Source organism: Lissotriton vulgaris, chromosome 7 (genome assembly GCF_964263255.1).
Source record: "Lissotriton vulgaris chromosome 7, aLisVul1.2, whole genome shotgun sequence".
Taxonomy (NCBI): Eukaryota; Metazoa; Chordata; class Amphibia; order Caudata; family Salamandridae; genus Lissotriton; species Lissotriton vulgaris.
In genome coordinates, this window is record NC_141695.1 from 1025356065 (window position 1) to 1025428153 (window position 72089).

The window sequence follows — 72089 nt, forward strand, 5'->3', positions numbered from 1 at the left end:
ATTCTCTCCCCAGGAATTCTAGAAGCCTTCTCCAGCAGATGGACCACCCTTTTCGTATTATCAACAGTCTGCCTCCCCGGGACAAAGCCAGCCTGATCCGGATCAATTAGACCAGGCAGGTGAAGTGCCAAGCGCCTGGCCAAGATCCCGGTATACAGTTTCAAGTCTACGTTCAAGAGGGATATAGATCGGTAGGACCCACAGTGCTTGGGATCCTTTCCAGGCTTAGGAATAACGGAGATGGAGGCTCCGAGGAGATCAGGCGTGATGGCACCAGGTTCTGCGAAGGAGTTAAAAAGGCGAGTGAGGACAGGAGCTAAGGTCACGCAAAATGTTTTATAAAAAAGGGCAGAGTAGCCGTCCGGGCCCGGCGCTTTGCCGTGTTTGAGTTTTGCAATGGCCGAGACCACCTCCTCTATCCCGATGTCCCTGCTCAAATGTTCCGCCTGCAATACATCCAAGGACGGTAAAGTGATCGAATCTAGGTAGGAGGATATGGCCGTCCCATCCGGTGGGTCACCAGTGTAGAGGTTTTCGTAGAAGCCTCGGAACACCGCCGATATGCGGGCGTCCTCCGTCTCCACATTTCCACTGGAGTCGAGGATCTCTTTCACCGACTGGCTCTGTCGCGCCGCCCGGAGCCTATTAGCCAGCAGTTTACCACAGCGGTCTCCCCCGTGTAATAGGCATGGCGCAGCCGTAGGGCTGCGTACTCTGCCCGATCCGTGTCCAAGGCTGCCAGAAGCTTCCTCGTCTCTTTCAGCTGCCGCCAGATCCTCGGAGCCCCGGTCCGTCGGTGAATCAACTCAAGCTCCCGGACCCTATCGGTAAGTTCCTCCCTTTTGGCCTGCCGCTCTTTGTTTTCCGCCGCGGAGACCGACACGAATTCCCCCCTGAGGACGGCTTTCAACGCTGCCCATTGCGTGGCTCGGGTGGTGTCGGCGTTGTCATTATGCGCCAGATAATCATGGGTTACCCTCTCAATACGATCCACCACCACCTTCCGATGTAAAAGGGTATCCCTGAGGCGCCAAGTTCTCGGGGGAAGGGCAGTAGGGGGCAGACACAGCGAGGCCTCAACCGGAGCGTGGTCCGATAAGGATAACACTCCCATTTCTGTTGACGAGACCAATGCCTTCACCGGCGTTGTAACTAACAGGTGATTGAGCCGTGCATATGTCTTATGTGCATGAGAGTAATACGAGTAATCTCTATCCGTGGGGTGTAGATGGCGCCAAAGGTCAAGGAGATCAACCTCCGCCAGCCGTGCCTTGCAACCGGCCGAGAATTCCCCGACTTGTGGGGAGCGCTGCGCAGACCTATCCATCGCAGAATCGAAAACCATATTAAAATCCCCACCGAGAATGATATGTCAGTCCGGCGAAGCCGTGACAGCCTCCACTGCCGACTGCAGGAATCGTTCCTGCTTGTCGTTAGGGCTATAGAGGGAGCCAATCGTGAACGTAAGACCCCCAACTCTAAACCTATGCGCCAGTAACCTCCCCTTCTGTTCAGCAAGTTTGTGAAGATGCACCCCCTTAAAGTGTCTGGCCACCAGGATCGCCACCCCCGCAGTCTTCGTGGCACCGGCGGAAAAGAACTGGAGCGGGAACTTGTGAGATCGCAGCCTATGTGTATCCTGTGCCAACAAGTGCGTTTCCTGAAGGAGGCAAATGTCCGCATGAGCATTCTCTAACAGTGGGAGCACCGCTCGCCGTTTAACAGGGTTGTTCAATCCCCTAACATTTAGCGTCAGAACCTTAAAGGCGTAAGGAGGCATAGTGGGTAGAGTGCAAGAAAGCGTATGTACAGCGTGCAGAGGCCATGAAAAGTATGTATACCCCCCCCCCATCTCCGGAAACCAAGCCAAGGTCAAGAATAAGCATAGGAGCCCCCTGCCCTCCCACCTTGGCAACCCGCTGCAAGCTGCGAACTCCAATGTGTCCGTGGGCTGTCTTAAGTAGCTGAGCACCGGGCAAGAGTCCTAACGTAATCGGGCTGTACCATCTATACCATCCAACCTCACGGTCCACCCCTACACCCACTACTCCACCGCCACTGAGTGAGACAATGTGGAAAAACACAGGCAAAACAGCAATTCCTAGCATAGCGCACTGGACAACTCCTTCCCTCACTCCCAACTCCCACAACCCCACCCGGATCCCCAACACCCCAACAAACCCCCCCCCACCCTCCCGAAACACCGTCCCCGTCCCATCAAGAGAGGAGACAGGGGAACCATTGTCCAAGCCCGGCCCAATAGGCAAGTCTATGGAAAAGTCTCAAAAGTGGACGTCCAGCCACCACACAACCTTCGCTCCCCAACCTCCCAGGCCCCCAAACCTGCGATTAAAAAAGAGGCGATGTCGATCTCCCCCCGGAGAGTGTCTAGGCAGTCAAAGCAACCTCCTCCGTCGCTGTTTCTCTGGCGACCTCTCTCACAGCGTCGGCCATATCAGCCCGGATAGTTGGCGAGGTAGGCCTCCCTGAAGAGGCCGGGGACCCGCGGCCCGGAACCGATTGCCAGCCATCTCTGGTGACTCGGCGTCGACGCGGTGTGGGGGCATCCTCGTCGGTGGCAGTGATTCCCAGCACAGTGCAAGTATCCTGGAGGGAGCGCAGCTGAAGTAAGATCCCGTTCCAGGGGAAGATGATACGAAAGGGATGGCCCCATGAGTACTGAGTATCATGTTCCCGCAAGAAGTCAGTCACAATTTTAAAGGACTTTCGTTTCTGTAGGGTAACCACTGAAAGATCTTGAAAGAGGGCCACCTTATGACCTCGGAATTCCAAGGAAGGCCGTGTACGAGCCACCCGTAGGATCCTTTCCTTCAAAGGGTAGTCCGGCAGGTAGGCCAGAAGATCGGGGGGAGGCGCCGGGGCTCTGCGCCGTGGGCCCACTCTGTGTGCCCTATCCACCCTAAGCAGAAAATCAGTCGGCTCACCCAATATGTCTCTGAACAGATCACGCAGATAGTCCGCCGCGTCCTCCCCCTCTTCTCCGAGAGGAACACCCCGGACCCGGATGTTGTTCCTCTGGGAACGGTTCTCGAGGTCCTCCACATGGGATTGGATATCAATCTGCTGGTCCCGAAGCCTGATCACCTCCTGCTGGAGCTGCGTGACTTCCTCATCCCTGGCATGGCCGGCTTCTTCCACAGATGAGACCCTCTCTCCCAGGCCGTCGACCTCCCGCCGTACCTCTCATACCTCCCCCGCCACTTCCTGCTTAAGCGTCTGGAAGTCCTTTCGCAAGGAGCTGAAAAGTGACTCGAGGAATGATCTGGTAACCGGCAGCTCCCCTCCGCTCGCCCCCTGCGAGCCGCTGGACTGGCCTGGGGAGTGCTGTCCGCGGTCTTGCCGCGCATTGACCCTGTTCAGCATTTCCGGTAGGGTGCGATCACCCTTCCTGGTCCCCTTATTGCCGGTCATTCTGGCGATGGGTGAAGATATCCAATCCTCACCAGCAGTGTCGGTGCGTGCTCCACTACCTGGCCCCCAGCCGGTCGTCTGTTCCAGGGAGATAGGCCCCCCACCCGTTCACTCCGTTGGTTGCCACTCGCACAAGTTCACCCGGGACCTAGCTGCGGCCGTCAGACCCGGCACCTGATCCACCTCGGTGAGCTGAGGGTCCTACAGCGAAGCGCCGCTCTCCCACGCTTCCGCCGCCAGCACGTACTCCATGCACTGCGCGCGACTCAGCAAAGCAGCCACCACAGCATGGGTCAGCCCGGGGGGGAGAGGGAGTGTGTCCCACAACCCGCAGGTCTCAAGGAGAGACTGGATCCTCTGCTAAGGTACCAGCAGTCCAGACGCAGAACTTCCACTGCACAGGCCCTCAGGCGCTCCGTCACTCCCACTCTCGGCCAAGGGTATGGGGGGGGTGGGCCACACCCCTTGTGTGCCTCGACGGGAAACTGCGGTCTATGGCCTCCTCACTGCGGCAGCCGCTATGCCCCAAGACCGGTCCACGTAGGCCTCCGGGCTCTTCACCACAGTAAAGCGCTGCCCCCTTCAATCCTGACAGCACCAGGCGGGAAGAATGGGCCTCCGCAAGGGTCTGTAGGCCGCTGGCACCCCCAATCTCCTCAAGGCTCCGCCTGGTGTCCCTCGGGGTTCAGATCCCAGCCAATTCCGCTGCTGCCCAGGCCGAACGGGACACCAACAACAGTCCCACAATGGAGTCACCAGTCCACAGCCCAGGCAGTTCCCGGTCGGGTCCCGCAGTTAGTACCGGGAGGGAGCCAGCCAAACCCCAGGGGGCCGTCACATCAGTAGCGTCCGGGGTCCCACCTGGTCCGAGTCCCGCAGCCCAGTTCGCACTACACCTCCTGCAGTGTCGGCGGGCGGGGCAGTCCTGTGTCACGGTCCGGGACGGCAGGCCCCCGTGACTCCCGGTATTGGTCCGGCCCCCTCCGCGGCCACGATTCCGACCGCCGCACGTGTCCGGGGCCCGACCCTGCGCCACCTCAACTGCCTCCGCTCTGTGCCACCTCCAGCGGCACCACTCTGCAGCCGCAGACGATTCTGTGCAGAGCCCGGCACCACTCCAAGCTGCGGTAGCGGCCCCCTCCGTGTGACGCCGCGGGCTCGGGTCAGCGCAGTGGGCAGGTTCAGCTACACTTCCGGGCGGCTGCAGGGCCTTCAGAACTCAGGGTCAGCTTCACCGTCCTCCGGGAGCACCTTCCAGAGCGCCGATTTCGACCGGTGTCCGATCTGCCAGCACCCCGCTGCGCCCGCTGTCACCAGCAGGGGGCGATCAGCTCTACAGAGGGTGGTTAAGGGCCCGGAGGAGATCGCCAAGGTCGCGTCCTCCTACGCCGCCATCCTGGCCACGCCCCCCAAAGGACAATTTTTAAACAGAAAGTGCAGGCTCTCTTGGACTCAAGAGCCATAGAGGGTGTCCCAGCATCAGAAACAGACCAGATGTTACTCCAGTTATTTCCTGGTGCTGAAGGACAGAGTCCTTAGTCTTATTTTAGATCTCCACCATCTCAATTTATTCCTGAAAAAGACAAATTCAAGGTCCTCACATTAGTCCAAGTCCTATCTGTCCTGAATCCAGGAGACTAGATGGTAGCATTGGATCTGCAGGACAACTATTTTCATGCTCAAATCCTGCAGTCCATCAGGTGTTAACTGTGGTTGAGTGAGAAATCAGCATTTTATGGTTTTCAGTACTTCCCTTTACCCTCACCAGTGCCCGACAGGTAAGTGTTCATGAAAGTGGTGGCAGTGGTTGTAGCACACCTTCGGAGGTCAGTATACCAATCTTCCCCTACCTCAACAACTGACTGCTGAAGATAGGCTTGCTGCAGTCACTCATGGAACACGTCCAGACAACGGCAGACCTAACAGCTTTGGGGGTTTCCAAGATCAACATGCCGAAGACACACCTGACTGCTTCACCACCAATCCAGTTCATTGGAGCATTCTGGATATAATGCAGTATCAAACCTTCTCTGTGATTCAGAAAGTCCGGGACATTCAAGCTAGGATCCCAAAGGTTCAATCTCGATCCTGGGTCTCCGTGAGAGTTGCTGATATTTCTTGGTCTCATGCATCCGGCCTGTGGACTATGCCAACTGGCACATGAGGTTTTGCAGTAGGATCTGAAGTATCAGTGGGCTCAGCACCAAATAAACCTGTCAGATTTCATCTGGAGTTTGACAGATTGCAAAAAACCTGAAGCAGTGGCTACTCACCTGCAGTTGGAACAGTGGCAGATCCCTTTCCTTACCCCCACCCAGAGCAGACAGTGATGACAGATATCACAGCTGGGGAGGCTACTTGGGAGAGGAGATCAGAGGACTCCCATCACTCGCTTCTAAATGAATCTATTGGAGTGGAGGGCCATTCACTTGGTGTTGACTGCTCTCCTCTGATATATCAAAGGGAAATTGGTTCAGCTCTTCAATGACACCACCATCACCAAGTGGTATTGCAACAAGTGGAGTGAAGTCCTGGGAACTGTGTCAGGAGGTCCCGCGAGCTCTGGAAGTAGCTGAATTGCCATGGCATCTCCCTGGTTGTGAACCACCTGACTGGATCTAAGAACATCAGGGCAGACTAACTCAACCAATGATGTCTAGCCAATCACAAACAGCAGCTACACCTGGAAGTGGCACAGGGAGTCTTCCACCAGTGGAGAGAGCCCTGCCAACCCCTTTGAGCATTGGAGTTTCCATGAGGGCTCTCATATACATGCATTCAGAGTACAGTACAGATCTCCTGTATGCCTTCCTGAAGCTACCTCTCCTGCCCCAAGTTCTGAAGATCAAGAATTACTGGGCTCAAGTCATCCATATAACTCTGGACTGGGTTAGGCAAGAGTGTGGTATCCAGAACTTCTAGACATAAGCATCTGTCCTCCGATCAGTCTGCCACTTCACGAGGATCTTTTATCACAACACAGCAGACTTCTGGACTGCGCAAGCTCCACCTCCATGCATGGAGATTGAGCAGCAACAGTTCCCTGTTTTTGAGCACCCTCCTTCCCATTGTCATGAATGTCATCCTAGCAGTAACAAAAATCTGTTTAAGGCAGGCACTGGGATAACTTTGTAGCTTGTGTGGCTCACGCAATACAGACCTACTGCAAGCCACGTTGTCAGATCTGTTTGTGCTGCCTTCATAGCAGAGTAAGGGGCTTGACATGGGACAGTTAACGGTCATTTGTTGGCATTTTTTAGTTTACCCGACCAATCATCCTAGCTTAAATCTCAAGTTGTGTTCATTTTTCTTGAAGATTTTATTCATGTGTTTCTGCCAAAACCTTTTAGGATGCCACAGAGGGACTTCAATTTGGTCTCACATTCCTTTTTAATTTACCATTTGAGCTGATGCACAGCGGTCCTTTGCATCTCCTGACTCTGAAAAGGCTCCCACTACAATAACTTTAGCTTGTCATGTGAGCCTCCAGAAACCATGTTCTTAATTGGACAAACGGGTGTCGCAGAGCAGAATTTTGGCCAAAGATTGACTCTTTCATGGCTGCCAATACATCACTCTTCTGGCATTATTTGTATGTATGCATGTATTGCGACTTATATAGCGCACGTATCACCCGAAGGCATCAAGGCGCTTGCCTTGGGAACCCGTCCTGGCTTTTTCCCTGTGAGATTACCCCTACTGGGCATCCCCAAGGTGAAAGCCAGGCATCCCGCAGCGGGTGGACCGCCGTAGTGGAGATTAAGCAAGCTATTGCCCAGAGTTGCAGCGTGGGACCCCATGATTAGAATAGGCACCGAGGCGAGAATTATCGAGTCCGTGGACATTTTTGGGTCAGGACCCTGCCGCGTCGGGAATTGAACCCTGGTCCCGGGCCAGACCTCTGCATCAGGGTCTGCCGCTCTAATCAGTGAGCCACACTCCTCCCTCCCTCTTCAAAAGAGGAGGGAGGAATGGCTTGACTGCCATATTTCAGTGGCAAGCACATAGGAGACAAACTATGCACCACCCTCAAAGAATAAACCCTTTGGGAGCAGAAATGGTGCTAGTGAGTACTGCCGACAGAGACTTATTTGCAGGCAAGTGTTTTACACCATTTCTGCAAACACACCCTGCCGCATCGCCTCTGAGGGAGGATATGAAACATTCCCACCTTTAACTCAAGAGGGGATGCAGTCTCCTATTGCACCCACTCTTGTGAGGGCCCTAAGACCTTCCCCAGGAAATAAATGTGAGTATGGAACCCCTGCAATGAATCACAGACTAAAGGTTTGAGTGATGCATGTTCAGTGACTCGTGTTGTAATGTTGTAAATTTATAAAAAATAACCACCTACATTCATTTTATTCTTTATCCATTTAGGTCTTTCCTAACAAAATGGAAAAGAAAAACATTTTTTTTATAAAAGGTTAGTTACCAAATGTAGTACTACTTAATGTATTATACATTTTCTGGCTAGCTCCCCCCATTTTAGACTAAGTCAATTTACAATATTACCATAGTACACATTTCTATCCTGCCAAACTCTGCAACATGGGAAGAACTCCTAGTTCCAAATAGCGACGTTCTACAACAACTTGTGGCACGTTCCTACATCTGATTTGGGAATGCCCAGTGAATACTCACTACTGGGAACAAATAATTCAGACAATGGGAGAGCGGTGCTTTACCCAGCCGACCTATACATCCTCCCTCCCCCCCCCCCCCCGCAAACATAGGAGACTGAACACTTCAAGGAATAAATCACTAGTCTTGTCCAGGTGAGCTCTACAAGTCACTAAATCAACCTGAGCTCAATCCCCTGGTAGCTATGGCACAGAACAGACATGCTTAACTGTCAAAGATTGTGCCTCCGGACTTAATCTTTTAAGTCCAAATCCACCACAGCAGTACACTTCTAAAGTCCCCAGGATTTCAGGTGAAGCACTTTGACTTACGTAAGGCAGAGGCCAACAGCAGGGTCCAAACCAGGTCCAGTTGCCACAGATCAGCTAGGTAGTTGCAGTAAAAGGCCTCTTGAAGTTGGTTGTGTCCCTGTAGCCACACAGATCAGCCAGCTAACCCTATGAGTCCACCGCTTTGTCGGAGTACACAAGGGAGCAGGTCCAGTCCTTCAGGGCTCCTCATAGGTCTTCTGTGCTTTCACAGGTCCTGAATGTGTTCAGAGGAGGGTGCTATATTTATGGTTTGCACTTGGTGGGTGTGTGGTGGTAAATAAGACTCCCGGGTATTCGCTAACCAATGGGGTAAGAGTTTACTGGCCTTACTTCAAACAGGACCAAGATACAAAGTGTCAGGATAATTCCAAGATGGCCAAAGTCTTTAGCCACATTCATCTTGGGTTCTTAAAGGGTGTGTACTATGAACATTACAATTGTCTCCCCACAAAGAACAATAAAACTCACTTGGGGGGTGCTAGGTGGCGCACGAGCGGAACGGCCGCCATTGTGTGAGGCTCCCGCAGTCCGGCACATATATCCTACAATTATCCTGTTCTGATGATGAGTCTTGCCTAAAATACAGCAGAAAAATAAAGCACAACATACGGGGAACAAGTGATGCCAGTTTTGGTGAGGTCAGATCCAGAATGCAACTGATACCGTCTTAGAGCAGATGAGACCGAGCTGCATCCCTGAGCGTCCTGGAACTGCAACTGAGACTAGGCGCGCAAGCAAGCACCGCAGCTCCCACGAGGTATGCAGGATGGCGAGCTGTAATGGCGGAGGGCAAAGGGTGAGGTGCGCCGCCGGAGCAGCGTATCTACATTCTGGCTCAGACGCACAGGTGGCTGAAGCGTCTGAGAGCGGCAATGGCAGGGGGAACCGCATTGTCGTTAAATACTGCACGGATGGCGGGCCGGCCAGGAGTATAAAGGCGTGCCCAGAGCAGCGCATCTATATCCTATAGCAGACGCGCACGCTTACATAACAGGCGAAGGCTCAGCTTAGCTGCGCTGAAGCGGATGAGAGCGGCCTTTACAGGGGGCTCCACACAGGCACAAATACTGCACGGATGGCAGGCCGGCCATAGGCAGTAGTGCAGGCATAGAGGCATGTTGAGTACGTGACAGACTTTGGTTTAGAGACAGCGCCCCATGGTCTGAAGTGGATTGGGCACTGAGGCGGTTGATTCATGCGGAGAGCTGTGTTGATGGTGCCAGCCTGGCTTAACTACAGGCTGGGCGGAGGGAGTAAAAGCTGCAGTGGACATACTGGAGGCAAAGCGACAGGCTAGAGATGCAGCAACTGCAGCCACACAACTGAAAGGCGCTCCAGCGGATGATGAGGTGGGGTATGCTATACTGGATTGAAGCCTGCTGACGTGCGAATTTTGAAGCACTGGGTAAACACACACTACATTCCTACGCACTGCACAAAATTGATCTTGGTTGGGTGCTCAGAGAGACCATTAACCTGCTGCCACCCTTGCTTTATGCCACATATCGTACTTAGTCTCCACTGCACGCTTAAAGAAGGGGAAGCCAGATGCACGCCAACCACGGCTTACCTTTGACACAAAGAAAAATACTCAGCAACAGATGGCGGAAGCGGACAATGGGGCTGAAGGGTCGCAACAAGTTCTCTGTGAACTTTGTTTTGACGCTCCTTTGTTGTTGTTATTGAGTCTCAACAAGAACCACAATCCTCACCGGGGGAGGACATGAAATAGATCCTTCTGGAGGTGCTTCAGGGCTTTGCAACCATTGCAGATAAAATGGACACGCTGACTACGCGCATGGAGGCAATAATTCGCAAAATTGACGGGCATGAGGCACGTATAAAAGACAATGAGCAGCGAATATCAGAGACAGAGACACTATGGCCCACATTCAGAACACAGTGACACAGATGGATAAACTATTAAAGATCATAGCTGCCAAGAATGAGGACATAGAGGCGAGAAGTAGAAGGAACAATATCCACGTACTGGGAATACCAGAGTACCAACACAGGCAAAATGGAGGAGTACATCGAAAGGCTGCTGAGGGCAGTGGTAGGGACGGAATTGCTCTCCTCTCATTTCATTGTCGAAAGGGCCCCTTGGGACAAAGCCGCCCCCCGGAAGCACGCCCAGGCCCATCATTGTGCGCTTATTGAATTATAGAGAATTCTGGCTCTGAAGGTGGAAAAAACTGCTGCACTTAGAGGGTGTGCCCTTCACCATGTACCCCGATTTCACTGCCCACGTCCAGGAGGACCAGCGCAAATTCCTCCCTGTAAAACAAAAGTTTACAGGCCCAAATTTATTATGCACTACTTTATCCCGCTTGCCTCCGAGTTACGCATCAGGGGGAACAAACAATCTACACAAAGCCTCAGCAGGTTGAAGCATTCCTAAAGCATCTCAAGAGACGTAAGAACACAATCACCACACCAGAAGACTCACCAAGAGCGCTTTCGCCAAACGTAGACTGATGTATATTGAAATGGATGACTACTTATTGCTTTTTCTTGCCACTTAAAGACAAAGCAGTGCTACGACACAGCAGACGTTCAAAAGACAAGATCCCGTAAACTTGGAGCATAGAACTCTAGGGGCGGGATGCACCCTTGGCTGGGACAACGATCACAGGCAGCCGGACACCCTCGAATCCTGTTCAGGGACTTGGTTGGTACCACAAACAACCTGGAACTGCAAGAGGTACCAGTGGGCCACCCAGCAGGACTTCCCCCATACCGGAGATCCCCTTTGTTGCACTTTGGTGGTTTCTATTTTTTTCTTCCTTCTTTTCTTTCAGGTTTCCTCTGGTTCTCGATCAGAGACGTTTGAAATAATGGTTTGGTTACTGGGTACTAGGGAGGTAGGAGGACTAAAGGCAACTGGCATAATTGGGATGCTTTATTGGGTCGGGGGTAGGGGCACAGGTCATGGACTACTTCGGCAAGCATGACATGCAATACTTTTTCTGGAACTAACTAATTGAGCAATCAACATTTTGTATAGCTTCGCAATATAGCAGATATTGCAGCATGGGACGACATGGTGGCCCTGGAGGATAAGTCCATGCTGAGGGTAATATCTTGGAACGTTAGGGCCCTGGGAGACCTGACAAAGCGTAGACAGATCCTGGGCTATTTAGACAGGCAACAGATAAACATTGCTTTGCTGCAAGAGACACACATTAACCCACAGTCCCCAGTCACGTTTGCTAGCAGGTAGGAGACTTCTCCTATTCCTCATGCTTGCGGCACAGCCATACTAATCCAATAGCAGACGCCTTTTTCACTGGCGGGGGAGCTGGAGGATCCCCAGGGAAGATAGGTCATAGCATGGGGGTGGTTGGGTAGGGACTGTCACAATAGCAAATTGTATGGCCCGAATGTAGACACCCATGAGTTTTTTTACGAACAATGGGGGAAAATTATGAACGTAGGATCCACCCATAAAATATGGAGAGGTGATTTTAACATAGCCCTCAACCCGGCTCTGGATAGGTCTAACACTGCTACGTCTCATTATAATAACTCCCAAGCAGTGTTGCCGGGAATAATGGAAGAAGGAGGTCTAATAGACAGTTGGCGCCATACTCACCCACAAGACAAGGAAGGTACACACTTTGTCCTACGCAGGGACATGGGCTTGCATCGACTACTGTCTGCTCTCAAGGGGGTTGGGATCGGGAATTCGGAATGTTGTACATCCTGTTAGAACACAATGAGGGAGGTACCCAAAGACCAGTGAGGGACTGGGTAAACAAATATGCAGAAAACACAAAGAGTCCCTAGATGGTGGGGGTATATACCCTACAGCGTAGGCTAACCCAACCAGAAGGCTCAAAGGGTAGCTACGGTATCAAGGACAAGATAGTCTTTAGCATAACATACACCTAATTTACAAATACAGGCTAACAGTCAGTATAGGAACCCTGTCTACAAATCACCACATTAATTAGGAAACTATAATCTTTACCAGTGTAAAAAACAATTTATTAAAAACAGTACAGTTTAAGTTCACATTCAAAAAGCGATTATACATTCAAACATATATTAAAAAACCCAAAGAGTCGACGCGGCGTTTCGGTGTCTTGTTTCGATGATTTTTAGAAGGAGTGAGCAACCCGAAATACCCTTGAGGGCTTGGGATGCAGTGATTATCTTTTTAAACAGGTATTCAATTCCCTTTTTGATAAAATGACAGCTTTCTATCCGTATAAACAGATTTGTCATGTATGGTCTCATATAACATCCGTATCAACATGCAAAAAAATGTTAAGGTAACAGATCGGTCCCTCTTTGGGTTTGAATCATTGCTATGTAATTAAATGACGGGTACATTCATTGAGGTTGGAATGATCTAACTAGGAGGATGTTGGCTATCTGATCTGAGACAATGGATTCATATGATAGCTATCTGATATGAATCAATAGATTATCATGACATAAAAAGTCGTTTGTTGAAATTGAAGCAATTGCATATTTCTTTTGACTCTATAGATAAGGCTTTCAATACAATTCGATATGTCCTTAGTAGAAAACATCATGAATGAATCAATATGATTTGATATGTCTTTAGTAGAAAACATGATGAATGAATTTTGTTATTCCAGATTAACCTGCATTGAACAACCCTTAAGTTTCTTGCACTTAAACAAATGAACTTCGAATTGACAGTGTCTTCATGTAAATATACTGGTTATTTGTATAATGCTATTTTGGTAATAGTGTGTCTTCTTTGTAGTTAATTGTCTCATGTGTTTTCACCAAGGTGTAACGTCAATATGTATTGCAATTTTGTAACTATGAATTTTTTAATTTACAGATAACAATATCACTATACAGACCATAATTTAATAACAGTCCTGAGGATGGTTTCAACAAACTAACGTCAGAGAAACCGAAACGTCGACTACACACCTTATCCCTCTCTTTTGTTTTACTCAATGTGATTTGGGATAGGTGGTTATTTAGGTTCTGTTGTGTCACCTTGTAATTCATTTATATGTGTACCTACAGTCCTAACTTTTATTTGCTTATTGTTCTGTATCTGTAGTTGATTGCTTTGATTGAGCCATTTGATAAAGATATATTTTTTCGTATACACCTTGTGTCTTTGTTTATATGTTTACATGTTATATGTTGATGTAACATTTTTTGTCAAATTAGAATAGGATTGATGATATATTCATTCCAAGGACAAATGATTGGTCCTTCCCAAAAAACAACTTTAATCAAACAAAATATAATTTGAATAAATTCCCTTGACGGCAAGCTTACCCTTTCAACTTGTTTCGATGATGACACCTTCAGGACGGGTTTTTTTAGTTAAAAAAAAATCTCTGAGATTGAGGGATTTAGGGCATATGCGGTCTCAAGAGAGGTAGTTTTTTTCAGTCATTAGTCTGACTCTCATGGACTTATCTTCCTTTGATGTAGTTTAAAAAAACAATTTTGTTCCACCTGGGGGAAGCTGTAGGAGGACCAGGTGACAGGGAGGCCGATACACAGGAAAAAGCACTATTCTGAGAAGGAATAGGAAGCGAACTGGTAGAAGGGAATGTAACAAATCTGAAGGCCGCTACCTACAAGAGATAAGTTGGATCATCCCCAACACTATACAACTAAAGTTACATGCTCAACAGCCGAATTGATATACGGTGGTCACCCCTGATACAGCACAGATAATATTATTGAATACCTATATCCAGGTGGAACAAAATTGTTTTTAAACTACATCAAAGGAAGATAAGTCCATGAGAGTCAGACTAATGACTGATAAAAACTGTACCTCTCTTGAGACCGCATATGCCCTAAATCCCTCAATCTCTGAGAGATTTTCTTAACTAAAAAAACCCATCCTGAAGAAGGTGTCATCGAAACAAGACACCGAAACGCCGCGTCGACTCTTTGGGTTTTTTAATATATGTTTGAATGTATAATCGCTTTTTGAATGTGAACTTAAACTGTACTGTTTTTAATAAATTGTTTTTTACACTGGTAAAGATTATAGTTTCCTAATTAATGTGGTGATTTGTAGACAGGGTTCCTATACTGACTGTTAGCCTGTATTTGTAAATTAGGTGTATGTTATGCTAAAGACTATCTTGTCCTTGATACCGTAGCTACCCTTTGAGCCTTCTGGTTGGGTTAGCCTACACTGTAGGGTATATACCCCCACCATCTAGGGACTCTGTGTTTTCTGTACATCCTGTTAGAACGTTTTCCGATTATTGCCCTGGGAAACTCTTGCTCATACCTCCAGGATATGATATGACAAGAACTGGGGGACATGATATGATATATGACATGAACTGGGGGAGGAGATGGAGGACCTCTTCCTGCGGAATAAAGGATCAGTGGATAGTGTGGTGACGATATGGGAGGCCTTCAAAGCCACAATCATAGGGTTCTGCATCTCAAAGAGTTTTGGTGTGCTTTGGTATATACAGGGAACGATTAGGAAATTGGAACAGGAACTGAAGATGCTTGAGGTACGGATGGAGGGGGGTGGGGGGGACAGGTGCCAAAATGAGTTCCGGGGGAACTGACGGAATATGAAAATACTGTGGCAATCGAGGCGAAGTTCAAGGGACCCTATTGGGTGTCCCGCAGATATGGTGAAGGTGAGAGGCCAGGTATGGCATTGGCTGAAGTGAGTAGGTGCCCTCGCTTTTCCACTCATACTAGAAATTACAGGACCCAACGGGACCACACATTATAAAACGCTATACACTATACAGCGACATGGGCCAGTAGAACTGGGCAGCTTCATGGGGGATGTGGCATTTGGATGGCTAAGTGATACACAGAGGGAATTTATGTGCCTACCTTTCGAGCTAGATGAAATCAGAGGCAATAATGCAACTGAAAAATGGAAAAGCACTGGGCCTAGACGGCCTCCCAGCGGAATTTTATAAATGCTATATCGATATCAGGGCACCAGTTCTCAAGGAAATATACAAGGAATCCTTGGAAATTGGTATACTTCCCCCCCCCCCCCCCACCCCCCCCCCCCTCGATGAGGGAGGCGATGGTAACATCCCTCTTGACACCTGGCAAAACCTCTAGTTCCTACAACTCCTACAGACCGCTGTCGCTTATAAATTGTGACACGTAGATATTAGCACAAGTTCTGGCTAACTCTTTGATGGACAAGCTTATACTTCCCGATCAGTCAGGTTTTGTTCATGGGCAGGCCACCACCCATAATCTCTGCACCCAATTCTCACTATCTGCAGTCTTTTTGGATGCCACCAAGGCATTTGATTCAGGAGTGGGATTAACTCTTCGGAGTATTACAGCGAATGGGCATTCCTGTTTATCCGGGCTCGTGGTGGGCTGCTTGGTAACACCGCTTTGCAAAAACGCTGAAAAGCTGCTATTTGCAACTAATATTGCTGATTTTAATACGTTTTTAATAAAATTCACCTTTGTTAATATCCTTCACTTGATCTTCCCCGCATCTCACTCCCTGCGCCCCCGCACTTCCAGGTCTAGTGTTTAGACTTTTGGCAGCCGCTGCACAGCAGGGCTGAGTGGTGGGTGGGTGGAGTCACAGGCATCAAAAAGAAGGCTGGAGCAGGAGCGTCGCAGGCGCACCTAAGGCAAGCCCATCTGCGCCGGCCGGGACCAGGGGCCAAGACCCCTGGCCCCCACCTCCGGTATTATAGGCAAGAACTCCTATCCTTAAATCCTGGAGTATTGCAACTTCACCACACACTAACAACCAGGCTCTGGCAAGAAGGGCTGCTAAACACAGCACAGCCCAAAAACACGGAAAGACACCACCCCCCACAAAGTCTGTAAGCCCGCAAGGATGCAGCTTTGTGTTGCTTAATACAAGCTCACTACAGAATCACAACCTTGAAGTCTTTGCTACTCCAGAAACACCACCTCGACATCCTAGGGGTCATGGAAATGTGGCTCGAAGAGTCATCAATCCCAGATCTGGTCGCATCTCTGCCACCTAATTTTGCAGCTATCCACCACAACAGAGCAGGTAGTACGAGGGGAGGGTAGTACGAGTCGGGGGGCGTAGGGGGGTTGCCTTTCTCTAGAACAGTTTCTTTAAAACAGAAACTCTGCTCCGAAAGCATTGAGGATGCAGATGTACCAGGGGTAAAGTTTTGTTCCCCCATCAACTGTTTTGCAATACTGTTAGTCTACCGCCCACCACACACTTCAACCAGATTTGCTGAACCTTTCCTGGAATTGGTCCACAACCTCTGCTCTCGCCATTAAGGGCTGGTGATAACGGGGGACTTTAACCTCCATTGGGAGAAACTCCCAAAGGAGAGTCAGGCAAAACAACTAGAAGAGGTCCTGACATCTATAGAACTCTGCCAAAGGGTGGTTGGGTCCACGCATGAGAAGGGTCACACACTGGACTTGGTCTGGTCTTCCTTTCCGTTGACAAGCCTGATTACTATCTCCCCCTGCTCCTGGTCAGATCATTTGATACAGGGCCGACTTTCCCTTACAGGTAGATCGGTAAATCCACCTCCACCGTGGAAAGTTCTAAGAAGCTGGAACAAGATTACCGCAGACTAATTGATAGCCACCTTAGGACACCCTGAACCATTAATGCAACCCAAGGGCAACTTAGAGGCAGCTAGTTCCACCTTATCGCTAAGGCTTAAGAGCACCATAGATGTAGTAGCTCCTGCACGCAGGGTGAGAATCTTGGACAAGAGCAAAGGTGCCCCATGGTTTAATGATGCTCTTAGGGCACTGAAACAATCTCTCCACCAAAGTGAGAGCTTGGCGTAAAGACTATGAACCTAGCACTCTGGCTGCCTATGCATCAGCGTTCGCCTCCTATAAACAAGCCATCTCATCACGGAAGGCTGAATTTTAGGATAGGATTGCCAATGCCAGCAATCCTCAGAGAAAAACTTTTAAGGTCCTGAATGAGCTAAGGAAAAATATGGGGCAAAAACCCTCCTTTAGTCAGGAAGACTTCCACACATTTCAGTTTTTTTTACTAAGAAAATAGAAAACCTCCTGACGGAAGTCCAACTCACCCCGAACTTCCCCTGTCCCACAGGCCCCACTCCATACGATTTCCCACCGTGCCACTACTCACTAAGGAGTCTCAGGCAATCCTGACTGAGCGGATGAAATCCAGGTCACCAGCCGACCCCTGCCCACCCAAGATTTTCAAGTTGGCCCTTCCAGGAATTAAGAACGATGTGCTCTCTCCTTAACTGCTCCCTGGAAAGAGGGATAGAGTCTGCTAATTTTAAGGAGGCTCATGTTATCCCGCTCCTAAAGAAACGAGGCGCTGATATTAAGATCCTGAAAAACTTCAGGCCAATCTCGCAGCTACCTTTCTTGGCCAAAGTACTTGAACAGCATGTTCTTCCTTCTCTTGCCAGTCATCTTGAAGATAATCTTTTGGAACCCAATCAAGCTGGTTTCAGGGCTCACAGCACGGAACTGGTCATGCTCTCCGTGCTGGATGAACGGAGACTTAGGGCAGACAAAAAAATGCCCTGTGCCCTGGTGCGGCTAGACCTCTCCGCAGCATTCGATATGGTCAATAATGACCAACTACTGGCGCGGGGGGGGGGGGCGGGGGGATCTTGGCATTCAGGGCACAGCCCTTGCCTGGCTCACCTCCTTAAAAAAAAAATACATAAAATTAAAAAAAAAATTTAAAAATTAAAAAAAAAAAAAAAAAAAAAAAAAAAAAAAACGCTGAGAGTCCAGCTGGCAGACAGATTTGGTATCCAACCCAGCTGTTCTTTCATGCTTAGTCCCCTAAGGCTCAGCACCATCACCCCTCCTCTTTAATGCTTATCTACAGCCTTTGATCGCCACACTAAACCACACAGTGCCGGATTTACAACTACGATGACACTCAAATTATTATCCAAATTGACAGCTCTTCAACAGCATATGTAAGAACGCAAAACATCTTAAAATTTACAGTCAATTGGATGTCAGCCAACTCACCAAAAATAAACCCTGATAAAACAGAGGTACGGGCGGTTACCTCTGCTTCCAGTCCATGAAACCACCTTTTCTGGCCAAAAGAGCTCAGGCCTTTTCCTGTACCGGCAGTGGTCGTGAAAAGCCTGGGAATAAGAATTGATGCCAAACTATCAATGACACAGCAAGTCTCTGCAGTCGTAGGAACCTGTTGGCCTCCTGAAACAATTAAGGAAATCTTCTCCACCCCTTACCTTTGCCACGCTCAGACAGGCGGTCTCAGCAATGATCCTGTTGCGTCAGGACTATGGCAATTCTTTGTATGCTGGCCTCCCTCAACAACTGTTGACCAGACTACAAATAGTTATGAACGACGCAGCCAGACTAATTTTTATAAGACCAAGATGGGCCCACGCCACACCCTGCTCCCAGTAGGACTTTGCAGTCAGCAGAGACCACTCTTCTGGCATGCCCCCGCTTCAAACTGTCCTCCATGGGAGGGCGAGCGTTCTCAACCGCCATCCCATTGGTCTGGAACTGCCTTCCAGTGAGCCTCAGCAAGGAAGCAAATCTCCCTTTCAGGAAGAAGCTTAAAACCACGCTCCCCATCTCTCCACCTAGTTCAGGTTTGCCCTCCGACAGCGCTTAAGAGACCTTGTGTGATAATGCGCCCTACAAATCAAAATTACAATTTCTCCTGGTTCAGAATATCAACCCTTTATTGCGAGAGTTCATGGTGTTTGGCAGGTTATCCTGAGTCCATATCAACTTGGTGTAGTCTCAGATATTCTCTCTCACACCAGCAGTCTTTAGATTTGTGCTAGACTGCCTGCTGGAGTGGTGCGACACCGATCTTCGATACCGGAGCATACAGGTGACCAGAGACAGGGAAAACACCATACAGCTCAATTTTGGCACGGCTATTACACGACTCACCAGCAATGTTACTCGCTGGATTTCCTTACCTCTCGTCTGCAGGTCGTGCATCTAATAAAAATGGTTGTTCTCCCGCAATTTCTTTATCTCTTCTTGAACATACCTTATAATCCTGGACCCTTTTAAAAACATTTTTTTTTAAAATTACGCACTGAACTAATTAGACTGCTCTGGGGAGGGTTCGATATCCCAGATTTCGAAGTTTATTACTTAGGTGCGCAAGCTCATTATTGGATCAACCTCGCTAGATATATGCCAAAGGTGGCTGTGAAGGTTGGCTCGCTGATCCCATGCTATTGAATGGTATTATACATGGCCTTGTCCGAACTCTGACAACGCCACCCACCCCAAGCACGATTGTCACATGGAACCGTATTACAGACCTCCTTGATTCCTCCTTTTTATATTCTCCGCAGCTTCCTCTGTCCCATCATCCATGCATGCCACTATTACAAGAAAAAGGGTTTCATTGTGTAAGCGTAATGTTGCCACATGGGGGGACCTCTTTCATGATGGTCTATTCTGTTCTTCAGACCACTTATTCCAGGGGCTACAGCCTTCACCTCTGGATGTTATCCTATACATGCGCATGAGACATGGGATACGGGTGGTTATCCCAGACTTACTGCGGGATCCCATGAACCTCGCCTAGTTACAACACATGCTAGGGTCCACAGATGGGAAACACTTATTATCAGGAATCTAGTTGCATACGGGCACAAGTGGAGTCCATTAGTCTGGCCCACACACTTTGGAATTCGGGAGGGAGGTGACTGATTAACACTGGACATACTGTTATCTTCAAACCTATCAAATCTCCGCCAGTTGTAGACTGTGGGTTATACACTACAAATTCCTGCACCATTTGTACTATACACCTGCCAAAAAGTATAGATTTAAATTAACTAATAATGAGAGATGAGAGAGATGTGGAAGGTCAGGAGCAGGATTTGTGCATCTGGCATGGGACTGCACAAAGGTATAGGAGTTTTGGGGACAAGTCTTTGAGGCGTTTGAGAGAATGACAAACAGCACACTGGAAAGATCCCTTGGTGGCACTTCTGGGCTATACAGCACTGGTACCCAATACATATTGAAAATTTCTTGCCATGTCGCTCCTGTTGGCCAAGCGCAAGGTGGCCTGCAGGTGAGGCAGGGGTCGAGCCCCGAAGTTAAAGGACTGGTTGGCAGACTTCCTCTATTGTCGGTAGCAACAGACTGCTTATGCTGAAACACTTCCACGTGCTTCCAGGTCGAAGGATATATGGGGTCCTTTCCAGAGCTATTCACTCATGCGGGACTCAGATGAGAGGGAAACTCCTCTCCATCACCTGCCCCCCAGCAATGATGCTCATCAGAAGCAGTCATGTTATATGTGAGGAAAATCAATAAATAAAAAGATTTAAAAAATAAAATCCACTTTGAGGCAAGTACTGTACCCACAGAAAACCCAAAGACAGAATTCTGATAGGACACAAGCAGGGCCCTCCAACAACCAGACAGCGGTTACACAAGAAGTGTCTTGGCATCCTCTTCGCTCCCTTTAAAGCGTGCCATTAAAATTGGTTGTTTCATTATTTTCTAGTTAATCCCATTCTCAGATGTGAACACACAGAAAGAGTGGATTTCCTACAGCTCACTGTATTGGAAAACTCCAGGAGTGTACAATCACTGCTAGCAGATTTCCTGGTGGCAAACGGACATTGCTCACCTTTGGCGATGTGAAAGAGCCCCCACATTGGAAGATTAGGCAAGGAATGAACTATTTACCGTCCTAAGGTGAAAATGATTAATAAAGCAAGAAGTTTGAAAAAAGGATAAAGTGTGGAGCCCCAGGTGGGAATATTTGCACAGCACTGGAACTAGAAGACTTGCTGCTTTCTTCAGTATGAGATCTACATAAGTCAAGAACAATGTACATATTACGACTGGCTAGGTTTTTTTGATTGCCATGAAAACAAAAAAGTTTTAAAAAATTACTTTGGCGACCCATCTTATTGGTGTATATACATTAGCCTTCAGCTCACTGATTCTGTGAGCCAACCGAATGCCCATCAGTAAGTCATGAGTGTATAAGGCTTGTGAGCATCTAAAACATTCCCATCCTCGACTGGCTAGGATGATCTGACTAGCAAGTCAAAATTATGTATGCCAACAGCATTCCTCAATGGAGAGGTCGGTTGGGGACGGAGAGACAGCGCAGCAAGAGTATCAGTTTTAAGTCTTGCCTTAAAACTTGTAGCAGTGCACTGCTGCTCCGGGGGAACTCTTCATCTCCATGAAGACAGCCACCCTGCTCCTTGCCCACATGCAACGGCCTCCTCTCCAACTGCTTCCCTGCTTAATGGATACACCCTCGGCAACAGTAGGTACCTGTAACTACTGCTGGCCTCTCCTTCCTTGCTTCCCCAGTCTGCATTAGCCATCACACACGGCCTCCACCTTACCTCACGCACCTCTTACAGGAGTTGATCCCTCCTCCTGACAGGGCGATTTTTAAGATAGCGACTCTGGCCATTAGTACCTGCGGTGGGTCAGGGGCAGTGCTACTGGGGTACTGTGGGGAGACCTGGTAGATCCAGTGGCGGCGTGGATTTATATAGCTCCTCCCTATGTGACATGGTGCGGACTAGACCTGGAGTCCATGTAATATCCTGACGGAGTTGTGAAGATTCGTGAGGCCTCATCCTTATGCTGCCAAAGGGGACAAGTAAGATGCACAGCAAACTGTCAGACCTTTTTCCATCTACAGACAAGCGCCCAACTTTGCGAGGTGATACGGAAGGGGCAACCATGGTTATCACGAAGGCTGATCTACTGTCCATGTTTAAGGTCTTGAAATCTGAACTGCGTATAGAACTCTGAACAGGGTCCAAGGATTCTTGACCCCATCATGGCCGTTAAAGATTACTTAGCCTCTCCCCCCCCCTCCCTGCTGAACTTTGACGTATTCTACCAGTCTACGACTGCGCCTACCCTTTTGAGAACATCTAGAATTCTTTATTTCCTCCCCGCTCTACTCTTCTCCCCTTGCCTGTTACTGACCACTGCTCTCACCTGGTCCTGGAATTAGTCCCCACCCTGTTTACCTGGTAATTTTCCCTTGTCATTTGAGATCTAGCTATTTTGTCTGATACCCGATGGCGCTACCCGATTTAGCTATAGGCGAGAAAGGTCAGGGATTCCCTCCTTGGACGTCACCTACCCAGTCGGTCTTTAGCCAGACTTCCTTTAATCTCTCCTGTCATCTCTTCACAGATCCTCATTCTAGTTAGGTCTCTCCTTCTCTCCTCTCTCAATGTTTTGAGACTGAACTATTTGGTCTAATGCCCGATGGAGCTACCTAGTTTAGCTATGGGGTAGATGGGCCATTGACTCCCTCCTTGGTCGTCATCTATCAGTCGGCCTTTAGACAGACTTCTTTTCGTCTCTCCTGGTTGTCTCTTCCCCTTGCCTCCCATTTTCACCCTCCCCTCTGCGCTCCATTATACTGCCCTCCATGTTCCTTAAGTGTTTCCCATTGAGACGTAGCTTTTTGGCAAAAGCCCGGGGGAGCTACCGGATAGCTATAGAGGAGTCCCTCTATTTATATCTCTACTTCTCTCCTCTCTCAATGTATGGAGACTGAACTATTCGGTCTGATGCCCGATGGAGCTACCTGGTTTAGCTATAGAGGAGATGAGCCGTGGATTCCCTCCTTGGTCGTCATCTACCCAGTCGGCCTTTAGCCAGATTTCATTTAGTCTCTCCTTGTTGTCTCTTCCCCTATCCTCCCTATCTCACCTTCTGTTCCCTCCCCTCTACGCTCCATTTATTTTGCCCGCCATGTTATTTAAATGTTTCCCATTGAGACCAAGCTATTTGGTCATAGCCCGGTGGAGCTACCTGATAGCTATAGAAGAGATGTTTTTGGGACTTCCCACTCGACCGTCACCTACCCAGCCAGTCTTTGGGCAGACTTTCCTTAGTCTTTCTGCCGTTTCTCCCTCCCATCCTGTTTTTCTGCGAACCTCTTCCCTCGACACCTGAGACTGAACTTTTTTTGTCTGATGCCCGATGGTGCTACCTGGTTTAGCTATAGGTGAGATGGGCCGTGGATTCCCTCCTTGGTCTTCACCTACCCAGTCGGTCTTTAGACAGACTTCTTTTCGTCTCTCATTATGGTCTCTTCCCTTATCCTCCCTCCACTACTTTTCTCTCTCCTTTCTCTCCTCTCCTAAATGTATTGCCTATTTTTGGGGATTTATTGTGTCATTGTTGAACTTTTTCTGTTACATTGTTGATTCTCATGTAAAGCGCTCTGATACCTCCGGGTCTAGTCAGCACTATATAAAACTTTTAAATACATAAATGAATAAAAAAAAAATCCTACCAGCTTCCTTTAAGGGTGCCATCATTCAGGCTACATTCTTACGAAGCAAAGAATCAAAACCTCAGCCAACATCAGAGAAACAAAGCAACTATGCATGGTGACTGTCAGATATCCCTGCTGCAAAAGAAAGTCATTTCTGTGATTGAGTGAAAAACACTCCCATCAGCAACTGAATTGTGCAGAGGGACATACTACAGTTTAGTCCTTAGTGGGGAAATTATCTTCAGGGTTTTTTAATATTGGGGCTTATTAGTTGCACACCTGTTACAAGACAGTGTGTTTCCCAAGTGATGATTATAGCTTTTGTTCGTTTCAGATCAAAACAGTAAGATGTGGAAGAGCTACCCAATGACTTTAAAACTTGCTCCAGAGTGCATCACTTGTCAAACCCATATTACAAGAACAAAGGAAGCAAACTTAAAAAGTTGACCAAAAAGTTTTTTTTTATTAAAAACAATCAAGTCCGATCGTCATGGATTGGTCTTGACACCCAACTTATTAATGCATAAAGTTTTACAACCAAGACAACAATCTAGGTTCTTAGAGATTGCAGGAAAGGAGCTAAGGGGGTTAGTCTTGTACAAGCCGACGAGGCAGGGATTCGCCTGCCCCACCAGCCTACAAGGAGGAACAAACACCCATGAGCAGTCACATCTAGTAGCCCATCAAAATGGTTCAAATAATCTGTACCATGGGTGCTGTAGCGTAACACTTACAGGGGTGTAAATGAGAGCAGAAAATTGGAGTGCTTTGGAGTAAAGGCAGGACATTGGCCTTTGTGTATTGGGGAAACTTCATGCAATCCGCCCTCTTTTCCAGGGAGGTCACCTTAAAATTAACATTATATACATAAAAACAAAGCAGCAAGTTACAATAAAATAGCACCATAAACATTTTGTCCGATTTAGACATTCCAATTCATCAGTATTCATTTCATACAAAACCTTAAAATGCAATACATATATACAAATATGTGCAATAATTAGGGACTGCTTTTTCTTGTACAGTCTGGCTTTTAGTGAGTTTCAAAAGACAAGTTTCTTTGGCGAGGTTCTTCAGAGGTTAAAGTGAATTCAGAAATATCTTGACCTGCAAAACAGGAGACCAAATTTATTACACAACATGGTGCATACGATGCCATATACATTGACATTGATTAGGATCACTATGATTAACAATCGTTTTGGTTGGAATAAAAAAAAAAAAAAAAAAACCCACCAAGAGCACAACATACATAACTTGGGGCTGAACCCGGTTTACGGTAGTGCCCTTGAGAGCAAGGGCACTGCTTCATTAACACTTTCAAAGACTGATCACATCCATGAACTCATTTCGAAAATATCAAATTTGCAGGTTCATCCATTCTGTTGAAAGTTTAGCAGTCTTTCGCTGGTAACAGTTAATCTTTTTTGCCTTCAAGCTTTACCATATATAAATGCAAAATCTTCCTAGTGAGATCAATGCAACAGATACAATATTATAGATGGTGCATACCATAAAACAAACAGTGCTCCAGATAATACAAAAATAGAAAAAGAAAAAAGGACATAGAAAAAAAAAAAAAGGGATGTCTTAGTGGTTGTATTTTGTTACAAAAATAAAAACCAGTGCTGGTTCAGTCTTGTGGATCATTGCTTGCCGAGAGCCTCTAAGTGCCAAAAGACAAAATTAATTTCATAAATCACCTGGCTAATCCAAGTAAACCTCCTGCCTTTGGGTTTGAAATGATTTTAAATAAAAGTTTGTATTATATATGTTTTTTCAAAGATACTAGAGGGTACATTTGACACATTACCCACAGGGTTTAAATACCCCCATGAAGGGTAATTATTCTCAATCCATACACGGTAATCGCATACCAAATTGGATTGAATATCCTCTTCCCTACCCAATTCCCACTGCCATGGTACTGCTTTTGTAGAGTAGAATCATCCTCCATTTCTAGGGAAACACCATTCATTGTTGGAGTGGATGTGGATTCTTATTGGACAAACCATTGAGTATTGTTCGGAGTCAACTAAGAATGATCATTCTCACTTCCCAGAATCCTACAAGTGTCACAGATGACCAAATCTGCAGAAAAAGAGTCTCAAAGAGAATGGGGTACTCTTAACAAGAAATAAATACATTTCTTTTTGGTTTTCTAAACACAAAATTTCACACCACTCTCATTTTATGCCATTCAAACAGATATAGAAGATAAGCAAACAGTAAAGCCCAAACAGTAAGCTCAAAGAAACGGTCCAAAGTAGAAGTCAATACATAAAGAAAATCAGACAGTTCAACTTTGCGTAAAGTTTTTACACAATTCGGTGATCGACTGGCTCAGATACTTTCAAAAGTAGTGTGTATCGGCTCCAGTCAATATTTTGTCCTTTTTAGGAATGTGTTACAGTTTAGGACAAATTGAACTGTCTGTTTCTCTGTGGGTTTGATTTAGTGTTAATAGATATTTGTTTGTACCCTATCAAAAGAAGGGAACATCCGAGAATGCTTGCTTTGTTTTATTTATCATATTGATGAGATGTACTAGATACCAATGTTTTAGATTTTATGATAGAATATATTTTTCATCTTTATTGTAGAAAAACATTTAATAAAATTTGTATGGACTTCTACTTTAGGCAGTTTCTTGGCCCTTACTGTGGGGCTTTGCTGTTTGCTTATCTTCTATATCTATTTGAATGACATAAAATGAGAATGAGTGGTGGGAAATTGGGTTAAGAAAACCAAGGAGAAATTTATTTTTTACAGATTACCAAATACACAAATTGACAGTTCAGTAGGACTTTGCTAGGATGCTATACATCTAGTACACATTTTTCCCTGTACAAGATCAAGTCAGACATTTGAATAGGTTTAGGTGAGGGACTGTCGAGGAAGACCTAGCCCACCACACCAGGAAGAGCTGGGAAATTACTTTTCATGGAACAATTGTGGAGACAACGTATTTGCCACACCTTAGCTACAACAATCATGGTGTCATTTTAAATTAAGTGGGTGCATGCGTTTCTGGACTGAAGAACCATGAAAACGTGTGACACTAATCTTAGAATAGATAATTTTACCTCTTCCTCCAACACCCCCGAAAAAGAACAAGTTTACACAGAACTACAAGATTTTAGCATTAGTTGTAAGGGCCTTGACAAATAGGACGTAGTTTATCTGGAGTCAAGCTCTGCAGCTTATTTACAGGCACTATGAAATCTTGCATCTATTCTATCGAAAAGAGGTTTGAACAGACAGTGCTGTATTCTAACACTTCGTATTTCTGGCCATATCCTGACACTACCAGCATGCAAAATGAAAAGATCTTGTTGGACAAGCTTGAACAATGGAACTCCAACATTGGATCAGTAAATCTGTATTTTAGCTCTACATGTATTAAGATATGAGCCATAAAACAAAAAGAGCAAAAGGAGTGTTTAATCTGAGAAATAGGTCAGACCTAAAGGTAAATACACTGACAGAAAAGATCAAGAAGTTGGTGCAAAGACTGGTGTGGCTCCTTGTTTCAGACTCACAAGAGAACAGTGGCAGGATACACCCATGAACATGTTCTCTTTTTAAGATGCTCTCCATACAGTGCATAGCTTGATGCTTCTCAAAGCAGGGTAGTCTCTGGTCTGGAGTATCCACAATGGAAGCACAGAAGTGTGGGGGTTTCTGCACCTGGCTGTCAGACAACTGAAAGTGTAATCCAGCAAGGGGATCACCTTTACCATGCACAACAGAACCTGCAGTCCCATCACCCCATCCACAAAATGACTGTTCAGTAAGACGTGGCTTCTCCTTGTTCAGAAAAAGGCCCAATTGAATTTTGTAAGATCACTCCTAGTTGTTAGACTGATGCTGTTGGTTGACTCAAGCGCACCAAGTTCTGCTAACCAGATCTCAGTGCCAGTTTCATGGCCCTAGACTTCGAATTGCAATTGCCAACGTACCCTGTAAGTCCCTACGATATGGTATCATGGTACCCAGGGCATGTAAGATAGAGCGGTACCCCAAGGCTGGCAGCATTGGTTGTACCACCCTGAAGGAGCCACAAGTAAAACAAGTCTGCTACTGCAAATTGGTAGAGTAGTCCTGCACTCTTAGCACAAATTTGTCATTGAAAGCAATGGCAAAGCCACCACTTTCCATGTAAATGTGTATAAGTCAGCCCTCTGGAAGGCCTATTGAGCCTAAAACACAAAACAGACAAAACATGTAGGTTGCATGTCCAGATAGTAAAAAACTGCAGTCTTGTGGGTTTTACTATGGAAAGACTCGTCCGCCTAATTGGAGTACAAGGTTACACACTGTCCCCTCAGCTGTGCCAACTCCAGAACAGAGACTTAAGTAGGCACTCCAAGGTATCAAACAACTCGTTACATTAAGCCAGACTTGTATAACAAGTTTGTTGCAGTGTGCAACTTTAGTGAAGCTGCCACTTTGTTGACCTTAAAACTCCTGTGCCATTCTGGGGACACAGGGAGCCTGCACCACAAGATAGTTTTATACCCCTCCTGAAGATATGCGACAACGGCTCTCAGAAGGGAGAACAATGCAATGAGGGTTTGCAGACCAGGGAGGCAACACATGCCTCCTGCAGAAGTCATTTGGGTGTAAGCCCCAAAAGGCAGGCTTCAGAGGTGAAACCACCAAGGGCAGATGTGGAACTGGAAGGGGGGGGGGGGGGGGGGGGGGGCAGGGTAATTGGTCACCCTTTGTTGAGGCAGACAGGCTTGCATGAGAGGCAGAGAGGGGAAACCAGTTGCTAAACCTGTATGCCCGTGTGGCCCAGAGGTAGCCACACCTCTGTTGTGAGCTAGGGTGGTCCGTACACCAGAAGTGATCTTGCCATCTTGGGAGAGGGCAGAATGGCACATCCTGGGGTAGCCAGATGCCAAACCCCACAGAAGTGGTTACTAGGTGGGAAGGAACCTGGTAACCCATTGACTACCAACCGCATCCTACTCAGAGTGCACTTTCAAAGCATAAGTGGGCACCCAGACCACAACAGACTTGGAAGGACCAAGGAAAGACTACCCTGCTTCATCAAGAGACCAGCAGGCTGCCCCGATGAAGACTACACCTGGTGGTCAGCAAAGAGATGGAGTCTCCCATTTTCTGCTCTAGGAGAAGCAGCCTCAAGAAACCAGTCAAGCCTAGACAACTCCATGGGCCAGCTGACTTGCCTGTTCGTAGCATGGGGACACAATGGCTGAAGAAGTCTGCTGGGGCAAATTGGTAGCCCAAAGTCTTCACGCTGTTACCACTGCACAGCACTGACGACCAGGACTTCCATTTCCTAGCAGCTACCTTATGGAATTCTCTGCCACTAGCCCTCAGACAGAGTAAAGATCTCCTTGCCTTCAGAAAGGCATTCAAGACTCACCTCTTCACAAAAGCTTACTTGAAATAACGCTTCCGGCAGACTCACCCTTTGTTATGTTTTTTATTTTTCCAGCGCCAAGAAGCCCTCGGGCGTACGTGCGCTTTATAAATTTTTAATAACATAACATAACATCGCACCCAGTTGCGCTAGAGTTCAGAGCCCTGAAGTGCTGTTGGAGTGTAGCTGGAAAACTCAGAAGGCAAAGTATCAACCCAGGAAGGGTTGGTAGTCCAAGGGTGACTGGACTTCTTGGGACATAGACCATGCAACCGGGACCCCCTCACCATCTTCGTGGACCGAGGAATCCTACAACAAAACCATTGATCACGTCACTTCCACAGCCTCCTTAGAGCATCTTGAGCAACCTTCATCTCTTGCATCGGGGCGACTCTAAAGGAATCTATTGCAAAACGAATAACGTGCCTGGAATGGCTTCTGTGTCTGTAAAGATTCTTGAGGACTTTGCTTGTCCCCCAACTAGCTCCCTGATGGAGTTGGTCATCCAAAGTACTTGTAATGACTGGATTAATACTCGCCTAAGTTGGATTTGAAAAAATTTAAGTGTACAATTTGTGGCTCATTCGCGGTAGAGTGAAATTATTTTGATTTATTATTGCTGGTAAAATCTACATCTCTGTAGCCCTTCGGTGGATCTTTTTCGTTTAAATGTCTAAATTCTTATAAAAAGTCGATTTTTGTAAATTGGTGTTGGATAAGCATGATGTCAATTTCTTCCTGATCTGTTTTGGAGCAATTGAAATGCTCAACACTTGTTCCTCTGTGTAAGCCTTGCTGCCAAGTGCCATAGCGACCCAGGGTTGAGCTGAGGGATTTACAGACTAAACCTACTTTGTGTATGTGTATGTACACGTACACACACACAGGCTGATAGGATTTGTGCAAGTGCATATGGGCCAGTAGTCCATCACTCTTGGCACAGACAAAAAAAAAAAGTTGTCACAACTTTGGAGCGATAAAACATATTACGCTTCTACCCCTGTTCTAGGTCTTAAACCCATGACAGACCCGGAGGGGCACCAAGCATGTCCTCGTTGAGACAGGATAGGTGCAGGATCATACTTCTGTGAAGGGACAGGTACACTCACACACTAGTTTGACAACACCAGAACTAGGACCAAAATCCAATTAGGATCCCAAGCTGCACACAGCTAGGAAGAAGGCCCCCTGGGCCTAGCCTGCTTCCCCAGACTAGTATCCCTCTTATATACTAGTTTAATTACATTGTACAAACAACTACAGATCATTGGTCAACACCCTAGACACACAGGTATAGCTGAAGGACAGAAGGCTGATCAAAGGAAGTGGATGAAGGCAAAAATGGTGATCGGCAGGTAGCCACCTTGGCCAATTTTTTTCATTCTGCATAAATACACACACTAAATATACTGCACACAAGTCAGACTGTGGCATATAACATTGAATTTGCCCCCCAAATGGCAGAGAACGATTTGAGGAGATGTAGAATTAAATGGGTTTTCTGGTGAAGGCAGATCGAAATTCAGTCCACATTTGTGAGTTAGTGTTTGGAACTAATCACTAAAGTTACTATTCTAGACCTGTTGAGGAGTTTGGATGCTTGCCTTATAAAACTATTGGACTTCTTAATCTTGCTGGGCAATAACAGATTTGATGGACGAATGGCTGAATCAGGACAGGTCGGAGTCTAGAAGAATTCAACTTACCACGCCAGAGGTTAAGCCAAGAAACCCAAGACTATGGGACCTACGAAAAGCCAATTTTATCTTGCAAAGCGATGTAGTCCATGTGCCCCGTTTCTGCTTCAAATGCTTATTTTGCTATTCCAATTCTATGTGAATGTACAGTTCTGACCAATAAATATTACATTGAACTGTAGGAACACTGATACCCTGTTTCTACCGCTAGTGTTAACATTTTAGGCAGTGCCAATAAACAAAAAAACAAAAAAAAAGCCCACGCAGAACGAATTTTTGCAGCCGAGACATACTGAATCAAGGAGCGGTTTTCCTAGAGGAAGGACAGATCATGATGGGCACTCAGACAACACACCCCACAAATGCACTTGTGAAATTCATCACAGCTGTTTACATAGTTACCAACATACAGTAGCAGCCACATCTACTGGAGAGGAATGCCACTGATAAGACCTACAGCAAGTCTAGAGTTACTCTCCTCTGAAATCTCTACAGGCTAACATCTAGCCTAGTGGAAGTGTTTGTCTCGGAGCTGTAAGTGTAGGAGCTGCTGAAACACGCCCAAGACTGCCAAGAAAGCTGTACTCCCAGAAAGTATGGTTCCCTGAAGCAGGGTGTTGTGGAATATGTCAGAAGGTAGTGAAAAACCAAAAATGCAAAGGGCAAAAGAAACTGAGTGCTTCAAGGAAAAAAATAACGTTAAGAGCTTCAGTCCATATACAGTGATAAGACTACTGCAAGTGGATCCCCACCGAAACGTGAAAGACGGTCACCCAGGCCCTCGTCAGCAGCAGACTACTACCGAACGCCCTCTACGCAGGAGCCTCGGACAAACTCCTGAAACTACTCCAACGCATCCAGAACGCCTCCGCACACCTGATCCTAGACATCCCTCGCCGCAGCCACATCACACCCCACGAGAGACCTGCACTGGCTTCCCGTCAAGAGGATAACCTTTAAGCTCCTCACCCACACACACAAAGCACTCCACAACACAACCAGAGTACCTCAACAGCAGACTCAGCATCTACACCCACCCGCCAGCTCCGCTCCACCGACCACGCCCTCGCCACCCGCTTCCGAAGAGTGACCGCCAGCGGAATATCATTCTCCCACCTCGCCGCCAAGACATGGAACACCCCCCCCCCCCCCATCCGCCTACGGTAGACCCAAGACCTACTGACCTTCAGAAGACTTCAAAATCTGGCTTTTCGAACAGAAGCAGCGACTCGCCCACCCCATAGCGCCTTGAGACCCTCATGGGTAAGTAGTGCGATTTACAAATGCTTTGATTGATACTACAGGGACTTCAGTCTATAGTGGCTGTTGAAAATAAAACAATCTGGATGTTAGGCAAAGGAGGTAATTAAGGAGGGGAGGCCTGAAGGGCAATCACTAGGAATGCACAGGGGGCATATTTTGAGATAATATGCTTGGAGGCAGTGTCATGTAATATTGAAGCTGTTCAGGCGGCGAGTATTCCTTAGGAGGTGGGCGAGAAAGTCTATTCCATGTCGGACCCTTCAGACGAGAGCACAAATGTCAGTCGAGACTGGGTAGACTTCAGTGAGGGTAGCTCCTCACCAGAGAATCTCCGGATAAGTCTAACATCGCCAAACCTCAGTACTGGAACAGTCAAGAAGCGCAAGAAAAGAGCACAGCAACTCCAGGGGAATAAAGAAGATGGTTTTGTTGATAAGCCGAAGGATAAAGAAAGGGCGATGGAAGTCTTGGACAAAAATGAGAATGAAACGGAAAGCATTGCCCCACAGGAAATAACATTGGCTACAATATATGAAACTATGATGAAACAGAGAAGAGTAAAGCGGAGAATTTACAGACACAGGCCACATGTTGCAAAGTAAAGAATACCGTCAGAAGAGCAATAAAGACCTGTGCTGAGACAGCGGACCGTGTCACGGAAACGGAGGCCAGAATTTCCGTATTGGAGGATGAAGTGGGTACTCAAAAATTGGAGCTAGATCTAGTCAAGGCGCACCAGGACGATCTTCACCATAAATTAGCAGAGTAAGAGAACCACAGCCGAAGGAACAATTTACGTTTCTTAGGGGTTCCGGAGGATAAAGAGGGCTCAGATACACGGAAATTTGTGGCTGAACTACTACAAGAGGCTTTTCCCGAGCTGACAACATGGGATTGGACAAAGGAAATTCAAAGGGCCCATCGCTTCCCGTTTACAACGAAACAGGCGCGTCAAGCAGAAGACGTACTTCCACGTGCAATCTTAGTCTGCTTTAATAACTTTTTTGCCAGGGAAGACATTTTTGTTCGAGCTCGTCCAGATAAGAAAGCCAGGGCTAAAGACTGTAGTTTCTTTGTAAGACCAGATGTTTGTGAAGCCACGGTATCTAAGCGCTGGCACCTCCGGCAATTGAGGTCTGGATTTCAGAGTAAAGGGGCGGCAGTATACTTGCAGAACCCGGCTAAGCTTAAAGTTTTGTTTAAGGGGCAAACTAAATTTTTTGTATCGGAAATTAAGGCTAAAGAATACCTGGAAACTATGTAGTTGTATGAAAGAGTAATCTAAAATGAGTTGGTTTCTGGGGTTGAGGTTTTTTTTCTGATGTCTAGTTTTTTTTCCCAGTATAATGATTAACGGTCTAGGCCTTCGTTTTTTTCCGGACGGACCTGGAGGGAGGTGGGCACGGTAGTCCATATTATGCAGGGACTGACGGTCCCTGGGCCTCATGTGTTGGGGGGTTCAAGGCTCGGGTGGGTTCTTCAGGATGAGAGTAGGTGGGGTGGGTAGGGTAGGGAGGTGGTGGTGGGTGAAAAGTCAGCATCAGAGCACAGACAATTTGCTAAGATTGAAGCAAAAAAAAGAGTAATGCTTATCCTGAGAATTCTCTTGTGTATGGCAGAGTCAGTATTATCTAAGGCGGGGAAGTTTGCTGAAAAAAGTTTGATGGATAGGAAAATTAAAATATGCACATTGAATATATGTGGCCTTAATGTTAAAAAACAGTAGGTATTGGCAAAATTGTACAAATATTAAAGATTGATATATTATGCCTGCAAGAGACCCATGTATCATGGGCAAAAAGGGGTATTTTGAAGAATTTGGTAGTCTGTTCTAGACAAACTGGGGTGAAAAGAGGTGTCGCTATATTGATGAAACTTGGAGTAGGCATATGTAGTAACTCTGCTGCAGATAAATGGGGCCGTTGGGCAATAGGAAAAGTTAGGATTGGACACAGCACGTTTACTCTGCAACATTTACGGGCCAAATTTGGATGATGTTGAGTTGAGCTTTATTAATGTGGAACTAGCGCAATGGCCGCAACCCGTGGTGGTGTGTGGGGATCTGAATATAAATATTGCTTCGGATCTGAATGTCAGATCAAATCACAGGTATATAGGAAGATAGATGTTAATGTACACGGCCTTGCATGTATTAATGTTAGAACAAGGCCTCCATGATGTCTGGAACACATTATACCCCGATAATTTTGGATATACTTTTTTTCTGCTCCACACTAAATTCGTGCGCCTAGATTACTTTCTTATTTCCGCAGTTTTACTAACTAAAGTTAATATTGTGATTCACCCGAAAGTGCTTTCGGATCATAATCCGGTGATTTTAGAATTAACTATGGTGTGGTCAGCGGGTAGCCCCGCGAACTTGGTCTTTTGACCCGAAACTTTTGGCTGACGAGGAGTATCGTCATGTCTAAACATATTCAGGAATTTAATATGAATAAAGGCACGGCTTCTCAGGAGACAGTATGGGATACATTTAAATCAGTTGTCCGAGGGGAAACTCTCAGCTTCTCCAAATTTAAATATAAGAAAGCGATGGCCAAATGTCAACAAGATTTCGTACAGGTTACACAGAGGAACATAATCTAGCTGATATAATATCCCGGGGTCTGGGGAAAGAATTAATCCATAAGGCCCAACAAGATCTTACAATTGCTAGAGCATCTGCTTACTCCAACATTGCAGATCAGATTGCGGTGAAATATACACAGTATAAAGAAGAAGTCTATAAATACAGTGAAAACACCGGGAGACTTCTGGCAAAGAGGCTTAGGGAGAGGGCTGCTTATAAGGATATTGTTAAAATTATAGACATGAGCAGGAGGTTGCAAGAGTCGAAGACAGGAGTACTTCAAGCATTAAGAATTTTATCAAATATTATATAGTAATCCGGACTTGGGAAGGAGTGGGGATGAGGAGCAGGAATATCTCCGATCATTAGTGTCAGACATAATGTCAGATCATCATAGGGCAATTCTATCCGGACCTCCGGACTGGCCTGAAGTAGAAACAGCACTTTTAGGTTTAGCACAGGGGAAAGCGATGGGCCCTGACAATATCCCCCTAGAATTTTATCAAATTTTTCGGAACGTATTACAGAAGGAATTGCTGGAAGTATGCCAGCAGGCCTTTTTGGGTAGAGCACCGGACTCTTGGTCCAAAGCTATGATAGTAATCTTTAAAAAGAAAGGAAAAAAAGAAACAGAAATGGGCTCACAGTGACCTATTTCATTACCGAATGCAGACAGTAAGATTTATTCAAAAATTCTTGCTAACAGGCTGAACGATCTGATTCCAGGACTAGTTTCACTTAGACAGCATGGGTTCATCCAACATCGAGACACCACGGACCATATTAGAAGAATTATATCTATACTGACTGGGCACAGATTAGTAATTCACCCGTCGACGTGGCCCTGTTGGGTGCCGAAAAGGCATTAGACAGGGTCATGTGGCGGTTCCTGTGGGCGGTTTTGGTTTGGCAGGGATTCCCGTCTGAGTTTATAACAGCTATACAAACGCTGTATACCCATCCAACAGCAGTAATCCGAGTAGGTGGTGATGTCTCAAGGGAGGTTGCGATAGCAAGGAGAACGAGACAAGGCTGTCCCTGTTCCCCTTTGCTTTTCACTTTATATATTGACCCCTTTATAGCTACAATGGAGGCAGATAGAAGAATTATTCCGTTTTGGATAAGTACGCGATGTAATAAACTATTTGCTCACGCAGATGACATCGCCGTGGTATCAAACATGGCAGCGCCGTTACCCCGAATCATTGAGGCGGCAGATGTTTCGGGAGATTTTCTGGGTATAAATTAAACTTGCTGAAAACCCAGGTGATTCACTCCCAAGCCGGCCGCCCTACGAATATCACACTCGATTGAGGTAACATACTTGGGTATTAAGATCTCAGCAAAAGTTGAGGATATTGTATCCATAAACCTTGACCAGATTATCGCCTCGTCCAATAAAACATTGGAAAGAATTAACAACTTGCATCTTTCATTTTTTGGTCGTAGTAATATCAAAATGTTTATTTTTCCCAAGTTCTTGTATGTATTCCGTGCTATTCCTTTCTTAATACCTGCGGTCTTTTTTTCTCGTATTGCGAGAATGTGTTCAAGGTTTCTCTGGAGCTACCACCGAGCCAGACATGCCTTGAACAGATGCACCCTGCCTAGAGAGAGAGGAGGTTGGGGGATCCCCGATTTTCAAGTATACCATTGGATCGCCATACTGCAGCATATGGGGGTGTTACTGTTACAGATAGATCCTACTCCCGATTTTGTGGCTCCCTCAATCTATGAGATGCTTTTGGGACAAGAAGCTAAACAATATTTAAATCGTATCATCGAGTCGAGCTACTATAAAAAAAACAAATTCAAGGCTGCCTTAGCTGCATATGTAATTTGGAGGAAAACCAAGAAGTTCGGTATTGGCCCGAATCTGAATGTTAATACTCTACTTCAAAACTGCCCTTTGTTACCTGGGATTTTTGGGGATTCCGTCATGGGAAGATGGCATAATTTGGGAATTGGATTTTTAGGGAATTTATTTCAGGGGACACAATTGGTTTCTTTTGAATTTTTACAAATGAAATACAATTTGCTCCGAGGGGATTTTTTAAAATATCTACAGCTGCATAGTTACTGTGAGCGGAAAAAAACTCAAATGAGATTATATTAAAGAAAATTGAGATTATGGAGGCACTTACTGTTAGATTTAAAATGCGCCCCCTTTACCATTTATTTTTGGACAATGTGAAGGATGATTTAGAGATCTATGAGGTAAAGTGGGCTAACAAATTAATCATGGAAGGGGTCAATTTGAGTAGAAGTATTGAGATCGTGATTAATGTATTATTTAATGGCCCTTTATAGAGCCAGCATTACATGTCTATTTTTGGGCTTTATTACACTCCGGGGAAACTGGCAAAATGGAACTCTGGTAGAGGCACTAACTAATCGTTGCGGCCTGTATGCAGCTGACGCATCCCATATGTTTTTTAAATGCCCCAAACTTTGTAATTTCATAAAAGAAATTCAGACCATTACGGGAAGTCTGGGAATCTCATTGCAGCTTACATCCACATGGGTGATTTTTGGATGTCAAGGAAGGGTAATGACGGCTGCTGAGGAGGGGTTTGTATTTATTTGTATGGCCATGTACCGTTTATGCATTACATCGCAATGGCTAGATAGCAAGCCTCCAACTTTTGTCAATTGGCAAACTAGGCTGCTCGCAACCTACCGTCTAGAGATGGCGCTTTATAGAACTAAGGGCATCAAGAAAAAAAGGCAAGGGAGTCAGCTATGGCAGCAGATTGTCAATTGGTTAGGCTCTTAACAAGTTTAAACGTGGATATGTATTACTGTCACAAGTTTGTTTTTTCATAATTTATTGTTTTCGATTTGGCTGCTCTTCCTTCTTTATTTTTACTGTCTGTTTCTTTACCCCTATTTATTTAGGATGATGGCTGTATAATGTTTTTTGTATGCTGACAAAAAACTCATAAAAAAGGAAAAAGGAATGCACAGGGGGAACAAGCTGGGGTCCTCGGCCTTACAGAACGTACTTCAATTCAGTACAGCAACAAGCAAAAGCTTAGCTATGCACGCGATAGTGTTAGTTATAAGCCTTACCAAACAAGACACAAAAGTTACCACATACCTTTTCCAGTAAATCTTCCTGTTTAATCTGGTCATTTTTGAAGTCCTCATTAACGTCTAAGACCAAGATTGGAATATCCCGGAGGTTTTCAAAGTCAACACTAAAAAATTCAAATGAAAAAAAAAAAGGTTTACGAATAGGTCCCAAACATTCACAAACCAAACTACATATTATGATGAGATTGCTTCTTGATGGACAAACAGCCAAGGAGCTAAGGGAAAAATAGGCTTGCTATAAACAGCTGTCATAACCCACTAGAGATGGATACAGCAAAACCATTGTAGACTAAAGACAATAACAAAACTTATGATGGTTCTTGAAAAGCTGCCTCATCTTGATGAGAATGGTTACTCAAAACTTACAGCTATATAAAGACCTAAACAGGTCTGAAAATAAACTCTTATGCAAGGTAATGCAATTTTCTAATTGGTCTAAAAAAAAAAAAAATGTACAGGAGTATGCATACTTGTGTATTCAAAACACTATATAGGTAAAATTCGAAATACTGTATAGGGCTTGAAATATGCAGCGAGGTGTCTTTAGTCACTGAAGGTTTAATAACTAACATTTCACCTGTGTTGTCCACGCATCACTAAGGAGGAATTCTGTTGCACGCATCTGGGCTTTTGTCACCGCCAATTTTTTCAAAATACACAAACTTGTATTTTGTTACAAGCAGATACAGGTGTTCCTAAACTTTGCCTGCACACATGACTCCTAGTCATAGCAGCATTAAAACTCTAGCTATTTTCATGTAACTACAGTTAGCTAGATGGCCATTTGTCTAAAAATTGCATTTCCCCAACATTCTGACCCAAAGAAAAAGGAGCTTACCTGATTTTTGTACTACAAGTAAGCAATTTGTTAAAAGACAGCGGGCCCTTAACATGGGGTCCCCAGATTTCCAAGGTGGTCAGTGAAGGTGTTTCCCACTAGCACTTAGATTAAAGTTGAACTTTCACAACAGTGGTCAATCGCTAGGAATAATTACTCTTACATCATTTATATGGCCTTATAGACTTGAGTGAAGTGGGCACAGCCTTTGCAGGTGCAGGTACTGTGTGCTCAGGCAGCAGGAGAGCAGTTCGTATTATTCCTAGCTGCACAGACGGCTCTGGTTTTTGGACTCTTATGGAGTTAAGAGTGAATATGTGATGGCTTTATTCAGTCACTTGAGATCCTTCGACTCTCCAGACCCAACGGCCCCATAGGGATTCATACATTTCATGCGTCTTGCTGGTTCAAATGTTGGGGGTTAAAATGCTTTAACTAGAAAATGGTTGGCAGAGCACACCGGGGTGGCACCAGATTTGAGTTCCCAAATCTTCGTGAGAAATTAAAGTTTAACTTGTACAATAGTCTGGGGGTTAGAGTTCTAAATACCTGAAGGGTACAGTCACTGATTGCATGCTGTAAACAATATTTATTGGGTCAGTTTAATACACTGAATTATCTAAAGCGGTCAAGGAGGACCTTCAAGACTGATCTAAAGAATGTGCTTCACCTTGAGTTATGGAGATCAGATTCTTAAAAATTCCCCAAAATGTATACCATTAACAAGCGTTTCCCGCAAATATTTAACAGAGCGCTCAGAAAACACATGAAACGAAAAATATACAAATAAACCCAACACAGGCATGAATTAGCATCAGTTTGCTTACTTCATGGTTCTTGAATGGAGCCACATTTCATGTTTGAAGTGAAGTTTTTCTAGATATTCCAGCTCAATTCCCTGCTCTTCTTCCCTGCCCCTATAGCGCAAACGTTCCATACATTTCTGTAAACATAAAAAAATAACTGAAAACAAAAGCTTAGATTCCAAGACTTCTCATGAATTTCTTCTATAATTATATCACTGTGGAAATAATTACATTAGGTTTCATCAATAACTAGTAAAGAAATTACACCCTGCTAAACTTACATTTGAAAAAGTTTGACGCGCACACAGATAAAGCGGAGTACAAATAAATCTCTAACAGCTTCCTTCACAGTAAAGCTTAAACCTGAAAATCAACGCAGTTGTGTATGCACCGAGGCTGCTAACTAGACATCAGTGCCTGTGCCCTTTGTTGGAAGGTGGAATCTGACTGCATGGTTACCCTCACTTTTTTCCTGGTGTTTAGACTAGTCTGGCTGGAATCCTGCTGATCAGCACCCCAGTTTATCTACGTTCTCCCTAAATTGATTGCATGTACTTTAGGTACACTCCAGATTGGTTTCCGGGGTACCCTTATAAGTCCCTAGTATATGGTATAATATGTACCCAGGGCATAGGTACCCCAGAGGCCTCCCAGGGGCTGCAGCATGTATTGTACCACCCCTGAGAGACCACTCAAATTGACACCACAGGTCTGCTACAGCAACCTGTGTAAAGTGGTGCATGCACCCCTTACTTAGATATAGGTTCACTATATCTACCCACATCACCGCACATATAAACCTATCAGTCACCCCTATGGCAGGCCTTAGGCAGGATGCTGGGTTTTATGAGAGAGAGAGAGAGAGAGAGAGTGCCCCTGCATGAGCAGGGTCCCTCTGCAGCCTTCAGAATCTGGGGTTGTTCTATGATGCAGCAAACCATATACTCTCAAGTGCATTATAACCTTGCGGTAAATGCTAACTTTAAAATGGCTGCACAGAAACCTGTCATGTTTGGTGTCAAACACCTTGGAATTATACCTCCCCTGCCAGTAACTGGCAGGGAGGTATGATTCCACCCTCCTAGAGGGCGAAATAGGACAACACCGGTACACTCTGTACCATCTTTCTCAAACCTGGCATCACAAAATGGATGCTGCCAACCACAGACACAAGACTGCACAAATGCTGCTGAGCCAAGTTCTAGCAGGGGAAGGCTTAACAATAGGCTTCCTCTTACAGGGATGTGTGAGCATCTCCAAGACAGGCTTTGGTCTATTGGGGCTGGGTGGGTGCACTCAAGAGTGCTTTGATGTCTGCACTGGGGGCACATTTGGTGTCCCCACTTGCCTTCCCCTGCGATATGATACCGGTCGGTTGAAGAACTCCCACTTAACACATTGGTTAAAAATAAAAAAGTGTGGTATGTATGTAGAAAGCTGGCTCCTTATACACTATACCACAGTATGGTATAGGGAGCAGAGTCCAGTGGATCCCTAAAGGCTTAGAGGTAAAAGTAAATACTGTACTCTATTTGTTGTAGTGTGGGCGAGCAGTAAGGCTTTATCAGAGGGTAGTGTTGAGCATTTGGGGTACACTTAGGCAAGAAATTACCACACACTCAAAGACTGAATTCAGACCAATTATTTGTAACAAATTGGTTGCATTTTATTTATAGAATCAAGCAGGACGCGCACCGGGTTCTCCATCCTTTTGTGTTCACACTTGTTGTTTTAACCACCAAGAGAACACGCTTCACTCGTACCACTGCTTTGCCGGCACGCCGCGAGGCACTCCGTAATCGCTTGCATGTAAGTACTCCACGGGAGACTTTTTACACGTACACTGGACTGCACGTTAAGGCGTTATCTGTTTCTTCACAAACTCACGTTATTTCGGGTTGGGTCCTCAATGTCGGTTTTCTCCTCTACTTATCCAGCACCCACCCTTTGCTGTACTTCAAGCTTTTATCACACATATACTCACCTCGAGATTGTCAAGACTTTCTTGAACGGTTTATTGTTCCATCACTTTTGCTTTTACACCCTTTTTGGTTTTCCGTCACCGCTATTTAGGCACTTAATTTTTGGAAATGTTTAACTCAGTATGGATTTCTGAATATTATGTAATGGACATCAGATTGATTCTGGTCATTTTTATTTTCTCTGTAGAGTAATCCCTTGACAAAGGGCTCCCGCCCGAAATGCATCGGGATGTTTTGAGGATTACAATGGCTCAGTTAAAATAACGCAGTGACACATTTTTGGTTTCTTTACCAATCTTGGATTTGAATACATGAGAATATTCAACTACGTTATGATTAAACCCTGAAATGGTCAACATAGACTTGTGATTTACTTTGCTTATGGAATAAGACTTCGGTCCATCTTGTTGTGCACTGGGTTGTTCTCCCCCCAGACGGGGGAACCTTCGGATTTTTTTTTTTACACCAGTATGTGTGCCATGTCAGCTCTTCGCTTTTCTCTGCACCAAAACACGCAGCCTGCAATGGCAGTGTGTGTGTATATAATAATATATATATATATATATATATATATATATATATATATATATATATATATATATACACATACATATACATACATACATACATACATACACACACACACACACCATTGTACCTTTTGCAAGGGACTTACACAGGCCCTGGGAACTTGATCGACACATCAAGACAAAATGCATCAATAGTCTGGCAAAAAGTGAGGGGGTGGCAGGGAGAGGATTACTGCAACAGAAAACCCACTTTCCTACAGCGCAGCAAACAAATACCTGGACTGGGAGGGGATATTAACAAAAATGACCCCACTTTGGCAATGTGGCCTACTTGGTAAGGTGGGAGAGCTGGGGGTAAATGGAAACTGTTAGGTCTGGAAAGACTTGGCGATGTATGGAGAGAGCAGGCATATATTAAATTCGAAACACTACAACAAGAATTTGAAGTGGCGGAGGGCAAGTGGTTAAAATATTTGCAACTGAGACACCTTGGGGGGATACATTAAAGAATCAGAGGAATTTGAGAAGCATCCCCTATGGAAGATAGTCTGTTAACAAACTTGTTGACCAATAAAGTGATATCACTAGTTCATAAGAAAATAATGAATAACTCCGCAGACCTATTAGGGCCACTAGGGACAGCATCGGAGGGCGATCTTGGCTATTGGATGACGAGGATTGGGTGGAAGAGATACAGGGCCATAGGGAGGTAGCGATAAGATCCAGGTTCTGACTGATTCAATTGAAGATTTTGCACCAGACTTATTGTGCCAGGACGGTACCACACCGATTTGGCAGTGCTGATATTGGGCTGTGGACAAGAAGGGACCCTTCTATCATCTGTTATGGGAATGCCCGATCATACAAACATACTGGCACAAAATAAGGAGAGTGGTCACAAGGCACTTGGTACCACTGGTACCTTTTACAAGGGAGCAACATGCGAGCCAGAGGTGCGCAAATTGTAAAAACAAAGGTAGTTTTGAGACAGAACACAGGCACTGGGAACCTGATTGGCAGGGACCCAGTGCACACTCAAAGTGCATCAGATATTAGGCACCTGACAGATTAAAACTAGCCACAGCAGGGCCTTTTTGCATCTGTTGCAATCACAGCGAAAAGGGACATCAAATTATGAAAGGAGACAGAGCCCCCATCACTGGAAGACTGTGATAGATATTTGTATATGAACCTGGAAAGACATCTACACTGCCAGGGGATGCACATACAAACACAGTAGGATGTGAGGGGCTGGTGTCTGTTTATGGGAATTCTGTTCAAGCCCTATCCCTGCTGCTTAATAAAGCTGAAGGGGGTCTGCAGCACATGTGCCATATAGAAGGAGGCATACAATGTAATAACAGGTTTTCAAATTAAAAAAAGTCTTACCTCAGGTGTACTTCTAAGGTAGATCATTCCATCCAGCTCTATCTCGGACTCAAATTGATTCAAAAGCCACGTATGCCAGTCCTGATAAATTGCCCATTCAGTTTCATTGATGTTCCCAGATTCAAACAAGTTGGATGCAAACACATACCTAAAACACAAAAGTTATACTGTGAGGATGTTAGGAAAATAACTGAATATTTTCCCCATAAAGGTGTCAATAGTTTGTGAGCAACATTGGCAGAGTACGCATTGAGAACTGAATCAATTCCATATAAATTAAGCACATGTTCTAATGCTTAAACACAATGTCACCAATATAACATTCCTATGGCTTTTCATATCAGCCACTCAAGGGAGCTCGTGATAAGTCAGAATTGCCATTATCGGGCCACACCACTTCTAGTCCGGGTTCCCATGCTTTGGCATGGGCGAGCCCATGTTGCACGGAAACCCAGACTCATTGCGGCAGAACAGCAATGAGACTATGTATGCTGTCATTATGTATCTGAGTATGGATGAAGCCACACATTAACTTTCCTTGCATGAACATCCACAGCCACTAACAAACCCACACCACAGGTGTAAAGTCTGTGCTTCCTGTTGAATGGTGGATTATGTCTATGGCCCCACACCGTTTTCACAGATTTTTATAGATAAATACAGACAGAAAGCAATGTCGCTTTAAGTGACTCTCCATGCTTTCTTTCATGAATTATAGGCTAGCAGCTGAGCAGATGGACAGCATGGGAAATTAAAAAAACAGGATACAATTTCTTTAAAATAATGGCATATGTCAACATACATTTATGGTATGTTGCTAGTATTTACCAGTTGATGTATTGTTATGTAATATTTAACAGCTTCAGTCCCTTCTCCTAGACTCTGCTTCTATTTTACAGTATAAAAGCATTTACTGTCGGTTTCACGCTGAACAGTGTAAATGTACGGAATAGTTTTCTGAGACTAAGGTTAGCAGTAAGCAAGGGACTGCACGCAGGTTCTGAAGTAGTGTGGGCAAGCAGTTAAGCTGGTCAGAGGGTAGTGGCAAACATTTGCTGTACTCTGAGGCAATAATCAGACTCAAAGAATAAATTTGAGACCAAATTAGAAAAATAACACGTCTTTACATATTTTTTTGAAACCAAGAACTTTGTTCAAAGGCAAGTAGGGTTTTGAGTTAAATAGATTAAAAATATGTTCGAATTTGTTCACCTTTACGCACAATGCAATCATATGGGAGGAAATGGCATGTATGCATACAAGTACGTAAAGTCTGTTTTAGGGGTTCACCTTCTATAATTAGGTTCATAGGTGGGCCAAGGTCTAAAGTACTAACAGCAGTCTTCGAGAGCTGGCCTGTTCAGCGGGAAGCATGGTGCTGGTGCGGTTAGTAGCGGGCGTGCTACAGTAGGGGGGTGTCCATCTGAAAGAGGTGGTAGGGGGGACTTGGGGACAAGTCAGAGCTCCCAAATGTGGGCTTGGGTCGCAAGGGGGTACAGCCGGTTCTTCATTACTCAGGTCAGGCAAAGATACTCCAGGCGATTAGAGACAAACAGCTGGCAGGGACAAAAATCAAGTCACCTGGGACACTCACAAAGTGGGTCTGCGGGATTCCAACGTCCATTAACAGTTGCTTGGTCCTGGTGCAGTGAGAATCCTGATTGGACTGCAGCTGTTGCCATTTGTGCGGGGCGTCCGGTAGCCCGATGGTTGGTGCGGTACGGCTCTGGTTTGACCTGGTGTTGTCACACTGAGTGGAGACAGGTTTGGCCTTCCAGAGCAGGAGTGCCTTCTCCTGGGTGTCTGCCGCATCGGCCAGGCAGGGAAGTTGCAAAGTGGTGGACTGGACAAATGGACGTTGTTAACTTTGGGCTTGTTGAGGACCTTGATAATGGTGGAGATGTTAACAACCAGATGGTTGGAGATCTTGAAGATCCTCACAGTATGAGCAGTATTGAAGGATCGGTTAGTCCAGATGCACATGGCCTGTGTGCAGAATGTTCCTGACACAATAGGGAACATTCTGGGTCAGACTAACAGATGTGCTAAGCACCACCAGCTTCTGTAGTGACGTCAACACTGAAATGGCAGATTGGTGAGGCCTCGAGTTATTTGAAGGCCGGTTATTTATTGAGTCATGTTTTCTTGCATTTTAATATTTTTTCTCAAGTTTTTCTTGCTAATGTTCCTGCATTAGGAGTTAAACTCAAAAATGTAGTTCTATGGTCTTTGTAATTGCTGGCTGTGTGGGGAAATGTGCGATCCTTTGTTCTGGTTTCTTCCATTTCTTTTAGCAGAAATTGGAATCCTCCTTGTGCAAGTGTTCCTGGTTAGCTGAAAACAATCTGTCTATGGTGAAGTTTTTATTTGCAGCTGGTTTTAATGTTAATCAAGGAATACCCATGATTTATTTTTTTTTATTCATTTCGATGCCCAGTCATCTTTATCGAAATCAACAGGTTAATACAGGCCATCACTCACCGGTCACTGTAAACTGATCTTTCAAAAAATTGTACAGGTCGCTCTGCTTCTTGTAGTTTTGCTGACACCGGCTTTAACTGCGCCCTTACTCTACTCAAACAAGCATAGGTCTGGAAAGTGTAAGCCCATCGAGTAGGCTTATCGTACAGCATTTGGAGCAAGTTGCCACCACTTTTCTGCGAAGTTGAAAGTTCCTGAAACGAGTAAAAAAACAAACATTTGTCTTTATACATTAGCACGGTTTCATAAACTTTTTAAGCTAACAGATTTGGTCACACAAAATATTTACACTAGAACATCAAAGCAAAGACATGTATGGCTTTTGGAGGTCCCAAACCTAAGTGATGGCACCATTAAAGACATACTAACTAAAAGTCACTCCCATTGGTCTCCCAAGAACAAAAAACCTGGCCAAGACAAACGATGCACAAATGTTCAGGGCAGACCCCGAAACATAAGCAAAGATCCTCCAACCATTGTTTACATCGATTTCGGAGGGAAAGAAAAAAAAACAAATGACTGGAACCGAAGCACATGGAATCACCCTTTGTACAGTTTTCTTTTTTTTAAAAACAATTTTTATTGAAATAATTTGCAGAGCATTTCAATGACAACACAATTTGCATGACGTGTAAATAGATCACAGTATTAGTCACACAGTGGTCTTTACATTTCTTATAGTCCCACGTTTGGATGCTTCCCCTTCGTAACCCTCCCCCGTACATGTGGACACCTTTTAACAGTCTGCTCAGCATAGGGTATTCAAACACTCGAATCCGAGTCAGAGTCCTCGGGAGGCAGTGGTTAACATATGCCTTCCCGATGGGTGTTCCAACCCCCCAGACCTTTTCCCATTTTTTCGGACAGCCACGGTGTGTATAAACTGATCTTTCTGCTACCATCGCCAGGTCCATATTCTTGCACCACTGGGTAAGAGTGGGGCTGATCCTAGACCCCAGCGTTGGGCAATATTCCGTTTCGCTACAGTCATGCCTAGAGTCACCCAGCCCTGAGCTGTCGTGTTTAGGTCTGTTGGTTCCCAAATATTGTGCAGACATCATCTCTGTTCCGGCAACACTGACTCGCGTAACCTGGGAGAACGTCCTCATCACTGCCATCCAATATCCCACTATCCTGGGGCAGCTCCAGATGGTATGGGAGAACGTCCCTGGCTCTCCGCACTCAGACAGTGCAGCGTGTCTGTCCGCCCTATTCTATGTAGGAGTATCCTGGTGTTGTATGTGCGGTGCAGAATTTTTAGTTGAACTAGCCGAAGCCTTGACGGAATAGCAGTCTCCTGAGGGGAAGACATTGCCTCCCTCCAGTCCACCTCATCAATATCTCTCACCTAGCTCTCCCACTTGGCCTTGACTGTCTCCGTGGGGTCAGGTCTAATATTAACTATTTTCTTATAAGTCATCGAGATTGCCTTTTTTTGAAGATGATCCGTCAGGAGTCTACCCTCCCATGGAGAGGATTAGTGTCTGGTGGCAAAACGGACTGTAATGCAGGTGTAACCTGTATATAGCGGAATCGTTCTGTCTATGCTACACCGTATGTTGCCTGCAAATGAGTGAAGGGAACTACTCCTTTCTGCCACAAGTCTCCTACTGTTGATATTCCAATTGTGTCCCAATTAAGGAACCCCTTTGTATTGCCCAGCATTCCAAACTTCTTTGTGTCCCACAGTGGCATTGCCTGCGTAATCACTCCCTCCCACCCAAGTGCACCCTGTTGGTCCGGTGATAATGTGCTTTTTATTGTACAAGGCGCTCATTATCCCAGCCGGTGCCAGAAGATGCATGTCAAGCCGAAACGCTGGGTTCTCTTGGGGAACATGAAGCCAATGAACTATCGGGACAAGCTGGGAAGCCCAATAGTATGCTCTGATGTCAGGAAGAGCAATCCCGCCGCCGTACCAACTCCTAGTGAGTTTTTTCAGTGCTATGCGGGGTGTTTTACCGTCCCAGAGCAACGTCGTCACCTTGTACAGCCCTTTTCTGATGCCATAGATAAGCAGTTAAGATACGAACAGGCTGGATTCCGCAAGGGCAAAAGGTGAATTGATCAGATCCTTACTCGGAGTAACATTACAGGTCGGTGCACAGAGTGGCAGAGACAACTACAAGTACCTCATTGAATTAGAGAAAATATGACAATATACAGCAGAGGATGTCATGGTAGATACCGAGAGCCTATTGCATACTGCAGCAGGTAGTTCTTATCAAGAGCTTTCTATAATTTTACCTACACTGTGGGAGGTAGAGGGTATAGCTTTGAAGACAAAACAGGTGTGAGACAGGGATGTGTGATGCTATGCACAACTGAACAACAAGCCTGAGATCAGAGGAACCATATTCATTACACTGGAGGACCTGGGCTATGTGTATTACCTAGCCTAGCTCTGTTGCACACAAGCATATTCAGGAAAAGATGCCACGCTTCAACAGCTAGGCAGAGTAAGTGAGTCTGAAGGTCAACACGAAGTAGCCAGAAGTCATGCCACTAAACATCCCAAACCCTTCAACAATAAAGTTGGAGGGATTCGACCTATCCATGACAGAAGTTTACCTACCTAGGCAGAACTATCAGACATGATGGAGGGGCAGGTAGTGACATCAAGAGCATAATGAATAAGGCCAGAAATGCCTTCAGGATGTCAACACCAAGCAGAAGCTTTACCAGAGCTGTGTTCTGTCAACGTTCCTGTAGAAACCAATGCTGACAAGGTGATTAAATGCACCAGCAAACTGTCAGCCTTTCACATCAGTAACCAGAGAAGGGTCGGGGCCGATACACAACCTTGTTTGAGCCCCTTCATATTTGGTACAAGTCTCGACAGGGACAATCCATCACCCAGCTTTATTTGAATCCATGCGTCTATGTGCAGGTTGATTATCAAGCTCAGCAGTGGTTGTGGTATGCCTCGTTTTGCCAGTTTCCCCCAGTCTTATGATTTACATGGTCAAAAGCTGCCCTGTAGTCGACAAAGCATAGGTGTAATGGCATTTTTGTTTCCGCGTGCAGGAGAAACCCTTTGGCTATCAGTTATGGATCTGTGAAAGGATTGTTGCCAATAAGGCATGGTATGTATCAATATGTACAAGTTATTCAAAATTGCATACGATTCAGCGATGCAAAGTCTTTACTATTAGAGTGCTTTTAAGAATAATCAGCTGTGAGTTCAGCGTGCATCACTGACTGGTTTCAGTATAAAAACGTGTATATATATTTGTAAACTTTGACAGCTGGAGGCTGTTGATAATACTACCAGTTTATATGAAAACATACGCAGAAGCATGAAATAAAGACCGACTTGTTCCATTTAAAAGAAGCAAAAAAGTACAACTTACCATTGAGCAACTTTAAATACCATTTCTTCAGAGCATTAACCTGTTTAATATATGCAAATACTATAAAAGATTTATAATAGAGAAATGGTGTAAGCCCATCATGAACAGCAAAGTGACATAGCCACCTGATGTTTAAACAAAGTCACAAAAGTTCACCCGCAATTATATGTCCGTGAATTTGAGCAGATTACAATGCGAAAATTTGCATAGGAATTAGTTTGACTTTCTACACTCCCTTTTCTCACCCAGAAAAACATTCTTCTACTGCCCTGTACTATAATAGATTTCCAATCCTACAGTGAGGGAAGGGAATGGAGCTGATAAATACGCCCTTAAACAACTAAGTTTGTGAGATGCACAGACTCGGGCACTCTCATTTTACAACTGCCGCTTCCCACCTACTCCTACTCTTACTATGATCCAAATGAATTCGCATGAATAAGGACCGCTTTGCAGTACAAAGGTCTTAATTGGAGTCATTACAGGGAGACTTAAAAAGCTAAGTATGCCGACCCACCTCGTGTTCATCTTCATTTGTTTGCACGTTGCACCACCTTGCGATAGGTTCAGGAATAATCTCCCACTCATCACTTGCTTTCTCCAGCATACGAACAAACGTAGATTTTCCAGCGGCTAGTGAAAATATAAATTGACTTTTAAAAGGAATACACAAGCATAAAGTTTCAGAAACAATGTACATGTGGTATGTTTGGTGTTTCCCCATACATGGTTAAGGCCTAACGTTTCTAAACTGGCAAGGCATTTCATTACTTCCAAACCCTAGCGCGTTAATTGTATAAATAAATTCAGCTGAACTATATACCCTATATTACAAGCAAGAACATATCAAGTTACTCATAAGAGTTTCTTGATTTTTCGCACTGTGCAAATCTCGCAATTTAAAACGGGAGGACACAATTAGGCCAATGAGAAGCTTATAAAATTCGTATTTTGAATGAAGAATCATTGAAAAAACAGTTTAACAGTTCTAGTTTTTTCACGTTGGTAGACATCCATTCATAGTCGATTTCTCCGCCGTTACGTTCTACGCGCGCCTAAACTATTGCTGCCACACAGTTCAGTCACAACTGCGAGGGCGGACTTTTTTCCGAGTTGCGGCAGAACTCTTTATTTGGTGCAAGTGGGCGAAATAATTAAACATATTTACAGTAATCGGCGTTGTGGATATACATACATACACACACACACACAATCATTTGCAGGCCCGCTGCAATCTAAGGAACAACAGGTGGCCTCGCGCAGCTGGTTTGGCGCCAAGTTGCTTCAGCACTTTTCACCGACCTGGGCAGGCTACATAATGACACGCCTAATAAACTAACATGAAACAGATCAGCGTACGGTTATCCGCAAACTATATGAGGCAGCACGCACTCCAAGAACGTGTCCTTGTGTAAGGTAACTGGTGCTCCTGTAAATCGCGCAAAAGAAGGGCTTTATTTATGAAAGCCTTGTGCCACCATTGCGTCACTTTTTCCCCATGTTAAAGGTGACCTTAGGGTCGAGTTCGCGCTGCGTAAATCTGCAAACAATTTCGAAAATAAAATGGAATAAAGGAGCCAGGAACCGAACAAGTGGTAGTGAATACCGAACACGTTAACACCTTTTCGCTATATTCCACAGTAGGCAGCTGCACACGCTTTTGAAGCTCCTATAGCTACAATGTACGTAATTTTGGACCCCTTCTAAACCTCAAACCAAATTATTAGGCTATAGGTAAAGATTAAAGGCCTACCTATGTTCCCCTCGATGGACAGCTTCCTGGACCGCTTTTCAAAGCTGCTCTCGAAAACTGGGCTGATGCACATCCTTTTCGGGGGTGTCGCCATGTCGGTGCTGCGCGGGAACCCTGCGTACCGTACCGCTCAGTTCACTAGTGCTGTGCGACGGTCAGTGCTGCGGCTTTTTTGAGAGACCCGCCTTTAAAGAACCAATGAGCGGCCAGCGATTCCGACAGCGCCCAAAATAATGCACCGCCTCCTCGAAAAGGAAACAGAGAGCTCAAATGTGGAACGAGGGTGCCCCGCCCCCCTCTGGCGCACACTGGAAGTACAAACACCGCGCGTCTTTTCAAATAGCCGCCCAAACGCGCGCTTTCCTCACCCTTCAAGTTCAAGGCCGAAAAGGATTGTTGCTCAACGCAAACCCTACTGAAAATTGTTGTCAATGAGGCATTTTTGAATTCTTTTTATACATAGAATATTTCATTTTGTAAACGCGACGAACATTTAAAGTAAGATATTAGGAATTTAAAGGAGGCATATAATTTGAAACAACTTTTTGGTACTGACTATTCCATATCGCTTATCACGCCTCCGTAATTTGTATCATACCACCATCAACAGTGTCCAATGTCCTTCACCCCACCAGCACCCTCCTTGTGCTCCACCACCGGCGACAGCCAGCAAAAACAACAGACACTACTCTCTATGCCTGGGTCCAACAGTGTTGTTTCTGGTTACATTTTACGTTTTACTAACTCGTACATTACATTACCTAAGAGTATTTGCTTTTTCAGATGGGTTGTTATTGTACTGTATTCATGTAACGCAGTACTTGCATAGTGCATACATGGCAACATTTTTGAGCAGGCAAGCGAAAGATTAAAACACTATATATATATATATATATATATATATATATATATATATATATATATATATATATATATATATCCAGTCTTGCCAATTGTGGCCGTTTAAAGCCAATAAATGGAAATCGTCGTTTGAAGTGGTCAAAAGTCGACAGTGTCACCCTATATAACTCAATTAATAACAGCTGTGGTAAAGAACTCGCACTTTGTGCCTCCCCCACCACCTTACCTGAAGTGACCTTAACCGCCTTTTCAGTTGTGGTAGACAGAATTGGTGAACTGTTAACTATACCAGCGAAGGGACATCATGAACCCCACCCGAAATGGTTTGACCAAGCTTGCTCAAAGGCCGGACGAAACTTAAAAAAAGCACTAAAGGCCAACCCCAGAGATCCTATCCTTGTAAAAGAACTGAGAAACATCTACAAGACATCTCTAGCAGCCCGAAAGAAAGAGGTGAAGGCAAACATTTGGGATTCTCTGAGTGATCCAGCAATTCTGGGTAATAGTTCTAAGTTTTGGAAGATTATAAACCAGCCCCTGTTCGACGACCCCAGTAACTCTGTGATCGGGACAAACATACCAGAGGATGAGTGGTTAACTCATTTTAGAACAATTTTCCAAAGTGACGATGCACAAGCGGACATTGATTTTAATATTCCTGACGAAGAATTGTTGTGTTTCACAGTGGGGGAGGTAGTAAAGGGTATCCAGGGCCTGACTAGCAACAAAGCACCAGGCCCTGATGGTCTTCCTCCTGATCTCTTTAAATCAGACATTCAGCTATGGGCACCAGTCCTCACCGCAGTAATAAACGCTGGGATCTCCAAAGGTTGCCCGAAATCATGGGGGTCCTCGACCATAGTGCCTGTATTCAAGAAAGGGGATCGTAGAAGTGTAACATGTTATAGGCCAATATCATTGATCAACTCAATTGCCAAGGTGGTGGGGGGTATTATTTTAAATAGGCTAGTACTCTGGGCCAAGGAAAAAAACATTCTGTCACCCATCCAATACGGGTTTAGACCAGGTCACTCCACGATAGCTCAATGTCTGAACCTGTATCTAATAAACGGCAAATACACCCTGGCCAGAAAAGGGTCTATCCACATGGCCTTTATGGATTTATCATCCGCCTTCGACTGCGTCGACAGAGGTAGGCTCTGGGAGGTCATGCAAAAAATGGGCGTGGAGCAAAATCTCATAAATTTTTTATCAGCTTTACATTCGGACACCAGAGCAAATGTTCGCTTCACACAGGATATGAAAGTAACTAGGGACTTCAGGATAAACCGCGGGGTTAGACAAGGGTGCATCCTAGCCCCGTTTCTTTTTAATCTTTATATTAACGACCTGGAGGATCACCTTCTAAAAACCGGCGCAGACTACCCATACATAGGGAGGAAGGGCGTGCCCGTCTTGCTATATGCTGACGATGCCGTCCTAATCTCTAGAACAGCGATCGGCCTCCAAACTCTGCTTGATTCTTTTTTTGCATTCATGAATTCCCGTGGTCTGAGCATTAACAATTCAAAATCTTTCACCATGATGACCGGCTCAGGCCCCAAAAAAAGTTACCCCCACTCTGTTAACAACGAAAAAATACCGACAACTAGGACTTTCTCGTATCTCGGTGTCCTTTTTGACCACAAATTAACCTGGGCACCTGCAATACAAAAGAAAAAGGGCGAGATAGTGCGCGTAAACGCAGGTATAATGGATTTTGCTAAGAAAATGGGAAATAGCCCAGTGGCCGCTGTTCTGAAGCTATACCAAGCCAAAAGCATTGCAGTCGCATGCTATGGGAGTGAAATATGGGGTTCTGAATCTATAGACGCCCTTGAGGTCATCGAAAACAACTTTCTAAAGCAAGTTCTAAGGCTCCCTAGGGGTGCGGCAAACTTCTCTGTCCACACAGAATTAGGTATGCCTTATCTAAGTGATAGGATTGCGGTAAACCCCCTGCTATGCTGGCTAAACAGTTGGCTAAATCCAGATATACCCCTCACTAGAAACATCCTGCAAGAGGCTTTAGAGTGGGAAGGGAAGTACAAGATCCCGTGGTTAAAATATATTAAAAGATGCCTCTCTGAACTAGGCCGGCCCGACCTCTTTCTAGCCCCAGAGAAAATAACCAAATCTGATGTTAATTACGTGAAGAATACCTTTATGACAACTAGGCACTTAGCAAGGGAGGAAAGAGAGTATGCGAAAAACAGTGTGAGATTGCATGCTCTCACCAAAACGACCCTCCATATGGAACCCTACCTAGTCTGGCCCCTGTCGGGTCACGAACGCTTTTTGCTCACAAGGTTTCGATTTGACATGTTCCACCTTCTGCTAGGTGTACCAAGTGGGGCACACAGGGGCCAAGTGTTGCCAGCTTGTGGCTGCGACAATAAGTCTCCACAAGATCTGGCACACTTTTTATTCTTCTGCTCATATTATATAGTCCCTCGTAAATTGTTTTTAAAACCTTTACTACAACGGCTCCATTTTGCACAATACAGACCAGCACTTTATTACCTTCAAATGCTAAATAGCGACAGCACCCTGTTTTTATGTAGTTTTTTAAAACTTGCACTTAAACACAGGAAAAGCATGGAAGGTTAATCAACTCTGTTCCCGATATGATTCTTCTTTTTAACATTGTATTTTTTATTGTTCTTATATTACAAATTTGTAATTTCCGCTTGTGCTCATGTTGATGTGGTAACATATTTTATCTTTCGTACAAACTGTACCATGTGACTAATGTTTATGATATGTACTTTTATGATTGTTACATGCAAACAATCGAATAAAGATATTTTACTTACTTACTTACAGTCTTGCCAAACTCATCCGATACGAAGAAGGCGCTGACACCATGAATCTCAATCCAAACTCGATTTATTTACTCACTGTCTGCTTATATATATATACACACCAACCTCCGTTCTCCTCTCGCAATCGCCTTAGCTCTCGATCGCGCTGGAAACAGACACGGACCACACATGAGATGCTGGTTTTCAAAATTTATTCAGCTGTCGCTGTCGCCATAACGTTTCGGCACAAAGCCTTGATCACAGGACAGCGTAACCATTTTTTCAAAGCGTATTTAAAGTGCACAGTGCTGTTTAGTGATTGGTTCATTTAAAATTACCACAATTGGGTCATTAACATAGTAGGCAGACTAAGCATATTTTAGAACTTTTCAGAAATAGTGCGTTATTTAGTGCGTTATTTACAAAAACCCATGCACACATGTCCCAAACAGCAGCCAAAGGAGAAATAAATACTCGAAACAACCCCCAAAAGAGGGAGGGACAAAAATTCTAAGCTCAACCGGCCACCAGGTCACCAAGCCCAAAATGGTGCCCGGAAAGGGAAGCCCCGCCCATTTATAGGGGCCGCACAATACAACTAACAACCAGCCCAAAAAACGCCCAAATAGAATCTGCTAGAAGAAGGACCCCCACCCAGATCTCCCAAACCGCCCGGGGGAGGAGACCTCCCAGGGGTCGGCTGCCCTCCCCCAAGCCCCCCTTGGGAGAGAGGGGTGGGGGAGAGTGAGAAGACCCAAAAAACCATTGAAGTGTGAAAAAGGCCGCTTTATTGGAACAGGTGCACATTTACAAATACACAAACTCGGCAACCGCCTCACAATCTAAACCACAACCAAAATTTGTTCGTTTTTATTTCAAACCCCAAACCCCGTCCCCACCCCACACCCTCCATCACACCCGCCCCCACCCGTACATACCCAACACAAAAACCATACAAACCGCAATAACATTATAACATTATAACATCACCTTATCAAATACAAAATATCACATCACCGATTATAAACCAACTGATCATATCCCCCGACCCATATTCTCCGAACCCCACCTCAATCAGTATGAAACATCCCCCAACAAGATCCGATTACAACTAACGGGTCCAAACCTGGCCCAAAACTGACAATCACATAGCAAAACCGCCATCCAGAAAGCCGTGGGGCGAAAGACTGATTCAGAGAGAGCCCCACCTTTCTGCCCCCCCACACAGACCTAAAAACAGGGGGGAGAGGGGAGGGTGGGGGGGGTGGGGACCCAAAAAGAGAAGGAAAGACAAGAACCTACAACACAAACAACCACTTATTCACCGACAAACTGTTGCACAGTCAGACAGCGAGACAAAACCTCCCGCAGCTCCAGCAGATATAAGTCCATACCCATTCGGGACAAATGAACACCGTCCCCCCTGAAAAATTCCACTGCATCATATTTGATGTCACTATGAACGATACGACCGAAACCCAAATCCCTGCAGAAACGAGAAACCTCCAGATTCACTTTCCTCCGAGATTTATCCACCGCCTTCGGTTTCACCGCATTCCTCCAAACCCTCCTTGGCACCAATTCTGTCCACAGAACGTGACATCCCGACCACTGTTTATGCAATAAGGCCAAGTCCTTTTTAATCGCCCGAAGCAGAACAACCCCCTTCACGGAACCTAAGTCATTTTCACCTAAGTGAAGAACCAACACATCCGGGCAAACCCCCCCTACTAACCAAGAATTCAGTGCAGGGATCAGTTCCTTCCATAACATGCCCCCTCTACCCTTCCACACCACATTGAACAAACGATCATTGAAACCCAAGGATGAACCAAAATAACTTTGACGAGCTTGCACTTGAGCTCTCTTAACGAAGGAATGGCCCACGATCCACACCGTAATGAAAGCAGCCCGAGGACCAGCCACAGAACCTGAAAAAGAAAACAGAATCAGACAGGCAAAACAGATGAAGACGCCAGCGCTCCAGCAGCCTCATTTCGAACATAGCGCCGAAAGCAATCAGATGTCCAGCGCCCCAGGCCCATGATCTCCTCCCTCGACCAGCCCCTGTGGGAGGCCTCCGTGGCCGCCCCAATCCTGAAGGAGTGGGTACCGTATAATGACCCATCTAAACCGATATGTCGCAGTGCTTTTCGCAGTACCATGCGCAGTTGATAATTCGACACACATGAGCCATTTAAATGTCGAAAAACCTGAAGGTCCAATAACCCACCCGACATTTTCTTCCAACAGAGAGCCCATCGTAAGGGGCACGTTTCCGGAGGTGATACCGCTTCCAACCAAACCCCTTTACCCATACTCCTCTGATCTGTTTTGGAATGGGAGAGCCAAATGTGGACCCCCCTTACCGACAGTTGAACATCCCCCCACAGAAGGCCAGGGGAGGACTTGTTGCCTAGCAATTCAGACACACGAAAAGCTCCAAAAAACATCCACACCATCAACGTGGCGAACAAACAAGCTTCCACTCTATCAGAACACACAGCCGGAAGTACAGAAATCACCTGAAACAGCTTCTGCCACGACAAAGGAGATCGCAAAGTACGCACAGCACCTCTCTCTCTAGACCACCCTTCCAACATTCTCCTACCCAACTCCCCAGCCGACGGAGAGTAACCCCACAAAAGCTTACCCATAAAAGAAATACCCGCTAGTTTGCCAGAAATAGTAATTCTAGATAAATTCCTGTCCATCATACACAAAATGAACTGAACCACATCCTCAGACCGTTGCCAATCCTGCTCCCTCCAACACGCACCCGACTCCAAAAACTCTGTCCAGGCCAACTCATACGCTGTTCTCGTGGAAGGAGCCAATGAACCTAAAACCAGGTGAAGGACCCGGTGTTGCCTACCGTCCACAGGTGGTCCGGCATGGGAGTCGGCTCCTCGTCTGCCTCCAAAGCAAGCCCACGGAATCTCTCCCACTGTGAACGAGACAAAGCATCCGCAATGTCATTGTCCACGCCAGGAACGTGCAGGGCCCGAAAACAGATATCATGTTTCAGACATCCCAACACAAACACTCGAAGGAGCTTCAAAATCTGGGGATCCCTGGCCGACTGTTTGTTAATTACCTGGACCACAGCCATATTGTCGATCCGGAAAAGAACCTTTTTGTGGGCCAGATCCATACCCCACAGAGTGACTGCAACAACAACAGGGAAGAGTTCCAGAAAGGCAATTCTTCTGCCACCATTCTTCCATTGTACCGGCCACTGTTGGGCACACCACCTTCCTTGCCAGTAAAGACCAAAACCCTCACTTCCAGCAGCATCAGAGAAGATCTGTACATCCCAGCACCAATCCACCTCCCGACACAAAGGCACACCATTGAAGGAATGTAAGAAGAAGACCCACATGCGTAAGTCCTCCTTCACCCCCGCAGACAGCCTCACCCGATGATGTGGAAGGGAATGACCAGACAAAGCTCTGCCCAACCTCCTACAGAAAGTCCTACCCGCCCTGACCACTCTGCAGGCAAAGTTAAGGTGTCCTAGCAAAACTTGTATCTCTTTCACAAACACTTTCTCTTTTCCCAACATGATTCCAACCAGTTCAAGCATTTTCTGTTTCTTATCCAATGGAAGACGAGCTTGCATCAAATGTGAGTCAAGCTCGATCCCCAAAAAAGACATGGTCGCGCAAGGACCCATGGTCTTCTCAGGGGCCAATGGTACACCCAAATAACTCATCAATGATTGAAACGATGTGAGAGCAGCTTGGCAAACCAACGAATTGGCAGTACCCACAAAGAAGAAATCGTCCAAGTAATGAGTGACTAATTCATGGCCACTCTGTTTAGTAAACCACCATTGCAGAAACGTACTGAAAGTTTCAAACAACGCACAAGACATGGAACAACCCATTGGCAAGGCCTTGTCCACGTACCATTTTCCAAGAAAATGGATGCCCAGAAGACACCAGTCTTCAGGATGGACTGGAAGCAGCCGAAATGCGGATTTGATGTCGCATTTTGCCATCAGAGCATCAGGGCCCGCCGTGACAACCAGTTGCATAGCTACATCCACCGAAGAATAAGATACCGATGCAGCTTCGTTGTCAATGAAATCATTTACAGACTCACCTTCAGGCCATGATAGATGTTGAATGAGCCGGAACTGACCAGGCTCCTTCTTGGGGACCACACCAATAGGGGATACAATTAGGTTCACCAGAGGCCAATCATCAAACGGGCCCGCCATCCTACCCTCACTCACTTCCTTGTCCAATTTCGACTGTACAATGGCAGGGTGTTCGCCTGCCGACCTCAAATTTTTGGACCAACGTCTCAAACGTGGTCCTTCATACCCCAAACGAAAACCAACCTGGAAACCCAATAACAAAACCGACCGCAGCTCGGCGGGCTCGTAATCCCGCAAAGCGGCAGCCAATCGATCAATATTAACCGGTGTACGAGCCTGTGGGCCCAGCACCGGATGAAGACTTCCCTCCCCTGGGAGCTGGAGGTTGCTGTGTTGGTACGAAAGTTCCTGAACTCTGTTGGGAAACCTGGGGACCCCCGGAATTCCTAGGACCCCAGCAACGGGATAACGGATGGTTCTTCCTACCACATTGTGAACATTCGTGACGGAATTTACAGAACTCTCTGTTACAAGTCCCTCTGTTAAAATCCCAACACGTGCCGGTAGGCGACTGGGTGTTAGAGTTGGCCCCCACCCCTCCCCGGGTGGGACGGGACTGAAAGGGACGATAGACTAAAGGAAGACCACTGGCTGTAAAAATCGTTTTACCAGAGGCAGACAAACCCATAGTGTGCTGCCAAAGGTCAGTGTCCAACTCGCCCCATTTCGCCTCGGGATCCCAAGCCATACGCGCCCTAAATTCCTCATCATATTGAGCCCAAGCGTAATCATTCCTAGTCAGCTGAGCCTTACGGATAACATCCATGTACTTAAATAATGACACACAGCGCTCAGGGAACTTTTCGCAGTAGACGCTGGCATAAATTAAAAAGGCCGCCGTCCAATTTTCAATAGTCAAAGGTACCTTAGGGCGTTTAGCCAATTCAAACTCCTCCTCCTTGGAACCCTCTTTAGCACGAACCTCCCTGTGTAGTAATTTTAACAGTTCCACATACTCACCGTTCCATATCCTTTCCTTTGTACTGAGCATCAAATGAGCCCCCAAAGGCTTCGTAACACCCATATACGGCAACTTTTTAATTTTTAATTCCTTGCTGTGAAGTACATTTTTAGTAGTGCCCAAACCAACAGTGGACGTGCCACTATCCACTTGTTCACCTGTACTGAGTTCATCCACGTTTGTACCCACACCTTGGTCTCTGACAACACGTCCTTTGTATAATTTACCATCTTTTTCAGTAGATATTAAATCTACACCAACACCAATAGAAACCATATTTGGCCGCACGGCCTGAACCACAGTCTCACCTGGGCGTAAAAGAGGCGGTTGACTGGCTTCCGTCCTCCACTCTGTCTGTGCACCGTCGTCCGCCCTCCGAGGAGCCCTCACCGAGGGGCCAAGCACTCGTGGCCTTGACGATTCCGCACGACTCCGAACCACCTGTTCCTGTAACATACTATGAGAAACATTAACATGTCCCCCCCCAGACACAATCTCACGAACTTCTCCCTCTTCAGGGCTGTCCTCATCATAATCTAAAATCAGCGATTCATCTAACTGGGGAGGGGCATTGACAACCACCGAAGTCTGTCTTGACTCCACCGTTTTTGACCGACCATGGGCCTTACCAGCCCTCACGCTTGACCTTGGCGGGGATGACGACTGAACCCGTCTATACATCCCCCCGCCAGTACCACTGACGACCTGTTGATTCCCTGTAAAAGATAAGCCAGCATTATGACTACCACGTGGCACAAGAGAGGTCGTGCGTAACCCGCTCCCATGTACAACGTTGGATTCCACCGTCGAGGCTGGGAAGGTCGCGCTGGACCTGGATGCACCGCCCATGTCGAAATCCCTCGTTGGGGCCATCGAGGTCGTAGTAAACCTGCGTGTGATGGCCGCGGCGGGATCCCTCGATGGTATGGGACGTGCCGCGCCAGGCTCCACCCGCACTTCTCCTCGGCGTACTTGGGCTGCCTGCCGCCCTGCCAAGTCTGCTGCCTCAGGTCGAGCTCCCACCTGTAAAGAAAAAGGCCGGACTGGTGTGCCGGGTCCCTTACTAAAACCAACTCTATGAGCAGAAGACAAACCGCCAACACTAAAACCACCACCCCTACCAGTCACCTCTAAACTCCCAGAACCACCAGCACCTTTCCTTTTTAAGTAAATGTATAGAAAGGTCCCCGTGGAAGGGAAAATATTTCTGCACAAACAATAAAAAGATTTTTCACAAAAACTAAGATGGTACTCAAAGGGCAGGATTGTTGTCATTTATTCAACAACAGCAGGTTTAACAATTTACATCAATATTTGTAATCATTTATGGATGAAAACGAGAAATCGAAAGTTCGAAAGGGCCCCAAGGGGGAAAGGGGGGAAGGAAGGATGTGCTCAAAGGTGTTGTAAAGGATTAAGGATAATACACAAATTTACACATACTGTACATATACACAATCAACAGGGAATTACAAATTATTCCAAAAAACCAAAACGGCCTACATCAATTAAGGCAAAATTCAACAAAAAGTTGGGGCATTCCACGGTCACGTGTACAAATCAATCGAGTACTGGAAATGTGCCGGATGTCCCAAGAGAATGAGGTGTCGACGTTTCGACCCCTGTGTGTAGGATCAATTTATTCCTTGGCCGGGGTCTTCATCAGGACCGTTGTAGAGGGGAAGGGACGAGGAGGGGCCATCCTATCTGAAAAATGGAAACCCGTATCAGGAAATGTAGTATTAATTAATAAACCTAAACAGTCATTAGTACTGTGCACCAAGGAGGTGGCATTGATTAAAAGCAAAAATGAAGGCCATGGAGTCCGGGTCAAGAGACCTCTAGACAAAGGAACCAGAAGCTGAATATGCGATTAATCCATAGACACGCTTAAGGATTTAATTATTCCAATACATCAGGGACATATTAGCCAGGATATAGAAGTGTCCGCTCATACTGGGGAACCAATTGACAGTACTTGTAGTGATACATGTTTTGGGAAGATAAACAAAAGGGCCCTGAATGCGTATATACTTTAGAGGCACGGTAGTTGATTAAAAAAGAGAGCTGTGAGCAATTACCTGTGATAGAATAAGACACACTCTTTGAGAATTCAAATGTGTGGGCTGCCTGTTATAGAAAATTATGCTGCTGGGCACGTCTTTAAATGAAGCGTCTAAATAAAACACGAGGTTTGCATCAGTCAAGGTCACCACAGGGATAGTTATTTAATAAGGCCAGTTTAAAAAGTGGGAAAGGGTTACCTTAGTATATTAGGCTGCAACGTTGCAAGAAGGCTTAGGCGCTGTGTTATAGTCAATAAACTGTAAATGCAAAAATTACAGGAATTTAAAATTTGCAGCGATTGTAATGTAACCGCAACGCGGTAGTCGAATGAGCAGACTCCACAGTCTCGTGTGTTCATACCTTCAAAAGGGTCCGTACAGTGCCTAACGGACAGGGGAGCTTGACAATTGTTTTAGGCGATATGCCGATCGGCTCCGTTTGGTCGCCAAGGGAACCTGGAATAAATATGGGCGATCGTAAATCACACGGAGTTACGCCTATAGGCAGCCAAGAAAAGCGGGACCGACGGGTTCTCCACTTACTTTCAAAGCGGACCGCGAAGCAGCAGAGCGTCTTGCTGCAATCTTATCACCGAATGATGTCCACCGTTGTGTGAAGCAGGCAGGCTTCTCGCGTAGGGACACACACCCTGCCGGCTACTACGCGGAGTTAGGGGGCGGGGCTTGCGATGTGACGTGGGTTGGGAAAGTGATAGAGAAAAGACTCGGGTGTAGTGGAAGACAGCCCTTTTGCAGGAAAATAACCAATTATAGCTCTTACCTCTAATTTAGAGAATTATTTAAGGAATTCTCAAACAGTACATTTGCATCCAGCCCATATGGGCAAGTAAAATAAATTTCAACGTTAGAGTGGACTCGCGCACAGCCCATGCAAGGGAGTGAAAGCGAGTGGGGAGAAAATAAAGAATTAATTAACACCTTAGCTGCGTGTAAACATCTCTCCCCAGTGCTACGCTGTCCATTGGAACCAGTGCTGTATGGACGTCCAATGGTCGTGCGCAGCACTGGGGAGGTAGCGCTGCTGACGACCGTTGGCCGTCAGCAGCACTTAAAGGGTTAAAGAAACAATTCAGAGACCGTACACTTGCATCCAGCCCAATAGGGCGAGTGAGTTGAGATTACACAGTTAGAATGGACTCAATCACATCCCTTATAAGGGAGTGAAGGCGAATGCTCACCAAGTTCATTCTATTTAAGAGATTTCGACATAAGAGTTATTGAGGAGAAATAAAATTACATCATTACACAAGCGCTGCATATTAACATTTGATATGCTATCTACCCTTTTTGATGAATACTCGTGCACCTGTCTCACAGGATGGTGTAGACGAGTCCCATGCATATATCAAATTGATTGAATAGGATTTAAGCATATTACACAGATACTGCATGTTAACCTTTGATACGCTACCAATGCTTTTTGGAAAATACTCGTGTACCTGTCTCGCAGGGTAGTGTAGACGAGTTACATGCGTGTATCAAATAGTTAAATTGGATAGTTGGAATGGATAGGGATCACCCATAGGGTATCAGGAAAGTATCCGTGTGGGTTATATATGGCAACGGGTTAATTATTCATCTCAGGGCGGCTAGCTGTGCAAAGCTGCCGTCCTGTTCATTTAGGCCATTTTTAATGGAGTCCAGGAGAGACATCCATTTGCATTCTCGTACATTTAGCACCACAGCTAGGTTACTGCCTCGTCTCCCTAGGGAAACTTTCTCGATTATAAGCCACCGCAAATCTTTCACGGTATGTCCAGCGGTCTGCCAATGGTCTACCAAGGGGGCACCTGGGACCTTGCAACGTAATCTACTGCAATGTGCAGAGATCCGAGATTTAATTTTTTGCTGAGTTTGCCCCACATATACTTTACTACATGGGCATGTTATTATGTAGATCACACCATCGGTGTTACAATTAGTGTGATGTTTTAGTTTAAAAGTCTGTTGTCCATGGGTGAAGGTCTTGGTCTGAATTGTTGTCTCGCAGGCAATGCAGGTCCCGCATCTAAAGTGACCTGTCACAGGTGGTAAGTTCCATAGGCTTGTGAGTGTTGGAGGGCTCTCCGGTTCCAGGTATGAGTGGACCACTATATCTCGGATGTTTCTAGATCTCTTAAAGGAGTGGAGAGGAAGCTGCGGTTGGTCAATTTCCTGAGCTATTAATGGCCAATTCTTGTTGATCACTTTTTTGACATCATTACTCCTTGTGGTATAGGTGGTGACGCAAATCATCCTATTCGTCTCAGGATCTGTGCGACTCTCTGGATTCAGCAAATTCTCCCTCGGGTTATACCAGGCCCGTTTTCTCGCGCGTCTCACCATGCGTGTTGGATACCCCCGCGACACAAGGCGATCCCTGAGGATCTCTGATTCCTTGAGGTAGTCAGTACGAGAGGAGCAATTTCTTCTAATTCTCAGGAATTGTCCTACCGGGAGGTTGTCTCTGAGGCCCCTAGGGTGGTGGCTACCATATTGTAATAGGGAATTTCTTTCAGTCGGTTTCCTGTACAAGGTTGTGAGGAGCTGTCCATTTGCCACATAGATGGTGATGTCAAGAAAAGATATTGATTTATTGCTCGATTCAAGAGTGAACTGGATGTTGTTATTCCGTTGATTCAACCAAATATGGTACTCATTCAATTGCTCACTGTTTCCTTGCCATATGCACAGAACATCATCGATGTATCTAACCCAAAGGGTCAGCATGGATGAGAAGGGATTGTTCAATGAGAAAACGTGTTCTTGCTCAAAGTGATCCATATAGATTATAGCCAGATTGGGAGCAAATGTAGCGCCCATGGCTACGCCCTTGGATTGCACATAAAATTTCTCTTGGAAAATGAAGAAGTTTTTCTTCATGGCTATATTAAGTAGGTCGATGATGAATTCTGTGGGAACCTGGAAGGGAGCCGGTCTGTGATTTAATGCAACCTCCATTATGTCTAGGGCCTCTTGTTGTGGGATGCTGGTGTACAGTGATATAATATCACATGTGACCAACAACATAGTGTTAGGGTCGAAAGGTCTCTCATCAATTAGTTGGATGACTTGGGTTGTGTCACGTAAGTAAGTTCTTGTTTTTAAGGCAAGCGGCTTTAGAAAGAAGTCTATGTATTTACATAGCGGCTCTAGCATAGAGCCGCAACCGGATACTATTGGTCGCCCGGGGGGGAGGTCAAGGTTTTTGTGAACCTTGGGCAAGGTATATATGGTTGCCAGTCTCGGGGATTGCTGATTCAAAAATTTGAATTCTAGGTCACTTAAGAAGCCCGATTCCAAACCTTTTTGTGTGATGGAAAGGATCATATTGGCTATCTCCTTTGATGGGTCATTCGGTATTTCATTGTAACTGACTCCGTCGTGTAGTTGTCTTAGTATTTCCTCTTTATACTTAGACAAATCCTGGACAACAATTGCCCCGCCTTTGTCGGCGGGTTTGATGATGACTTGTTTGTTGGAGGACAAATCAGTGAGCGCTTGTTTCTCCTTTTGGCTGAGATTGAATCTAACAAACTTTTTGGTGTTTAATGTCTGTTCAGCTGCTTGCGTGACTATGTCCTCAAATGCGAGTATTCTCGGGCTCATGGCATAGGTGGGTGGAAAGAATGTAGATGGCTCCCTTAGGCCAGTGATGGATCCTTGCCGTCTGGCAGTTTGATTCCGAAAGAAATACCGTAGGCGAATCTTCCTAAAGAATCTACAAAGTTCAATCTTCAGTTGGAATTTGTTGGCCGTGGCTGTGGGCACATAAGAGAGCCCTTTGCTTAGTACCTTGACCTCATCCTCTTTCAGTTGATAAGATGAGATATTGATCACAGGGTTATCACTGATGAGGGATACCGGAAGGGTATTTGTGGGTGTTGCCATCACCACCGATATGTGTTCCTCCGGGTCGAGATCTCGCCGTGTGGCTCCGCCCGAAATGTCACCTGTTTCGGTGATTTGCCTCTGTTGCTGTCCCAACCTTGGTTCTGTTGCTGGCCTCTCCCTTGGCCCCGGTTCCAATTGGTACCTCTCCCTCGGGGTGGGCGCCATTGTCCCCGGCCCTGTTCTAAAAAATGAGGTTGAAAGTGAGGGGGGTATTGTTGGTAATTGGAATCTCCGGATGGGTAGTTGTAAGAGGTACTCGGTCCGGCCTCACTGTCACTGCCGGAGCTGTAGGAAGAATCCGAAAAAGTGGAGAAGTTCCGTCTTCCTCTAAAGCCCCCACGACCTCGATTGGAGAAACGACCTTGTGTGTCCTGCTTGTAATAATCTGGCTGCAGGTATGGATACACAGATTTCTTGTCAAAGGTTCTCAGATCTCTTGCCAATTTCTCCAATTTTTTGGTCTGGGCGGTTATGTCGAATTCCTTGATAGATACTTCTAAATTTTCCAGGGCTTCCTTGCTTTTGGTCAGTGTACTGTCTCCAAGTATCTCAGCTTTTAAATCCGCTATTTCTTTGCTGAGTGACACCACTTGTTCAGCCGCTGTCTCTACTCCCAGCACCATCCAGTGCCGGGAGCAGTTGTTGGCCACGTAACTAAACCCTTCTTTAAATTTAGGGACGTCTATGAAGATTGCGGGTTCAATCTTAATTTGTAACCCTACTGGTATAATGTTCTCCTGCAAATACTTAGTGAACAGGTGTCCATGTAATCTTGTACGTATAAGTTTCTTCTCTAGTCTCTCTAAACGAGATATTTTATCGTTCAGAGTGACATCAATGACGGGTGCAGTGGTGGATAAAAAAGTTGTGGATAGGTCTTTGGTAAGTTGGCTAATGTATGCCTCTGTGTAGGATAGGATCTCGGGATCCGCCATGGCAAAGTAGAGTTAATCTACGCAAACCTCGCAGGTAAGCACCTGCTCAGAAGACATTATAAAGGGGGGGTAGAACCCAAGCAGTCACGGGGACCTGGGCGTCAAGTAGTAAATGTATAGAAAGGTCCCCGTGGAAGGGAAAATATTTCTGCACAAACAATAAAAAGATTTTTCACAAAAACTAAGATGGTACTCAAAGGGCAGGATTGTTGTCATTTATTCAACAACAGCAGGTTTAACAATTTACATCAATATTTGTAATCATTTATGGATGAAAACGAGAAATCGAAAGTTTGAAAGGGCCCCAAGGGGGAAAGGGGGGAAGGAAGGATGTGCTCAAAGGTGTTGTAAAGGATTAAGGATAATACACAAATTTACACATACTGTACATATACACAATCAACAGGGAATTACAAATTATTCCAAAAAACCAAAACGGCCTACATCAATTAAGGCAAAATTCAACAAAAAGTTGGGGCATTCCACGGTCACGTGTACAAATCAATCGAGTACTGGAAATGTGCCGGATGTCCCAAGAGAATGAGGTGTCGACGTTTCGACCCCTGTGTGTAGGATCAATTTATTCCTTGGCCGGGGTCTTCATCAGGACCGTTGTAGAGGGGAAGGGACGAGGAGGGGCCATCCTATCTGAAAAATGGAAACCCGTATCAGGAAATGTAGTATTAATTAATAAACCTAAACAGTCATTAGTACTGTGCACCAAGGAGGTGGCATTGATTAAAAGCAAAAATGAAGGCCATGGAGTCCGGGTCAAGAGACCTCTAGACAAAGGAACCAGAAGCTGAATATGCGATTAATCCATAGACACGCTTAAGGATTTAATTATTCCAATACATCAGGGACATATTAGCCAGGATATAGAAGTGTCCGCTCATACTGGGGAACCAATTGACAGTACTTGTAGTGATACATGTTTTGGGAAGATAAACAAAAGGGCCCTGAATGCGTATATACTTTAGAGGCACGGTAGTTGATTAAAAAAGAGAGCTGTGAGCAATTACCTGTGATAGAATAAGACACACTCTTTGAGAATTCAAATGTGTGGGCTGCCTGTTATAGAAAATTATGCTGCTGGGCACGTCTTTAAATGAAGCGTCTAAATAAAACACGAGGTTTGCATCAGTCAAGGTCACCACAGCGTCGCAAAGCCGAGGAGACGGAGGGCAAACCTCCTCATCCGAACTAACATCCAACATAGCCTGAATAATCTGCGACGCAGGCCCCTGAGCAGCAAAATCCTGAACCCTCGTATCACCAAAAGAACCCCGAGATGCAGGCCCCGAAACCACTCTCATACCAGGACACTGAAAATCCCCGGACAACCTATAGAAAGAACCCCCTTCAAGCTCACGCTATTGAACAAAACCATCTCCACTCCCGTCCCCCCCGAGGGGAAGGCCTCCTACCACTTCCGACGGGCGGAAACTCCCCACTGAGGCACCCGTACCATACAAATCCCCTCCAAGGAAAGGAACTTCAGTCCGCCCAGAACCCTCCACCAAACCCATCTGAGCCCATTCCCCCTCCCCCAAAGAACCGCTACCGACAGACACAGCCTCCCCTCTGATAGACTCTGTGGGAGAAAACAATAACGGACTACTCAGATCCCTCCCCACGGACCGCACAAGCACACCAGAGCTCTCAGACATTACCCCCCCAGGACCTGATACTAAAGGCCGAGCGATGGACACACCAACAGAACCACCGTCAACCGTTACCGGGACCTGAACCACATGGTGACGAATAACGCTCAGAGGAGCGACCACCTCCTGTACCTCCTGACCCGGAGCACCCCGTAACGGCTGCTGCGCCACAGTAACCACATTCAAAATGGCCTCCGCCCCCCCCTACCTCGGTGACGTCAGTACCCGCCACCGCGGAGGCCGAAGCCGAACGACGCGTGCAACCACGTTGCCTGGAAGCACGACGGCCCCGCAAAACGGGAGCAGAGGCCGCTCTTTCACGAAAACCAACATTAGAAACCTCCCCCGACACAGAAGGAAAATCACCTTCCCCAACCACTTCCACCACCGAGGCATCTAAAGAAACAGACGGATCAGAAGACCCAGAATCACTCCCACGACGGGCCCTAGAACCCGCCCGCCGAGTCCTGGAACGACCCCGTTCACTTACCCCGTCCTGCCTCCGGCGTTTCGGAGAATAACACGCTGCCACCACAGCCGACACCCTCGCTGAGGCCTCCCGCTGGGGACGCGGAGGCTCGGTCTGACCCCGGTCACCAATAACCAGGTCCAAACGCCCCGCCTCGCTAAGCAGGCGAATAGCCTCCAACACTCGATAATCTTCACCAGCCATAATATCGAAATAGAATAGCTACAAGGAAAGATAACGAACTACCAAAATTGCTGACAAAAATTCTAAGCTCAACCGGCCACCAGGTCACCAAGCCCAAAATGGTGCCCGGAAAGGGAAGCCCCGCCCATTTATAGGGGCCGCACAATACAACTAACAACCAGCCCAAAAAACGCCCAAATAGAATCTGCTAGAAGAAGGACCCCCACCCAGATCTCCCAAACCGCCCGGGGGAGGAGACCTCCCAGGGGTCGGCTGCCCTCCCCCAAGCCCCCCTTCCTCACCCTTCAAGTTCAAGGCCGAAAAGGATTGTTGCTCAACGCAAACTATACTGAAAATTGTTGTCAATGAGGCATTTTTGGATTCTTTTTATACATAGAATATTTCATTTTGTAAACGCGACGAACATTTAAAGTAAGATATTAGGAATTTAAAGGAGGCATATAATTTGAAACAACTTTTTGGTACTGACTATTCCATATCGCTTATCACGCCTCCGTAATTTGTATCATACCACCATCAACAGTGTCCAATGTCCTTCACCCCACCAGCACCCTCCTTGTGCTCCACCACCGGCGACAGCCAGCAAAAACAACAGACACTACTCTCTATGCCTGGGTCCAACAGTGTTGTTTCTGGTTACATTTTACGTTTTACTAACTCGTACATTACATTACCTAAGAGTATTTGCTTTTTCAGATGGGTTGTTATTGTACTGTATTCATGTAACGCAGTACTTGCATAGTGCATACATGGCAACATTTTTGAGCAGGCAAGCGAAAGATTAAAACACTATATATATATATATATATATATATATATATATATATATATATATATATATATATATATATATATATATATATATATATATATATATATATATATATATATATATATATATATATATATATATATCCAGTCTTGCCAAACTCATCCGATACGAAGAAGGCGCTGACACCATGAATCTCAATCCAAACTCGATTTATTTACTCACTGTCTGCTTATATATATATACACACCAACCTCCGTTCTCCTCTCGCAGTCGCCTTAGCTCTCGATCGCGCTGGAAACAGACACGGACCACACATGAGATGCTGGTTTTCAAAATTTATTCAGCTGTCGCTGTCGCCATAACGTTTCGGCACAAAGCCTTGATCACATGACAGCGTAACCATTTTTTCAAAGCGTATTTAAAGTGCACAGTGCTGTTTAGTGATTGGTTCATTTAAAATTACCACAATTGGGTCATTAACATAGTAGGCAGACTAAGCATATTTTAGAACTTTTCAGAAATAGTGCGTTATTTAGTGCGTTATTTACAATCATTCACAGCAACATTTGTGATTATTGCTTTTTGCCGACCACTATATAATATCGGGATAAATCCCTGAATATTGCCACAAAATACTGGGTTTAATCCCTGTATCTGGAAAATAAAGCATTTATGCAACCATTAATGCAAAACCTCAAATACCGGAGCCCATGGTCCTTCAGGGTGGTCTCATGAAGGTGAGCACGGGGCAGCTCACCAAATTCCTTTCTCGGACAACAAACAAGTGAGACCCAATGCAGCAACAGAAGGCTTTATTCAAAATCACAGCGCCTGCTCCATGTGTCTAACGTTTCGGCGTATGTGCCTTGCTCACAGACTGGTACGCAGGTGCGCTAGAGTCTTATAAATGCGGTGCAGCACGTGACTGTGGGGATGTACTACAATGTCCAGAATGCATGGTGCGGGAGAAATCAGTAATCAGCAACAGTTCCATTACAACGCACATGCAAGAAATATACTCAGTTTTGTAATTCAACAGTCACGTTAGTGCAAAGGTTACCGCTGCTCTTTTGTAAAAGCATTCGACTCCGAAGGGGCCAACGAAGCCGCAAGATCATGACAGGAAATCATCGTGTCTGAACCCCTTCTACGCACCAACCTCTTTCCTCAATGGGTCCTCAGTGGGTTTGGGAGGCGCGAGTGGACCAGTCTCCTCAATAAACATTTCCAAGAAGCATCGGCAGATGCATTCCCCAGTTACCGGAGCCCATGGTCCTTCAGGGTGGTCTCACGAAGGTGAGCACGGGGAAGCTCACCAAATTCTTTCCTCGGACAACAAACAAGTGAGACCCAATGCAGCAACAGAAGGCTTTATTCAAAATCACGGCGCCTGCTCCATGTGTCTAACGTTTCGGCGTATGTGGATAGATCACAGACTGGAGCGCGCAGGTACGCTAGAGTCTTATAAATGCGGTGCAGCACGTGACTGTGGGGATGTACTACAATGTCCAGAATGCATGGTGCGGGAGAAATCAGTAATCGGCAACAGTTCCATTACAACGCACAGGCAAAACATATACTCAGTTTTGTAATTCAACAGTCACGTTAGTGCAAAGGTTACCGCTGCTCTTTTGTAAAAGCATTTGACCCCGAAGGGGCCAACGAAGCCGCAAGATCATGACAGGAAATCATCTATAAATATATAAAATCTGGAGAATATATTTTCCCCAAAGACATATTGAAACAGAGGTAATCTGCCTGGATCGAGTCTATTGGTATGTATCGTGACTGACATTTAGCATTTTATTTTTTGCAGTTTATTAGCATAGAAGAAACAAAAACAGAGTTCTAATCTCTGTTTTTGTTTGCCCTATGTAAAACTGCTAAAAACAAAATGTTGAGGCCTGTCACATGGTCTTATTTCAGGGCGAACAAAGCAAAACTAAAGGGGATGATGGACGGAATGTTGAACATGGCAAGTACTCACACCCAGTCAACCGATCTGGGTTTACTCTGCTAGAGCGCGCAGTTTTCCCCAGGTCACCCGGGATACCAATTCTCTAACACGCACTGGGCCCTCGGCGTGAAGAACACATTAATTTCGTTTGGGTGAAAACTGGGTGAGGATTTCTCCTCCTGCACGCTGCTAGGAGTAATTAAGTTTGGATTTACCTCTGCTTACCATGCACCCGACTTACCACGGGCGCAATTCCTTGACGGACCTGGAGCTGTTAAGAAAAAGTAGACAGGCCTAACATCCAATACACCTTAAAATCCTTAAAATACTTTCCACAGTTTTGTAAAATGACCACAGACACCTGATTAAGTTCAAGTTTTTATATAAGATTTCAAAGTGAAGAAGCCAAAATAATAAGCGATACACAGAGTAATATATCAAACATCAAAATCAATACCAAAAGGTAACTTTGCACAAAAAATATGACCATTTAGAGTATATGGGAAACTACAGGGAGAAGTTTTAGCACGTACTATTCACTGCAACGTTATACT

At 45.6% G+C, this 72089-nt stretch overlaps 1 protein-coding gene across 1 annotated transcript; it reads right to left on the reverse strand.

The window, feature by feature from the left end:
- Positions 1-24045: 24045 nt before the first annotated feature.
- On the reverse strand, positions 24046-50959 carry LOC147702870 (deoxycytidine kinase 2-like). The gene is made up of 7 exons (XM_086931451.1): positions 50784-50959; positions 49548-49663; positions 45678-45871; positions 43197-43344; positions 39317-39432; positions 37656-37755; positions 24046-24717 (listed from the first exon to the last, which is right to left on the reverse strand). Exons 1-7 carry the CDS (start codon positions 50875-50877, stop codon positions 24691-24693), a joined length of 795 nt encoding a protein of 264 aa, XP_086787577.1. The 5' UTR covers positions 50878-50959; the 3' UTR covers positions 24046-24690.
- Positions 50960-72089: the final 21130 nt, after the last annotated feature.

Coding starts and splice junctions, on each gene's coding strand:
- LOC147702870 (XM_086931451.1), bottom strand. CDS start 50,877: ATGGCGACACCCCCGAAAAGGATGTGCATCAGCCCAGTTTTCGAGAGC. Junction 45,872..49,547: donor CAAATGAAGATGAACACGAG/GTGGGTCGGCAT, acceptor TACTCGTTTCAG/GAACTTTCAACTTCGCAGAA. Junction 43,345..45,677: donor AGATCAGTTTACAGTGACCG/GTGAGTGATGGC, acceptor TTTGTGTTTTAG/GTATGTGTTTGCATCCAACT.